General features: G+C 36.9%; 4 protein-coding genes and 1 long non-coding RNA gene across 9 annotated transcripts; 3 read left to right on the top strand and 2 right to left on the bottom strand.

Annotated features, from left to right (window-relative positions):
- The first annotated feature begins 25,811 nt into the window (after positions 1-25,811).
- On the top strand, positions 25,812-28,899 carry LOC136225619 (ribonuclease 3-like). The gene is made up of 3 exons (XM_066013701.1): positions 25,812-25,984; positions 26,077-26,232; positions 28,354-28,899. Exons 1-3 carry the CDS (start codon positions 25,880-25,882, stop codon positions 28,774-28,776), a joined length of 684 nt encoding a protein of 227 aa, XP_065869773.1. The 5' UTR covers positions 25,812-25,879; the 3' UTR covers positions 28,777-28,899.
- Positions 28,900-31,433: 2,534 nt separating this feature from the next.
- Positions 31,434-35,514, bottom strand: LOC136226590 (putative F-box/LRR-repeat protein At3g18150). Of its 3 annotated transcripts, XM_066015165.1 has the most exons (5): positions 35,245-35,514; positions 33,635-34,757; positions 33,232-33,399; positions 32,382-32,465; positions 31,434-32,304 (listed from the first exon to the last, which is right to left on the bottom strand). In XM_066015165.1, exons 2-4 carry the CDS (start codon positions 34,736-34,738, stop codon positions 32,388-32,390), a joined length of 1,350 nt encoding a protein of 449 aa, XP_065871237.1. In that variant the 5' UTR covers positions 34,739-34,757; positions 35,245-35,514; the 3' UTR covers positions 31,434-32,304; positions 32,382-32,387. The 3 variants fall into 3 exon arrangements, with proteins under 3 accessions (XP_065871237.1, XP_065871235.1, XP_065871236.1); XM_066015163.1 differs by having other exon boundaries at positions 31,434-33,095; XM_066015164.1 differs by having other exon boundaries at positions 31,434-32,465.
- Positions 35,515-46,323: 10,809 nt separating this feature from the next.
- Positions 46,324-47,314, top strand: LOC136226730 (uncharacterized). Its single transcript, XR_010687825.1, has 2 exons — positions 46,324-46,606; positions 46,893-47,314. It is a non-coding gene; the product is annotated as an uncharacterized lncRNA (long non-coding RNA).
- A 7,375-nt stretch (positions 47,315-54,689) lies between these two features.
- Positions 54,690-56,951, bottom strand: LOC136227877 (F-box/LRR-repeat protein At5g02910-like). The gene is made up of 3 exons (XM_066016645.1): positions 55,610-56,951; positions 55,343-55,504; positions 54,690-55,183 (listed from the first exon to the last, which is right to left on the bottom strand). The coding sequence occupies exons 1-3, from the start codon at positions 56,705-56,707 to the stop codon at positions 54,884-54,886; spliced, it is 1,560 nt and encodes a 519-aa protein (XP_065872717.1). The 5' UTR covers positions 56,708-56,951; the 3' UTR covers positions 54,690-54,883.
- A 3,605-nt stretch (positions 56,952-60,556) lies between these two features.
- Positions 60,557-64,086, top strand: LOC136227610 (putative F-box/LRR-repeat protein At3g18150). 3 transcript variants are annotated; one of them, XM_066016318.1, is made up of 5 exons: positions 60,562-60,813; positions 61,515-62,258; positions 62,799-62,894; positions 63,347-63,508; positions 63,610-64,086. In XM_066016318.1, exons 2-5 carry the CDS (start codon positions 61,704-61,706, stop codon positions 63,907-63,909), a joined length of 1,113 nt encoding a protein of 370 aa, XP_065872390.1. In that variant the 5' UTR covers positions 60,562-60,813; positions 61,515-61,703; the 3' UTR covers positions 63,910-64,086. The 3 variants fall into 3 exon arrangements, with proteins under 3 accessions (XP_065872389.1, XP_065872390.1, XP_065872388.1); XM_066016317.1 differs by lacking the exon at positions 63,610-64,086 and adding an exon at positions 62,996-63,059 and having other exon boundaries at positions 60,557-60,813; positions 61,515-62,894; positions 63,347-63,485; XM_066016316.1 differs by having other exon boundaries at positions 61,515-62,894.
- The last annotated feature ends 7,515 nt before the right edge of the window (positions 64,087-71,601 follow it).

The raw sequence follows: 71,601 nt of genomic DNA, 5'->3' as shown, positions 1-71,601 counted from the left end.
ACCAGAAATCACTTATTTTAATTAAAAGATAACAAAACGCTAAGAAGTCAGAAAGGAAACAATGCAGAAATGAACTAAAAGAACCCTAAAAATCCTATATGAATGAGAGCTATCAACAGCTGCGGAAACACAAGATTTGCATTTGGGGATTGTGGTGTCTCCTCGGCAAAGAATGTAGCTATAAACATTGTCTTTTCCGGGTCTGACGGGTTCGTCCTGAACGTAATGTAAATTTCGGTAAATTGTTTTGGAATTTACGCATTATTGTTAACCTTGTAAAACTTATATTAGAGAGCTTTCCTTTTTGTGTAGAAGTGTGGGGAAGCTAGGATTCCTAATTGGTCTAGGTTTAGGATTGTATTCCTAATTGGTATAGGTTTAGGATTGTGTTTGTACAGTATATATAGTTGATGATATTGAATGTATAAGGGACGGAAAAATTATTCCCCAAACTATCATGGTATTAAGAGCGGGTTAAATTATTTTCGCAAGAGGACGCGATCGACGGAAAGAAGAAAGAAAAAAAAAGGAAAAGGCAGAAATCGACAGTGAAGAAGAAGAAGAAACAGATTTCTTACAGATCCTTCTTCAGTTAAAATCTGTCTTCTTCAGTTGATTTCTTTCCTTCTATTTTTTTTTCTCTTTCTTTTGATTATTAATTGACACTATGTCGAACGATAAGAAGACCAAGACAGGCGGGGAGGAAGCTGAACCAAGAAGATTGATGTATACTATCTTGGTTCTAATGATAATCCCGGAAATTTGATCACACCTGTGCAATTAAGGGGCAAGAATTACGATGAATGGGCTAGAGCAATCCAAACATCGTTGAAAGCGAAACGCAAATTTGGTTTTATGGAAGGAAAAATTCTGAAACCTACTGATGCGGATCAATTGGAGGATTGGGAGTCCGTGCACTCGATATTGGTGGCATGGTTACTCAATACTATCGAACCTAAAATTCGGTCCATCCTGCCGAATTATGAAGAAGTAGATGCTTTATGGAAGTACTTGAAGAACAGATTTTGTGTGGTTAATGGCACAAAAATCTGTCAATTGAAGTCCTCGCTCGCAGAATGTAAGAAAGGAAAGACGGAAGAAGTTGCAACCTATTTTGGATGATTTTCTAAGATATGGGATGACTTGATCACCTATGTCAAATTGCCGGTATGTAAATGTGATGGTTGTAGCTGTGACATGAAGAAGCAAGTTGCTGCAGTTCAAGAAGAAGAGATATGCAGCACCATTTTCTTATTGGCTTAGATTTGACTTTGTACGGAACGGTACGATCGAATATCCTTAGTCTTGATCCTTTGCCTGGCATTGATAAAGCCTATGCTCGAGTCATTCAAGAAGAACGACTAATCAAAGGAGAGATGAAGGAAGAGCGTGAGCAAGTGATGGCTTTCAAAGTGCAAGATGCACGTGGGGGCAAATCCAAATCCACTAACAATTCTAATAAACATTGTTCAAATTGTAATCGTGACGGACATGGCTGTTTTCAGTTGGTTGGATACCCGGAGTGGTGGGGTGATAGACCCCGTGGCACTGGATCTGGTCGTGGCACAGGCACAGGCGGGCGCGGCAGTGCAAGCGCGCGCGGCAGGGGAGGGCACAACGGGCAACAGGCCCGAGCGAATCGAGCAGCAGCGACACTAGGGGGTGCAAACGCGCATGGCAATTATGGTAGTGATGCAGAGGCAGCAGGTCTTTCTGGAATTACACCGGCACAGTGGACGCAATTAATTGACCTATTGCATCACGCCAAATCTACTGAACATCTGCAAGGTATGAATGATGACTTTGCGTGGATTATTGACACATGTGAGACACATCATGTTACTGGGAACCTTGATGAGTTACGTAATGTCCGAAAATTTGAAAAGTGTCCAATTGGACTACCTGATGGTAAAACTGCAAATGCTGAACAAGAAAGCGTGGTGACATTGAAAGGGCGTTTATTGCTACATAATGTTTTATTTGTGCCTAAATTAAATTGTCGCTTGATTTCTGTGAGTCAATTAACTCATGACTCCAACTGCATTGTACAATTAACAAGTAATTTATATGTTATACAGGACCGACTGACGAGGAGGGTGATTGGAATCAGTGAACTTCGAGATGCACAATATTTTTTCCGTGGAGGTCCATAGGCATAGATTTTGACAGTTGCAAGAGGCAATTCGATAGAGCTGTGGCACAAGAGACTCGGGCATCCAGCGGAAGAAGTAGTGAAGCACCTCCCTCATCTTAGTTTACCTAGTAGCAATAATAATAAACCCTGTGATGTGTGTTTTGATGCAAAAAAAACTCGGAGTAGTTTTCCTTTAAGTATGAATAAAACTAGTTCGATTTTTGAGTTAGTTCATTGTGATTTGTGGGGGCCTTATCGTACCCGTTCCTCTTGTGGTGCATCTTATTTTTTGACTCTGGTAGATGATTTTTCAAGAGCAGTATGGGTTTATTTGTTGTCTAGTAAACTTGAGGTTGAAAATTGTTTTCTTAACTTTGTTGCCATGGTGAATCGCCAGTTTGGTAAGAAGATTAAAATTGTGAGAAGTGATAATGGGACTGAATTTCTTAGTCTGAATAAGTATTTTAGTGCCCAGGGAATTTTGTTTGAAACCTCATGTGTAGGGACACCTCAGCAGAATGGTAGGGTAGAAAGAAAACATAGACATATCCTAAATATTGCACGTGCATTACGTTTTGAAGGAAATTTACCTGTTTCTTTTTGGGGTGAGTGTGTGCTATCTTCATGTCATCTTATTAATAGGACTCCGTCAGCAGTCTTGAAGGGAAAAATGCCTTATGAGGTTCTATTTCATAAAATTCCCGTGTATCATTTGTTACGTGTGTTTGGGTGTTTGTGTTATGCTCATAATCAACGTGCACGGGGGGATAAGTTTGAGAAACGGAGCCGAAAGTTTGTGTTTTTCGGATATCCGTTTGGCAAAAAGGGGTGGAAGTTGTACGACTTAGAGACTAAAGAATTTTTTGTAAGTCGGGATGTGCAATTTTATGAAGATGTTTTTCCATATCGGACCTCGGAATTGAAAGCAGCATCGCCTGAGATACTCTCTCTGTCAACCCGAGATGACTTGTTTACCGAATCTATCCATGGCAAGGATGGCTCGGACCCGATGACAGTCACGTTAGAGCAGCCCGTGACTTCTGACGATGAACAGGCGGCAGCAGCAGCACAGACGCTGCCAATGTCTGTAACGCCAGAATCTGGCGCATCTGCAATTCCGACAGCTTCGACTCCACTGCCTGCTGGAATAGCAGATGTCCCGGAGGCAGAATCGATGGTGGAGGAGGTTCGGCCTTCACCAGAAATGACAGAAGAACAGTTAGGGAAGGGGAAAGGAGCAAAAATTCCGTCTACCAAACTTCGTGACTTTGTTACTCATACAATCCGGAAAAATAGTCCACTCGAAGCTTCATCAACTCCAACATCTTCCTCAGGTACTCCTTATCCTATAACTCACTTTGTTAATTGTGACAATTTTTCTGCGAAACATCGTGCATATCTTGCAGCAATCAATGCTACAGTAATTCCGCGCAACTTCAAAGAAGCAATGAAACATCAAAGTTGGCAAGATGCGATGTCTACAGAAATACGTGCCCTTGAAGAGTAGCAGACATGGGAGTTGGTCAAACTTCCTGAAGGAAAGAAGGCTATTGGGATTACATGGGTGTTCACAGAGAAACGAGATGAACATGGCAATCTCATGCGCTATAAAGCGCGTTTGGTTTGTTTCGGAAATCATCAGGAAGATGGCATTGATTATAATGAAACTTTTGCTCCGGTGGCAAAAATGGTGACTATACGCACGTTTCTGTCTATAGCTGCAGTCAAAGGATGGTCGGTCCATCAGATGGACGTCCATAATGCTTTTCTTCATGGTGATCTCCAAGAAGAAGTTTATATGAGGGTACCGCCAGGATTCGCCGAACGCAAGGAGAATTTAGTGTACAGATTGCGCAAATCTTTTTGTATGGACTTAGACAGGTTCCAAGATGCTGGTTTGGAAAATTGGTGGAGGCACTGAAGAAATTTGGATTTTCACAATCTTATTCGGACTATTCCTTGTTTACTTTTGCTCGTGGGGAAGTCCAGATAAATGTGTTGATCTATGTTGATGACATGATTATTGCAGGAAATAATGAAATTGCATTGAAGGCATTTAAGGCCTATTTGGGGACATGTTTCCGCATGAAAGACTTGGGTGCTTTGAAGTACTTCCTGGGTTTGGAGGTAGCACGAAGTAAAGAGAGATTTTTTCGGTGCCAGAGAAAATACGCACTTGAAATTATCTCTGAGACCGGGTTGCTTGGAGCGAAGCCGACCGAATCACTTATGGAGCAGAATCACAAGCTGGCTTTGGCCAAAGGTGCTTTGTTGAAAGATGTCTCTCGGTATCGCCGCTTGATTGGATGACTCATCTACTTGTCGGTCACGAGACCGGATTTGGCATATGCGGTTCATATACTGTCGCAATTTATGCAAGTGCCTCGTATTGAGCATTGGGAAGCAGCTTTGCGTGTGGTACGCTATCTTAAAAAGAATCCTAGACAGGGAATTTTGCTTCGTTCTGATAGTGCATTACAATTGGAAGGATGGTGCGATTCAGATTGGGCGAGCTGTCCACTTACTCGTCGTTCGCTGACTGGATGGTTAGTCTTACTTGGCTACTCACCTATTTCGTGGAGAACAAAGAAGCAACATATGGTCTCAAGGTCCTCTGCCGAGGCAGAATATAGATCCATGGCGGCAATTACGTGTGAATTGAAGTGGTTAAAACAACTTTTGCGGGAACTAGGGGTTAATCATCCAAAAGGCATGCGGTTGTTGTGTGATAGTCAGTCTCCTTCCAGATTGTCATTTCGTTCGTGATGCTATTCAAGACGGACTCATTTCTCCTTCATATGTGCCAATGGAGGTTCAACTTACAGATATCTTTACTAAAGCCTTGGGCAAGGCTAAGTTTGAGTTTTTAATGCGCAAGTTGGGCATTTGTGATTTCCATGCTCCAACTTGAAGGGGGTGTTAACCTTGTAAAACTTATATTAGAGAGCTTTCCTTTTTGTGTAGAAGTGTGGGGAAGCTAGGATTCCTAATTGGTCTAGGTTTAGGATTGTATTCCTAATTGGTCTAGGTTTAGGATTGTGTTTGTATATATAGTTGATGATATTGAATGAATAAGGGAGTAAAAAATTATTCCCCAAACTATCAATTATCAAATTAAGGTTTGTTTGGAAAACGGGTGAACGTTCAACTCCTGTTGACCTGCATTTGAAGGATAGAGGTTCCTCAGCTTTAACTACTATTCCCCAAATAAGGGATATGAGGAATAGAGGATAAACATAACCCATTGTTGGATATGTTTTATTTGAGACTTTGACATTGTTTTTAACATTTTCTTTGGTATTTATGTATAAAACTTAATGCATTAATTCCGGAATTTCATTCAATACTAACCAATTTGATACAATAATAGCTCAATATTATTATTAGATTTTTTATAATTTATTTTCTTGTTTAATTAAAGGGTTAAGGTGCAAAAATACCCGGATCAGGAGCAATTTTACCCTTAACGTCTAAAATGGTGCAATTTTACCCCTAACATTGGAAGCCAATAACAATTTTACCCCTAACGTTGATAAATTGGGTCAATTTCAGACACTTATAAAACACAGATATTTTTGTTCATTATTCTGCACCAATTGTATAATAATTCGTTCTAAAAAAGGATTTCATGTTTTTTATAATTTAATAATAGAATTTGAGATTAATATTTATAAATTCGGTGGATTTTTTTTATTTTTTTGTCTAATACGTATAAAAATACAGTATATTTTTTATTTTTTTTCACATCCCAACAAATGTTTGTGATTTGTTACTGATAAAATGGCACACGTATGAAATGTAGATAACAAGATTCATGATCGAGAAGACAGTTTGATGAATTATTTCTCAAATTGACTTAATTTGTTAACGTTAGGGGTAAAATTGCTCTTGGCTTCCAAAGTTAAGGGTAAAATTGCACCATTTTAGACGTTAGGGGTAAAATTGCTCATGGTCCAAAACGTTAGGGGTATTTTTGCACCTTAACCCTTAATTAAATGTAAAAATGGTAAATTTCAAATAAAACTCATGTGGTTTCACTAATTTTCAGATAAATGACTGTGATTTACTTTTTGTCAAAACGATGATTGAGGTTTCACACTTTTTGTAAAACAATGACTTTTTGGATTAATGCTATTAAAACCATCTTTAACAACCTGAAAATGAAAATTTTCAAGAATTAAAGTTGTTCAATGTCATATTTGCTATGGAACTACATTTTCGATTTTCGAAAATTATCTTTTTTAGAACTTTTTCTCTCTCATTAACTTTCTCTCTCTTTACCAAACATCATCTAAATAATCTCAAAATAAAAAAGTTGAAGAATTAAAGTTGTTTAGGATATTAATAGCTCTTAAAATATGTCATTTTTGAAGTCGTCAATGAGGATTTTAATAGTATCAATAGAAAAAGTCCTTATTTTGCTAAAGTTGAAAACCTCAGTCCTTACTTTAAAAAAAATAAATCACAGTCCTTTATCTGAAAAGTAGTGAAACTACATAAGTTTTATTTGAAATTTACCCTATAAAAAAACAGGAAAGAAAATAGAATTCATAAAGAAAAAAAATAAAAAATGTAAAATGTAAAAGAATGGTTAAAAGAACAATTAGAGAAAAGTAAATGAATTATAGAAAGTAACCGAAAAGAAATGAATTATAAGAGGTGGAGTAAAAGTTGAAAGGATTATATTTAGGTTTAATACATTATCAGCTCTCTAAACTTGTCCATAATAGTAGATTGACTCCTTCAACTTTGCAAGTGTCTCACCAGCTTCCTAAACTTGCTTATTTCGTATCACCAGCTCCCTAAACTTGTCCATAAAAATTGTTTAGCTTCCTAAACTTTGCAAGTGTCTCACTAACTCCCTAAACTTATTTATTCTGTAACAACTAAATATAAAAACCATAATACTAACTCGGATTAAGGTGCAAAAATACCCCTAACGTTGTGGGTGAAGAATAATTTTACGCCTAACGTCTAAAATGGTGCAATTTTACCCCTAAGTTGGAAGCCAAGATCAATTTTACCACTAACATTGATAAATTGGGTTAATTTGAGAAATAATTCATCAAACCGTATGCTCGGTCATGAATCTTCTTATTTACACTTCACACGTGCGTCATTTTATTAGTAACAAATCACAAACATATGTTGGGATGTGAAAAAAAAATAAAAAAAATATACTGACTTTTGTACGAATTGGACAAAAAAATTCAAAAAATTCACCAAATTTATAAATTTTCTCTTGGCTACTAATGTTAGGCATAAAATTGAAACATTTTAGACGTTAGGGATAAAATTACTCCTGACCCAAAACGTTATAGGTATTTTTGCACCTTAATCCGAGTTAGTATTATGGTTTTTGTATTTAGTTATACAGAATAAGCAAGTTTAGGGAGCTGGTGAGACACTTGGAAAGTTCAGGGAGCTAATAAATTTTTATAAACAAGTTCAAGGAGTTGGTGATACGAAATAAGCAAGTTCAGAGAGCTGGTGAGACACTTACAAAGTTCAGGGAGCCAATCTACTATGATGGACAAGTTCAGGGAGCTGGTGATGGACAGGTTTCAGGCCATCCATGACTTGACCACATCATCCGCTTCATTCCGATTAATCAAGTTGCAAATGTCTTAATCAAGCCGCTTGCAAGTGCTTAATTCATTATGCTTTGCTCTCGCCTTTTGGGTCGCTCTTGCTATCAGCTTGAGGGAGGGTGTTGGAGATAATTATTGTTAATTATCTCTTTACCTATCATCAAATACTAAAGGATAACTATTAGACTTGTTTACAGTTATTTAATAACTAGTGTTTATGTTTATCTATATGTATTGCCAATCCTAGTTAAACTCTAACTCATGTAATCCACTATATATATAAAGTTGTATGCTTAATCCTAATTGAGGAAAATTATTCTTAAACAATATATCTCTATTGTATATTCAACATCTCATGGAACCGATTGAACTAAAAGCTCGAACTGATAGTTAAGGCTCAATCATATATCTTATATTAATCTCTGACAATAGGATGGAAGAAATTTTGGAGGTCACATAATTTTTTTACAATAGAATCTTATATATATGTATATATTCTAAGAGGATAGATTCCAACCTACAACTTTCCATCTCTAAAATTAGAGATGTAACAATTGAATCTCAAAAAAATTTATATTATTGCTTTATGTATGAGGACTCAAATAATAATAGGAGAAAGGAAACCTAAGTGAAATACCGTAACAGTCGCCATTTTACCGTAAAATCCATCCTTATATAAATTTAAGGAATAAGGTATCAAAATATGTCTATGATTTTTAGGGAAGTAACAATTTAGATCCCACGTACAAAATAGCACCAATATAGGCTTAATGTTTAAAAAATAGTATCAATTTAAGCCTCGTTAACTTTTATCAATTGTACGTGGAGAGAGAAATCTTAACGGAGTAATATGAATGATGTGTCACATTCCATTATCGATGTCTAAATTGGTACTCTTTTTTAAAAGTTAAACCAATGTTAGTCCTATTTTGTATGTAGAGCACATGTTGATACTTTTCCAAAAACCTTAAGCCTATTTTGGTACCTTAGAAGGTACCAAAATAGACTTAAGGTTTTTGGAAAAGCATCAATATAGGTTCCACGTACAAAATAACATCAATATAGGCTTAATATTTAAAAAAAGAGTAGCAATTTAAACATCGATAAAGAAATTTGACACGTTATTCATATTACTTCAATAAATTTTGATTTCTCTCTCCATGTACAATTCAATAAACTTAATAAAATAATATAAATTTATTATAGAAACCTAAATTGATACTCTCCTTAAAACATTAAACCAATATTCATATTATTTTGTAACTTATCTTTAAATTTAATTTAATGAATGAAGAGTTAAAAATGAATAGATAGGAATAGAAGCATGTGATGAAGCTAAGCTAAGCTAAGCACATGTTTGAGTCTTAGACGACACCTCTATTTATTATGCCTATGTTTTAAGTACAAGTCTCCAACATTATTTTATAACATGACAACAACATGTATTTATTTATTTATTTGTTTTATAACATGAAAGCGTATTGCGCGTTGATCCTTACTTGGACGATTATCCAATCTCAACCTTTACCTTCTTTATAGGCTTTTAATCTCTTAAATCTAATTATTAATTTCCATTAATAACAATGCTTTGTTTTTGTCCATTACTATTCATGTTTTCCTCGAGAAATATTTAATATATACTTGATACTTAGATTAAGTTAAATGAAAGTTGTCATATGTTGACTTGACTTAAATCATTCTAAACAAAGAATGAAATATGGTGAAGTAATTTTATCCTAGCGTTTAGAATCGTTAAAATGTAATCTATATGAGTTGAACCGAAAAATTTAAATATTTCAATGAATTTAAAAATATTAATTTTTAATTTTATTATTAAATAAAAAAAAATACGAAATCCTTCCTTTAGAAATACGAAATCTTTTTTTTTTAAATCAACTTACGTGTAATTGGTGCAAAATAAAGAATAAAATATATGTGTTTTATAATAACATCTAAAATTGACACAACTTGCCAACATTGGGGTAAAATTATTGTTGACTGCCAATGTTAGAAGTAAAATTGCACAATTTTAAACGTTAAAGTTAAATTGTTCCTGCATGTAAACATTATGAGTTTTTTTACATAAAAAGAGTCTAATTTGTGTCTAAATATGTCTAAATAGTGTTATGGAACCATTTGAATTGAAAGCTCAAGCTATTATGCACATAAACTCTTCATGACATACGCTTCCCTGTTTCCAGAGATATGGGAAACGGAAACTCTCGGAAACTAATACAAATCGTTTCCGAAAACGTCTCTGTAATTACTCAAAATATGAAATGTGTCTCTCAATTTTTAAACAGTTTTCTCTGTCTATTTCCACTAAAAATTCTTAAAATTCAAATTTTCTATTCTAGAATTTCTATACAGTCTAAGATTATGAAAATTAAAACTTTTGTACCTTCAATTTAAAGAATCTACCTGATGCGGGCATCCTAACTGAGATCACTGATCACATGCGCTCTGGCGAATCCCCAGACATCAGACCCGCGGAGGTTATACCTAGGAGGGCGGATCCCCAAGACAAGCAAGCTGGGCGAATCTAGGAGTACCCAAGGAGGCGTACCAACATCTACCCTGGGCGGATCTCTAGGCTTACTTCCTCCCGAAGTAATTCACCAACAACCCCTGACAATCCGTACCTGTACTAATGTACTGTTTGTCGGGGCGTATCACCTATTTTACCCTTTTAGGGATAGCCTTATTGTAACCCTAATAGGGGTAATCTTTGTCTTTTGTTATCATTAAGGGGAAGTATTTAAACCCTCATTTTGTAAGAATGACGGCAACTTTTATCAATCAACTCTTTCTCTTTGAGAATTCAAGGTTTAATACCTTTTTATCTTGGGATTCACCCCTTCTAGTTTAGCTAGAGAAGAACATCTTTGTGGGTTTACGATTAAAACCTTCATTATCGCTTTCAATCTATATCAGTTGGTATCAGAGCCGATCGTTTCCTGACCCGAAACTTCTTTTGGCAATGGTTCAACCCCGACAACCGCAAGATTCCATGGAAACCAGTGACCGGAGGTATGAGGAGCTGAGGGAGCACCTCGCGGAGCAAATCGAAGCCAGCCATGAACAGCAGAGGCAGACCGATCAACGGTTCCTGGAGCTAACCACCTCCTTAGAAAACTTCAAGCTGGAGGTTCTGGCGCTAATCCGACCAACCGTGGGAAGATCGACCCAGAGAAAGGAAGGAGCCCTTGAACAACCGCTTCCACAAATGGATCCTAGGGATCCTGAGGTAAGAAGATCCAACTTTGTCATTGTGCATAATGCTGATAATGATAGTGATGACTTTGAGGGTATCGGAAATGATGATACCGTTAGAACTATGAGGGATGTTGGGCCTGTTGACAACCGACGTGTGGAGGTTGCTAGGGGATACCCAAGTCTAGGGAACTTTGATAGAGATGATGCCTTTAAGCTAAAAATAGACTTACCGTCTTTTGGAGGCGAACTGGATATAGAGGGGTTCTTAGACTGGTTATCGGAAGTTGAACGTTTCTTTGAGTATGCTGGGATTCCTGATGAGAGGAAAGTAAGGCTGGTGGCGTATCGCCTGAAGGGTGGCGCATCAGTTTGGTGGGATCAGATGAGGGAAGAAAGAAGAAGAGGGGGCAGAGATCCGATTCGATCTTGGCTATGGATGAAGGCGATGTTGAGGGAGCGGTTCTTACCGCCGGATTATGAGCAGTATATTTACAGCTCCTACAGGGGATGCTCTCAAGGGACCCGAAGTGTCCATGAGTATACTTCTGAGTTCTTAAGGCTTTCGGCGAGAGCCAACTTGTCCGAAACTGAAAGCCAAAAGACCTCTAGGTATCTAGAAGGGTTGAGATACAACATCCAGGATCGTATTGGCACACAGATGGTGGTTCGAGTACAAGATGCTAGGAATTTAGCCCTCAAGGCTGAATCCCAACTGACCGGGAGATCCAGGAGATCCGCCACTACTGAGTATACGCCTGGAGGAAGAGATAACATGAGGTCTTATGACAAAGGCAAGCAGGTGGCGAGTGCCAGTGGGGCCAAGGTTAACAGTGTGGGAAGGGGATCTGTTGGAGATACTAGGCCATACAAGGAAGCACATATACCACCTAAGAGTAACAATCCGTATGCGAAGCCAGCACCTTTCAAATGTTTTCGGTGCAATGAGCCAGGCCATAGATCCAACGAATGTCCTAGGAGGAAGAGCGCCAACATGGTGGAGAGATATGAGGATGACTATGACGAAGGGGATGAAGTATTTTGCGAACCCTTAGGAGAAGATGATGATGAGGCGGATGAAGAGAGATACGCCATTCATGTGGTCCGGCGTTTGTTAGTCTCCAGCCGGGTAGAGGGAGATCAGAGGCACCGCCTATTCAGGACCCGCTGTCTTGTGAAAGGTGGGCGAAGCAATGTGATAATAGATAGTGGGAGCCAAGAGAACATTGTGAGCAGCAGCACCGTTCAGAAGTTCGGGTTGTTGGCGGAGGCGCATCCCGACCCTTATAGAGTGGGATGGATCAAAAACGTGGGTGAGCTTAGGGTGACCCAGAGATGCAGGGTACCTATTGTGATTGGTGATTACAGTGATGAGGTCTGTTGTGATGTGGTCGATATGGATGCCTGCCACCTATTGTTGGGCCGACCCTGGTAGTTTGATAACGATGCCATCCATGCAGGAAGAGAGAACACTTACAGATTTGTGAAGAATGGGGTGAAGTCCGTCCTTACGCCAATGATGAGAGAGCCAAAGGCCGACGAGAAATCTACTTTGGTAGTCTGTCCTACACACAGATCGTTTGTCAGCGAATGTGAAGAGAGCCAAATGGTGTATGTGGTAATGGTTAAGGCGAATCACGAATCCGCCCAAAGGGACGAAAGGGAGATGCCGAATGAAGTGACCCGCCTACTTGGCGAATATCAGGATCTGTTCCCTAACGAACTGCCAAGTGGGTTACCACCTTTGAGGGACATCCAACATCATATCGATCTTGTGCCTGGGGCTAGTTTACCAAGCCTCCCACACTATCGAATGAGCCCAAAGGAGAATGACATCATGAGACAGAAAGTGGAGGAACTCATCGAGATGGGATACGTTAGGGAGAGTATGAGTCCTTGCGCCGTTCCAGCTTTACTCACACCGAAGAAGGATGGGTCTTGGCAGATGTGTGTTGACAGTAGAGCTATTAACAAGATCACCATCAAGTACAAGTTCCCGATTCCAAGGTTGGATGACATGTTGGACCAACTTAGCGGATCTCGAGTCTTCTCCAAGATTGATCTCAGGAGTGGTTATCATCAGATACGAATCCGATCTGGGGATGAGTGGAAGACCGCCTTCAAGACGAGAGATGGATTGTATGAATGGTTAGTTATGCCATTTGGGATGACCAACGCCCCTAGTACTTTTATGAGGTTGATGAATCAGGTGCTTCGCCCCGTGATTGGAAAATTTGTAGTTGTGTATTTTGATGACATCCTGATTCATAGCGAGACCTTGGTAGAGCATGTGGAGCACTTACGGATAGTGTTTGACCTATTAAGGAAACACCAGCTATATGCCAACACTAAGAAGTGTGATTTCATCATGGAAAGTCTGGTTTTCCTCGGGTTCGTGGTTAGTGGCGATGGGGTCCAAGTTGATGGGGAGAAGGTAAGAGCCATCCGAGAATGGCCCACTTCGAGGAACGTGGGGGATATCAGGAGTTTTCATGGGCTAGCAACGTTTTATCGCCGATTCATTAAGAACTTCAGTTCCATAGTGGCCCCATTGACGGAATGTTTGAAGAAGGGAAGGGGGTTCGAGTGGGCGGACGCCCAAGAAGAGAGCTTCGCCCTGATCAAGGAAAAGCTGAGTACAACGCCAGTGCTGGCGTATCCCAATTTTGATAAGCTGTTCGAAGTCGAGTGTGATGCCAGTGGAGTTGGGATTGGTGGTGTCTTGATGCAAGAAAAGGGGCCCATTGCATACTTCAGTGAGAAGCTCTGTGAGGCACGGCAAAAGTGGGCAACTTATGATCAAGAGTTTTATGATGTAGTGAGGGCGTTGAAAGTATGGGAGCATTACTTGGTGGGAAAAGAATTCATCCTCTACACTGACCATTAAGCTCTCAAATACCTGGGAAGTCAGAAACAACTTCGAAGCTCCATGCATGCCCGGTGGTCTGCCTTCATAGATAAGTTCCCCTATAAGCTTATCCATAAGGCTGGAAAACAGAACAAGGTGGCGGACGCCTTGAGTCGAAGGGTGTCACTAATCAAGACAGTAAACCTGGAGACCGATTGTTTTGAACACATCCGAGGAGAATACTTGGCGGATCCTGATTTTGGTAGTATCTGGGAAAAATGTAAGAACCAGCATGGAGATGGAGCGTATCACCTGATGGATGAGTATCTCATGAGGGGCAACCAACTTTGCCTCCCTTGCACTTCCATTCGCGAGAAGGTTGTTCGGGATCTACATGGCGGATCCCTGGGAGGGCATTTTGGGCGAGATAAGACATATGAAGCAGTGAGTTCCCACTATTTCTGGCCTAAGATGAGGAGAGATGTTGCCAACTTAGTAGAACGATGCTATGTTTGCCAGACCGCTAAAGGACGCACCACAAATGCGGGCTTGCAGTTACCTTTGCCTGTGCCAGAGACCATATGGGAGGATCTGTCCATGGCCTTTGTCCTAGGATTACCCAAAACTCAGAGGGGTATGGATTCCATTTTTGTCGTGGTTGATCGGTTTTCAAAGATGGCTCACTTCATACCATGTCGCAAGACTAATGATGCCTCAGCGACTGCTAAGTTGTTCTTCAAAGAGATTGTCAGGCTACATGGCGTACTGATGCGCCCTCACCTAAGTTGGGATGAAGACTCACTAAGGGATAAGTGTACCCCATCGTTATCAAGTAATAAATTTCTGGTTAAGTCCAGGTTATCGTCCACAGGATTTATTTCTGCAAGTATCGAGCTACTTGGTTTCAGGAGTTATCTAGGCTTAGGGGGTTTTGAGTTTGTTTGATTAAGTTAATCTACTCCTAGGTTGAATTATACTAATCCTAACTAAGTTATCTGATTCTAACTAAGTTATTCTATGCCTAATTAAGCTACTCTACCCCTAATTAAGTTAAACTACTCCTAATTGATCTTTCACTAGATGCAATTACCCGAAGGAACATGGTATGAACGATAATAATAAAGATAGATTGTTAGGTCTATTGAGTAAAAACCTAATCTGAGTCACTTGTATTCAAGGCGATTAACCCTACTTACCCTCCTGAGGTTCCTAGCGCGTGATTCCCTAAGGCCGAAACTAGGTCTAAGGCTCAGTAAATTGGCGTTTAATCAACTAAGAGGTTGTCAATCTCCTAGGCTCTGACTAGGTCAGATTCAGCTCGCAATATGTGCCTACTAGATTTTGGGGCTTTTGAATGAGTTAAACCAATTGAATAAAGCGTAAGACAGAGATTAGACAAATAATCATTGAACAAAATAAGAGCTAAATTATTATTAAAGGCAAAGAACAATGTCACAAGATACAATAAGCTAGGTTCGACAACTCTATCAAAGAGTACAAACAAGGAAAGATAAAAGGAGATACAAAAATCCCTTTCAGGGAACCTGTTTACTCTGCAGCCGGCGACCTAATCTTAAGGACGAACCTTGATAATTCCTCGAGAAAAGCTTTGAAGGAGCTTCAATGGAGGTTTGAAGGATATGGAGGAGATGGAGAGGAATTACAAGGGGAAAGCTAAAGTAATTTACAAATAAATGAAAGATACTAATTTACATTGGAAAAACTCTATTTATAGGCGTGGCTCGGCCCTCTTTTTGACCTATTTTCGTGTCCTTATGCAGGTAGGAAGTCGTGGGGTCCGTCGTGGCATCGTGGGGGCGGAATTGGTCTTTTTGACCAATTCCCGCAAGTCTGCTCGCCGAGCAGGGCGAGCTGCTCGCGACGAGCAGCGCCCTGCTCGGCGAGCAGGCGCTGCTCGCGGCGAGCAGCGCCCTGCTCGGCGAGCAGGCCTCTGGAGGCCTACTCGGCGAGCAGGCATCCTACTCGCCCGAGCAGGCCTCTGGTGGCCTGCTCGGCGAGCAGGCATCCTGCTCGCCCGAGCAGGCCTCTGGTGGCCTCCTCGGCGAGCATGCCTCCAGGGGCCTGCTCGGCGAGCAGGCATGGTCTACGGAGGCCCGCTCGTCGAGCATTCTTGCCCGGTATGCTCCCGAGTGCTTGCCGACTGCCGTCGATGCCTTTTTCGTCCGAACTTATACCTGCGCATGTACAGAAACTCCAGATAACATTAGTCCAAAGGCTAAATTGACCCGCCAATCGCTTATTTTGAGCAAACGCTTCGTTTGGTGCGACTTTTGACGGACCAATTAGCTTCAAAAGATAACGGAACTATACTATGCATGCTATTTTGGCCGTAATTGCCTAAATTGGTCATAAAACGAGCCTAAACAACGAAAAATTAATAAAACGTTTCAAATTCCTAACTAACTCACACAAAAGCATTTAAATGCGAGAAATGCTCGCTTATTAACTAAATAATGCTAAAACCTGTCCTAAAACCGTACCCAAAGATAGGGGTTTTTGACCCCTATCAAACCTCCTCGCACTTAAAACTTTACTTGTCCCCAAGTAAACTAAAAAACTAAATTCACAATCACAAGCAAGCTAGAAAACCTCCTGGTTTGACTAGGTGCTTGACACAATTTCGAGCATCTGTAATTACATGCATTCGGAAATACAAAGTAGAGACACGATATCCAAAAGCCGCATTTCAATTATCATAGGTCATAGTTTTAAGCAAAAGGATACATGTTCAATTAAACGAGCTTGAGGGGATCGCTAAGTAAAACACCTCACCATAGGTAGTTCACTCAATTCACACAATTTTGGTGGCTAAAGTGTTTACTCTCGGCTTATGTTCTTGCTTAGGATTACGTTGATTTTGCACGTTCATCCAAGTTCCTCTACTATGCTATATGACTCCGATGATATCAAAAACAGCCTCGAATTTGGGTTGTAATGTGGTTAGAGGGTTAAAGGTACAACAAGGGTTAATAGTTCTAGCGCTAGAAAAACAAAGTTCAAATGGCTTTAGCAAATATGAAGTGACTGAGCTTTTTATAAAAAAAAATTTCTTTTTCTTTGAGACGTTTTGATTTTAAGAACTGGGGAACGAAGTTCTCCCCTTTTTGTTCGTCTCTTTTTTTTTTTTTTTCTGTTTTTCTTTTCCTTTTGGATAGTAATGCTCATTCACTTCTTAGCCTTTTGGCTTGCTACTTTGATGCCATAAACAAAGATAAAGCGCTAGAAACGACAAAGACTCGATGTGAGCTTTGCAAAAACTTTGGGTTAAGTAACAAACCAAGTGATGGCTTGCAAAAATTGGGTTAGACGAAAGAAAAATCTATAAACTACAAAAATATAGGCTCAAAGGGGCTTCCTAGAGTGGATGAAAAAGAGAAAATAAGGTAAAGAAAATGGTTAATTCTAATGAGGCTGATTCATCGTTTATCATCTCAAATCATTGCATGTAGGTTCAACACAGTATTGGGTGCAAAATCTGTAATCATTCCACAAGTCAAAGCATTCACACAAAAATGTCAAGAAAAAGAGCTTTTTGATGTTCGCTTTTAGGCTCAAATTCAACTCACAATTCTTTGGGTTTCAATTTTGTGTTTACTAGTTTTCCCCAAACTCAAGTTCAACATCACATGCCTTCAATTCTTAAGTTATCTACCTAAGTAATGATTTAAGCATTTCTTCAAAAGTAGGGTCTAAATGCAAACTTTAGCTCATGCTCTTACAGATACAAGGATTGTGTCCTACACCTAAACTAGTTGTCATGAAATATTAGATTCGGTTCTCAGTCCTCGAGGATAAATAACGAAGTTTAGATTCGAAGGAGGTTCACGGTTTTAGGTCCTAAACATGCAAAAACATAAATAAAACCCGAAAACGCTAAACCAAACTAGACACGACGCAACAAAAATTAAAAAATTTATACAATTTTTGTAAGTTTGTCTACCCCTCCTCCTCACACTAAAAATATGCAATAAGTTCCAACATTGCATCACAAATCATAAAGTACGAGTGTAAAAAGTTAGGGTGGAGAAGACAACTTACTGATCGGCCTCCCATTCTGTGCTTGTCTGCAGGCGCAGAACTTGTACGTCCGAATCGTCTTTGCCAAGATAAAGCTTTAGGCGGTGCCCATTTACCTTTTGGGTGGCCCCATCCCTTCCTTTGATTTCAACCATTCCGGAGGGGTGTGCGTTGATGACCGAGAATGGCCCGTGCCATCTACTTTTGAGTTTGCTCGGGAAGAATCTCAATCGGGAGTTGTATAGTAGTACTTGATCACATATTTCAAAGGTTTTCTTTGGTACTTTCCTATCATGCACCCTCTTGGTTCGTTCTTTGTATAGCTTGGCATTTTTGTAGGAATTGTACCGGAGCTCATCCAGCTTGTGCAGCTGAGTAGCCGTAGTTCACCTGAAAGTTTTGGGTCAAAATTCAAATATTTCAGCGCCCAATAAGCCTTATGCTCTAGTTCAACCGGTAAGTGACAAGATTTTCCGAAAACTAAACGATAGGGGGACATTCCTATTGGAGTCTTGAAAGCTGTCCGATATGCCCAAAGAGCATCATCCAGCTTAAGGCTCCAGTCTTTTCTAGCATTCCCTACTGTCTTTTCAAGAATACGTTTCAACTCTCTATTTGACACCTCTACCTGGCCACTCGTTTGAGGGTGGTAGGGTGTTGCAACCCTATGAGCTACGCCATACTTTTGGAGCAACATGTCAAATTGCCTATTGCAAAAATGGGATCCCCCATCACTGATGATGGTCCGGGGGGTCCCGAATCTAGTAAAAATATTCTTTCTCAGAAATCTCATCACTGCTCGAGCATCATTTGTGGGTAGAGCTTCTGCTTCTACCCATTTGGAAACATAGTCAACCGCCACAAGAATGTATTGGTTGTTGTGTGACATGGGGAAGGGTCCCATGAAATCTATGCCCCAAACATCAAATAGCTCACACACGAGTATACCTTGTTGAAGCATCTCATTTCTCCTAGAGATATTTCCCACTCTCTGACATGCATCACAGTATTTAATATAGCTATTAACATCTTTATGCATTTGTGGCCACCAAAACCCACTTTGGAGGATTTTTGCCACTGTCCTATCTGGCCCGAAGTGGCCACCTAGTTCCCTAGAATGACACATATTAATCACTGAATCTACCTCCTCTTCAGGTATACATCTCCTAATTATGCCATCAGTGCAGAATCAAAACAGATATGGTTCTTCCCAAAAATATTGCTTGTTTTCAAACATAAACTTACGTTTTTTGCTTGCATCTAAATCAGGGGGAAGAATGTTACCGACTTTGTAGTTCGCGATGTCTGCAAACCAGGGGACAGATCGTACCGAATACAATGTTTTGTCCGGGAATACCTCCTTGATTGCCTCATGTTCTAAGGCTTGTTGATCTGACTCTAACCTGGATAGATGGTCTGCTATTACGTTTTCCACCCCTTTCTTGTCTCTGATCTCGATGTCAAATTCTTGGAGTAGTAAGATCCAACGGATCAGCCTAGGTTTTGCATCCTGCTTGCTCATCAGATATCTCAAGGCTGCATGGTCAGTAAAAACAATTACCTTAGACAGCACCAAATAAGATCTAAATTTGTCAAAGGCAAAAACTACGGCTAGTAATTCCTTTTCAGTTATTGAATAATTCTGCTGAGCATCATTTAAGGTTTTTCTAGCATAAAAGATTGGGCGAAAAAGTTTATCTACCCTCTGCCCAAGACAGGCTCCTACAGCCAGATCACTGGCATCGCACATTAGCTCAAAAGGAAGGGACCAATCCGGACTTACCATAATAGGTGCTTCAATTAATTTCTTTTTCAATAAATTAAATGCAGACATACATTCTTCATTGAAATTAAAAGCAGCATCTTTCAGTAATAATTGAGTGAGGGGTTTAGTGATTTTTGAAAAGTCTTTTATGAACCGTCTATAAAACCCCGCATGTCCTAAAAAGCTCCTAACCAATTTTACACTGGTAGGAGGTGGCAGTTTTTCAATTACCTCAATTTTTGCCGGATCGACCTCGGTCCCCTTTCCTGACACCTTGTGTCCTAATAGTATACAATTTTGGACCATAAACTGGCACTTTTCCCAATTGAGTGCCAAGTTTTTATCTTCACAGCGTTCTAAGACTCGGTCCAAGTTTTCAAGACATTGGTCGAAAGTAGGTCCTACAGCATTAAAATCATCCATGAAAATTTCTAGGAACTCCTCGACCATGTCAGAAAACATAGCCATCATACAACGTTAGAATGTGGCAGGGGCATTACATAATCCGAAAGGCATCCGCCTATATGCGAAAGTCCCATAGGGACAAGCGAATGTGGTTTTCTCTTGGTCCAAAGGGTCCACAGGAATTTGCATATAGCCGGATAGCCCATCTAAAGTACAGAAAAATTCGTGCCCTGCCAACCGTTCCAACATTTGATCGATAAATGGTAAAGGGAAGTGGTCTTTACGGGTGGCCTCATTTAATTTCCTATAATCTATGCATACACGCCAACCCGTAACCTTTCTAGTTGGGATTAATTCCCCTTTTTCATTTTCCATTACCGTTGTTCCCCCTTTTTTGGGCACGCATTGAACCGGGCTTACCCATTGGCTATCAGAAATCGGAAAGATGATACCTGCGTCGAGGAGTTTTATAACCTCGGCTTTTACCACCTCTTTCATGTTAGGGTTGAGCCGTCGTTGAGGTTGGGCGGATGGCTTGATCTCTTCCTCAAGGAAAATCCTATGCGTGCAGATTTTGGGGTCGATGCCTTTGATGTCGTGGATTGACCATCCAAAGGCCCCTTTATGTTGCATCAGCACCTCCACCAATTTTTCTTCCTGTTCAACTGTCAACAAAGAAGAAATAATAACGGGTAAATCTGTGGGAGGTTGAAGAAAAACATATTTCAGATTGTTGGGCAAGGGCTTAAACTCCAATTCTGGAGGTTCCTCTAACGAGGTTTTGGGTTTGGGTTTGATCTCGCGATCAAGATCCTCCTTTCTACCCTTGACCCAATAACATTTTTCAGGTGGGAGATCTTCAAATGGTTCATTCGAGTTCTCACATTCCTCACCACCTAGACCGAGTTCTAAAGAGGTATTTCTCATGTTAAGGTCAACTTCCTCAATACATTCATCTATTAGCGCATCTACAAAGTTACAACTTTTGGAGCGTTCTTGAGGAAATTTCATAGACTCATAAACGTTAAATGTTACCTCTTCGTCCTGCACCCTTAGGACTAATTTACCTCCATGGACGTCTATCAGTGTCCTACCGGTTGCAAGGAACGGTCTCCCAAGAAGAATGGGGACGGAGTCATCTTCTTCCATGTCGAGGACCACAAAATCGACCGGGAAGATCAGTTTGTCCACTTTCACCAATACATCTTCAACTATGCCTCTAGGCCGTGCGATCGACCTATCCGCTAGCTGCAGTGTCATGTTTGTTGGTTTAGGCTCTCCGAGTCCCAATTTCCTGAAAATTGATAAAGGCATAAGATTAATACTTGCTCCTAAATCGCATAATGCCCTATCTATATGCATGTTGCCTATCCTACACGGGATGGTAAAGCTCCCTTGATCTTTAAGCTTGGGGGGTAATTTATGGGTGATTATGGCCGAGCATTGTTCTGTTAAAGCCACTATCTCATTTTCCCCAAACTTTTTCTTTTTCGACAACATGTCTTTAAGAAATTTTGCATAGTTCGGCATTTCCTCTAGTGCTTCCATTAATGGAATATTGATTTCTAATCTACTAAGGATTTCCGAAAACCGAGCAAATTTCTTATCTAAGTTGGCCTTTTTCTGTTTCTGAGGAAATGGCAGTTTTGGTGCATAAGGCCTAAGTACTTTTTCTACAGCTACTTCAGGAGCTGGAGTTTCAGATGTGGGACCGTGGTTGCTTACAACTTCCGGTTCCCTACTTACCTGAGGTGACGGATGTGTTTGCGATGGAGGTGCCACGAGTGTGTCCATTTCCTTGCCGCTCCTTAGGGCGATGGCTTGAATTGCCTCCTCTTGTAAGAGGAATGCCTCTTGGCATTCCCTTTCTTCTTGTCTGATTGCGGCAAGCTGGTTACTCAGGGTCCTGCATGCCTCCTCGTTGGCTGCCAGTCGGACGGATATCTCTCTTAAGAGGGTCATTATTCCTTCTGAGCACTCTGTTTGCCTGCCATAAAAATCAGAGTTAGAATGGGGACATAGAAGGGTATCCACGGGTGCCATGTAGGGCGCCGGTGGATATCGTGTATGCTCCTGATCGTAATAGTTGTAAGTTGGGGGTTCAGAATTATACCTTTGATGATTACCCAAGTAACTTACATTCTCACCTCTAGGTACGTAATAGTTGACGTGGCATACCTTACTGGGGTGATTCTGGCCACATCTCTCGCAAAATTGTGTCATTGGTTGGTTATTACGGCTGTATGAAGCCACACGGAAATCCATTTTTGTGTTAAGATCGTTCATGGACGGATTCGAAGCTCTGTTGTCCATAATTGCTGGAAGAACGATTTTATAAGTACAAGTAATGTTATAGAATTTAAGTAATAGTATATCAACAAGTATTTGTGTATACAAGTATAAGTTATAGGCAAGTATATGCTATAGGCAAGTATGAATGATATAAACAAAGATATATTCACAAAGAATGCCTAAACTAACAAATCGACCTTTGGTTCGATATTGCAGAAGAAATAAATCCCCGGCAACGGCACCAAAAACTTGATGCGCCCTCACCTAAGTTGGGATGAAGACTCACTAAGGGATAAGTGTACCCCGTCGTTATCAAGTAATAAATTTCTGGTTAAGTCCAGGTTATCGTCCACAGGATTTATTTCTGCAAGTATCGAGCTACTTGGTTTCAGGAGTTATCTAGGCTTAGGGGGTTTTGAGTTTGTTTGATTAAGTTAATCTACTCCTAGGTTGAATTACACTAATCCTAACTAAGTTATCTGATTCTAACTAAGTTATTCTATGCCTAATTAAGCTACTCTACCCCTAATTAAGTTAAACTACTCCTAATTGATCTTTCACTAGATGCAATTACCCGAAGGAACATGGTATGAACGATAATAATGAAGATAGATTGTTAGGTCTATTGAGTAAAAACCTAATATGAGTCACTTGTATTCAAGGCGATTAACCCTACTTACCCTCCTGAGGTTCCTAGCGCGTGATTCCCTAAGGCCGAAACTAGGTCTAAGGCTCAGTAAATTGGCGCTTAATCAACTAAGAGGTTGTCAATCTCCTAGGCTCTGACTAGGTCAGATTCAGCTCGCAATATGTGCCTACTAGATTTTGGGGCTTTTGAATGAGTTAAACCAATTGAATAAAGCGTAAGACAAAGATTAGACAAATAATCATTGAACAAAATAAGAGCTAAATTATTATTAAAGGCGAAGAACAATGTCACAAGATACAATAAGCTAGGTTCGGCAACTGTATCAAAGAGTACAAACAAGGAAAGATAAAAGGAGATACAAAAATCCCTTTCAGGGAACCTGTTTACTCTGCAGCCGGCGACCTAATCTTAAGGACGAACCTTGATAATTCCTCGAGAAAAGCTTTGAAGGAGCTTCAATGGAGGTTTGAAGGATATGGAGGAGATGGAGAGGAATTACAAGGGGAAAGCTAAAGTAATTTACAAATAAATGAAAGATACTAATTTACAACTCTATTTATAAGCGTGGCTCGGCCCTCTTTTTGACCTATTTTCGTGTCCTTATGCAGGTAGGAAGTCGTGGGGTCCGTCGTGGCATCGTGGGGGCGGAATTGGTCTTTTTGACCAATTCCCGCAAGTCTGCTCGCCGAGCAGGGCGAGCTGCTCGGCGAGCAGGCGCTGCTCGCGGCGAGGAGTGCCCTGCTAGGCGAGCAGGCCTCTGGCGGCCTGCTCGGCAAGCAGGCATCTTGCTCGCCCGAGCAGGCATGGCCTACGGAGGCCCGCTCGTCGAGCATTCTTGCCCGGTATGCTCCCGCGTGCTTGTCGACTGCCGTCGATGCCTTTTTCGTCCGAACTTATACCTGCGCATGTACAGAAACTCCAGATAACATTAGTCCAAAGGCTAAATTGACCTGCCAATCGCTTATTTTGAGCAAACGCTTCGTTTGGTGCGACTTTTGACGGACCAATTAGCTTCAAAAGGTAACAGAACTATACTATGCATGCTATTTTGGCCGTAATTGCCTAAATTGGTCATAAAACGAGCCTAAACAACGAAAAATTAATAAAACGTTTCCAATTCCTAACTAACTCACACAAAAGCATTTAAATGCGAGAAATGCTCGCTTATTAACTAAATAATGCTAAAACCCGTCCTAAAACCGTACCCAAAGATAGGGGTTTTTGACCCCTATCACGTACCTAAGAGCATCGTCTCGGATCGTGATACGAAGTTCCTCAGTCACTTCTGGCGAACATTGTGGGCTTTGTTCGATATGTCTCTGAAGTTTAGTACCACCGCCCACCCTCAAACAGACGGACAGACCGAAGTGGTCAATAGAACCTTGGGAAACTTACTGCACAGCAAGTGTAAGGATAAGCCCCGGATGTGGGATGTGGTTCTAGCCCAAGCTGAGTTCGCCTACAACGGCTCTGTACATTCGGGAACCGGGAGATCTCCATTTGAGGTGGTATACACAAAGACCCCGAATCACGTCCTTGATATAACCCATCTTCCTAGAGGAAACGTGACTTCCAACCAGCTGGCCAAGGATTATGTACAGATGCACCAAGAGGTGAGAGAGACTCTTGAGGAGAGAAGTCAGAAATTAAAGGCTAAGGCGGATGAGCACCGCAGGGACCTACAGTTTGAAGTCGGGGATGAGGTTATGGTATATTTGGGCAAAGAGAGACTCGCCAACGCCGCAAGTAGCAAACTTCGGCCTAGGAAATACGGGCCATATAAGATCACAAAGAAGGTCAATGTCAATGCCTATCATATAGCATTGCCGAACTGGCTTGGTAAAATCTCACCAGCATTCAACATCCGTGACCTTAGCCCATGGAAGCCGGATGGTCCTTTGGAGTTCAAACAGGGCGAATCGGTGCCGAGTTCTTTTAAAGAAGGAGAGAATGATGCGGACATCCTAACTGAGATCACTGATCACAGGCGCTCTGGCGAATCCCCAGACATCAGACCCGCGGAGGTTATACCTAGGAGGGCGGATCCCCAAGACAAGCAAGCTGGGCGAATCTAGGAGTACCCAAGGAGGCGTACCAACATCTACCCTGGGCGGATCTCTAGGCTTACTTCCTCCCGAAGTAATTCACCAACAACCCCTAACAATCTGTACCTGTACCAATGTACTGTTTGTCGGGGCGTATCACCTATTTTAGTCTTTTAGGGATAGCCTTATTGTAACCCTAATAGGGGTAATCCTTGTCTTTTGTTATCATTAAAGGGAAGTATTTAAACCCTCATTTTGTAAGAATGACGGCAACTTTTATCAATCAACTCTTTCTCTTTGAGAATTCAAGGTTTAATACCTTTTTATCTTGGGATTCACTCCTTCTAGTTTAGCTAGAGAAGAACATCTTTGTGGGTTTACGATTAAAACCTTCATTATCGCTTTCAATCTGTATCACTACCTATATTTCTCTCCCATAATACTTATCTTTTGAATCTCGATTGAACTTGTAGTTACTTCATCTTGTTCTTAGTTGTTATTTTTTTCTAATATGTTATTATATTTTTAATATTTATAAATATCTCCCTATATTCTTAATATTTACATGTTCCCCGGATTTCCGTTTCCTACATTTTTTTTAAATTACGTTTCCTAGTATTCGTTTCTGTTTCTGTTTCCGTATCCATACAACATAAACTAATAGTTAAGTCTCAATTATAGATTTTACATTAATGTCAAACAAATAAACCTTTCATTGACACACTTTTGTAAACTTCCCAAGCAAAGGGAATATTCTGGCGTGGATATTCTGTTCATCTCATTCAAGTTTTGCCTATATAAACAATCACACAAGTAATCTCATTTTGGTGTATATCTTTCGTGTGTTCTAAGTGAAAAGAATTGGTTAGCTAAAGCTAATTATTCATATTAAAATAAAGATGAAGCCAAACATTTCAATCTTTTTCAAGCTTTTGATAATCCAGTTATATCTTTCTGTTGGATGCCTTTCACAAGATTTTGATTTCTTCTACTTTGTTCAACAGGTAAATTAAATTAATTGTACGAATATAGAATATAGAAGAAGAGTTTATTGCTTCATAAATAAATTCTTATTAATTTGTATTTGAAAAAACAGTGGCCAGGATCGTACTGTGATACCAGACACAGTTGTTGCTATCCAAAGACTGGAAAACCAGAAGCAGATTTCGGGATTCATGGACTTTGGCCTAATTACAAAGATGGAAGCTATCCATCTAACTGTAATACTGATCTTGTCTTTGATAAATCTCAGGTATGTAATCATATATTCAATTATTTCCTACGTTCCCCACTAACGTTTCTGCCTTTCGTATCCGTTTCTGTTCCTTTTCTTTTTTCATTACCGTTTTCTAGTTATATTTTTATATAAACACCGTTTCTCGGTGTCCGTTTCCTTTTCCGTGTCAGCAGGGGGTTTTCAGGGGGAGTCGGCCTAGGCGCCCGCCTAGGACCCCTCCTTTTCGAGTTCTTATATTAAGCACTTGGTCTTTCATGTCACTCGGTCCCACATAATAATTAAAATAATGGGGTCTCTTAGAATATGTCCGGGTCTATGTTACACGTGTCAAAATATGTATGAAAGGTACTCCGAATGACATGAAAAACCGGGTGCTTCTAATAATTTGCCATCCTTTTCAGAGGCCTCCGAATTCATTTTTTATAATTTTTTATTTATATAACTGAGAACTTCTTTTAATTATAATACAACAACTATTGAAATCTCATTTGTTAAAAATTATAAATATAAATAACTATTATCTCATATTTGAATTAAAAATTAATTATGTATAGAAAATAAGAATACAATATGCTAAAATGGAATAAAAAATCCTCAACAATACACACTGTTTTTTTTTCTTACAATCACCGTCTCTTAACAATAATAGAGGTCTCAGAAATTTATTTCACAATTTTTCTCTTAACAATAATAGGGATAAATTATAAATTTATCCATGTAATTATTTGAGGAGAGCGGATTTAGTCTTTACGTATAAACAGTACAATAAGCTTAAGATTTATGAGATGATGCAATTTCAAACCGCATTAATAAAAGACAAGTTTTTTTTCAATAACAAAATATGTACGAGAATGCTAGATGTAGGAGGTAGTTTAAATATGAAATTACACATCTTCCATTAATAAGGTCTAAAATTTCATCTTTTGTTAAAGGTTATGGTTAAGATTGCATTGTTTTGTACATGGAAGCTAAATCTGTTCTTGCTTAATAACTACATAGCTAAATTTATACCTTATCCCATAATAATATAGTTGTTAATTGTTTTGCTTTTTTCAAATTACCTCAAATGTTTGAGTTTTACTTGTTCTTCTTGTTTGAGTCAAAAATTAATTAAATTTTATATGTACTAAATTTAAATTTGTAAAGAAAATAGAGAGTTGCCTAGGGTCTCTAACATATTGGAGTCACCCCTATGTCAGTTTTAGTTTATGTTTTCGTGCAACATAGATTATTTCTAATGATCTATTACCGTTTTCTAGTTATATTTTTATAGAAACACCATTTCTCAGTGTCTGTTTCGGTTTCCGTGTCAGCAGAGGAGGTTTCAGGGGAGTCAGCCTAGGCGTCTGCCTAGGGCCCCTCCTTTTCAGAGGCCTCCGAATTCAATTTTTATATTTTTTATTTATATAACTGAAAAATTCTTTTAATTATAATACAACAACTATTGAAATCTCAATTGTTAAAAATTATCAACATAAATAAATATTATCTCGTAACAATAGCACAGTAGGGGTCTCAAAAATTTATTTCACAACTTTTCTCTTAACAATAATAGGGATAAATTATAGATTTGTCTATGTGATTATTTGAAGATAGCAGATTTAGTCTTTACATATAAACAATACAATTTCAAGCCTAAGATTTATGAAATGATACAATTTTAAACCGCATTAAAGACAAGTTTTTTTCATTAACAAATATGTGTCGTAGAATGCTAGATGTAGGAGGTAGTTTAAATATAAAATTACACATGAAAAACAACATCTTCCATTAATAACGTCTAAAATTTCATATTTTGTTAAAGGTTATGGTTCAGATTGCACTGTTTTGTACATGTAAACTAAATTTGTTCTTCCTTAATAACTATATAGTTAAATTTACACCTTATTCCATAATAATATAGTTGTTAATTGTTTTGCTCTTTTCAAATTACCTCAAAAGTTTGAGTTTTAATTGGTTGTTCCAGTCAAAAATTAATTAAATTTTATATTTACTAAATTTAAATTTATAAAGAAAATGGAATATACAAACTGACATATTGGAGTCACTCCTATGTGTCAGTTTCGGTTTATTTTTCGTACAACATGGATTATTTCTAATGATTTATTTTGTCCTCATATGATATGCATTTTATAGATCAGCGACTTGGTGAGCAGCCTGCAAAAGAATTGGCCAACACTGGCGTGCCCAAGCGGGGACGGGAATAAGTTTTGGTCACATGAGTGGGTGAAACATGGAAGCTGCTCCGAGTCAGAACTAGACCAGCACGATTACTTTGAAGCAGCTCTGAAACTAAAAGAGAAAGCAAAGCTTGTAGAGATCCTTGCAAATGCAGGAATCAAACCTGACGATGAATTCTATGAATTGGAGAGCATTAAAGAAGCTATTAAACAAGGGATTGGATACAGTGCCGGGATAGAGTGCAATGTGGATGGATCAAAAAATAGCCAAATTTTCCAGATATATTTATGTGTCGATACTTCAGGCACGGAGTTCATCGAATGCCCAGTCCTACCGAGGGGAAGATGTGCTTCTCGTGTCCAGTTCCCGAAGTTTTAGACTTTCATTTCGCTCCAACTATTTAACGATTCTTCTAATTCTCATTGTTTGGACATGAATTCGTATCACAATTCTCACTACAGGAGATTAAATAAAACTAGCATTTTTTTTTTGCTACTACTCTATATATTCTCCACATATTTTTTTTCTATTAATTATTGGACCATATCGTGTTTGGCAAGTTTAAAATTTTAGGCGCTAGTTGGATAGATATGACTCACGACGGTTAATCGAATTTGTATTTTGGTACCTTTTTAATTTTTAATAAATAAATTATTATATAAATACAATTAAAAATGAATTATATTATGTAAAAATAATAATATAAAATATTTAAGATTAAAAAATATATATTTTTTAATTTTATATATATATATATATATATATATATATATATTGCATTGTTATATAGAGAAATATTGTATTTTATGTTATAAAAAATACTTTTTTAAATTAAAAGTGGGGGAAGAGGTGAGACTTTTGGACATCCCAAGTTGGTACCCCAAAACGACCCCCGATCCGAGCTCAAATCATATAAAAGGAGCACAAAGTTACAAGGAAAGTAATAGAGAGTTCAGGAAAAGCGATACATCGGACGGCCTATACAGTTATCACTAACTAATCTATCACAAAAACTCTGGTGCGAGTCCCACCAGGAAGTCGTAGTGCTAACCAGACCCAAATTATTAAGGGCGTCAGCGACCATGTTACCTTCTCGGAAGACATGTGAAACGACTAGTTGCATTGATGAATACTGGTGAATACTCCGCTCTCTAATGAAGCCAAACTAATTTTCCAAGACAATCTTACTAGAAACCCGAACCAAAGTCATTGTCACATCACCAAGCATTTTTCCAAGCATTCTCTATTGGAGATGCTCTCATTGCTGTTTTTAAGTTTGGAGATATCATCGGACACATGAATGTTCACATGCACCTTAATGACCAAGTGAATTTGGTCATTCACCGTTAGATACAGGCTTATTGAATTTTGAATCTCCATCTTATGATTCTAATAAGCCTAGATCTAACAGTGAATGACCAAACACTATATAATCATTAAGGTCCATGTGATCAAAACTGCATTGGACATGTTGCTTAAATGAAGTTGATAATGATAATGATAATTTGGATACATATAGGCATTTGTTTGGATAATTATAATTTAATGACTATTTAGATGATGTTGTTTGTTTGGATAATGATAATGATCAGTTTAAAAAACTAATCAGAAGCACAAAAAAAACTAAATTTGATTTTTAAGCATTTTCTAAATCACATCAAACTTTTTAGAATTTATATAATGTGTCACTTACGAGGTGTTTGTTAGGAAGGATATAGGAGGTGGGATATGGATAAAAAAAACACGAGATAAGTTATCCTGTGTTTGTTTGGCCACTGTCTTTTCTGTCCGAGCAGAGAGAAGCCAATTCCTATACGGCCCACCATCTAATGGGTTCGCTCGAACTCTCCACGGAGACACAGATGTGAATCATCTTCGTGAATGGGTGGAGAGGCTCCGGGAAGACAAGGGTTTCCTCCAATCCGGGGATACGTTGGTAAAAAAGGACTAGTTAAAACCTTTTCAATAAGATTGGACTCTCTATGAAAGTTCCGCTCCTTTTTTATGGAATAGCATAGCAGGCAAAGTCCTACTCAAAGCAGGAGAAACAATAAGATGGAAAAGTCCGTCTTATCTCTCAAATTAATGTTATGTAATTTAAATAAAGTTAAAATAGTAAAATGTATTATTTTATCCCTATCCCTATCCAACATACCAAACATTGAATTCTTCACTATCATATTTTTATCCTTATTCCAACCATTTATCTTTATCCCTATCCCCAACTTTTTTCTTTATCTCTATCCCAATATAATACCAAACGCTCCATTATAATATTAGTAGGTCTGATATCTTCTAATATACAGGGCAAGACAAGTTTTTAGCTAAACATGATAAATTAGTAGTTACTGAAAACATGATAAATTCAGTAGTTATTTTGAACTTTAGATATAAGTCAACATCAAATTTTCTAGAATTTATTAAACTTTTAAGATGTCCATGTATTTGATAAGATTTCTTCTAGATCAGCATATGACACATATTAATGAGAAAATGTCTTCGAGATGCAGACACAATATCTTTTGCATCTTTTTGTCTGGGCTTAATACCTCACTTGTCCAAAAAGCTTGATTGGCCCCTTAAACTTTTAAAGTATCCCGATAGCTCCTCAACTTATATAAAATATTCAGTTAGCCCTCTGAACTTGCATAAAATATAATCAATTGATCACTCGGTTGCAAAAAAGTAAGTTAAATGCGGAAGATGTATTCCACACATCTTAGAATGTTATTACATAATTCAGAAATAAATTAAAAATGAAGTTATTACTTGCTCAACTATACAACTTGTATTTTGATCGTTTTACTTTTTTTTAAGACTCATGCAATAAATCTTCCGCATTTAACTTACTTTTTTGCAACCGAGTGATCAATTGATTACATTTTATGCAAGTTCAAAGAGCTAACTGAACATTTTATACAAGTTCCGGAGGCTATAGGGACGTTCTGAAAGTTCAGGGAGCCAATCAAACTTTTTGGATAAATTCAGGTGCAAATGATGTATTAAGCCTTTTTTTCTGAGGAAAACTTCAAATGTCGTTAATCAAAATGAATATTCTTATTATTGAGTATAGACACCAATGAATTTGAAATAATAAATGAAATAAAAGGATTAACATAAAACACTCCTAGCTAGAGTATGAACTGCTTTGTTGGCTAATCGGGGACAAAAAAGACACCCTAAAATCAAGGGGCTCTGCTAAAAGATTTACAGTCTTGAATTAATTCACCAAACTTGGAAATATCAGCACAATCTCCATTAATTAGATCACTTACAATTTTAGAGACAGATTGGAATTCCACATCCACTTCAGGCTATTCAAAAGAGCAAGTGCTTCGAGAAAATTAACAGGGTGACCACCGACCGCTGTTCGGCTATATCTTCGGAATCATTATGTATCACTACACCCCAACCATATAAATTTGCTGCAGTAAAGACCAAGGCATCCACGTTGCAGCATAGCCACCTTTCGCCTGGTTTCTGCCATGTCGACGCCGGACCAGTCGCACGAGCTGGTTGCTGATGCGCTTTTATCTGCTGAGCATTCCAGCAATCCGCAAATGTCAGCAGAAGATGGTGGCAACAGTCCAGTCCAGAGTTTGGCGTTCCTCTGTCCCAAATAAGCCAAAAATTAAGAAAATAATCGCCAAATTTGGCCTCCTGCTCCCATGGTAGGAAATTCTTGCATCAAGATGGCACGTGTGTTCGACATTCTCCCTACAAACAACACACAATCGGAATCTCCAACCCACGTGACTGAAGTTGAAATCTGGTGGGTATCCAATTCGAAACAGCCCGCCAAAGGAAGAATTTAATTTTAGGAGGAACCTGTATACGCCAGAGTCGGCTCCAACCGTCCGTTTCAGTCCTGGATCGGTGAACATTGATATATGCTTTGTAACCAGACTTGGCGGAATACTTCCCATCATTAGTAAAGTGCCAGATAATTCAATCAGCGGTCCGTCGACAGGGTAGAATCATACCTTTGATTATGCTAGCATCAGCTTCATTAAAAAGTTCATCAATTCTGACATGATTCCATCGCTGCTTCCCCTGCACCAACAGGTCTGAAACCCAGAGATCATCGGTCATATGAATTTCAGGTTGGATAGGGATAAAACTGCTATCATGAATTAACCATGGATCCTTCGTTAATATCTTTTTGTATCTGATGGCGGAAATTATAAGCATTGCACATCATGCTTTCAAGATAAAATTGCATTAGCAATATGAAAAAGCAAAATAGGATCAAAATGCTCAACACAATACATTAACTTCATTGAATTACCATGTAGCTATTCATATCAACAATTGTGTCAAAGCTTGGAAAGAAGCACAAAAACTACCTTAACTTTTTCAAACATTTCCTATTTCTCTACCTATTTAGCACATACCAACTCAACGATGGCATGTTGAGAACATCTTGGAAAACTTAGTAATTTTTCAGAAACATTAAATGCAAACTCTGTTCCACGCTTTTCTGATATCTTCACAACTAGCTTTTCCAACACTCTAGCATTCTTGAGTAGAAACTCAACAAAGTTCACCACAAGCCTACATTTCTTATCTCTTTTCGAGAAGCCAAAAATCTTGACAATCTTTAAATGCGACACCAAACAATGGAAAAAAGTTTCTTTTGATTTCCAGTAATTCTCTCCAAAATCATTCAAGTCTAGAACATCTGTAGCATTGAAAGACTGAAGACAAAGTTGTTAGCAAATTAGAGGAATGGATATTCAATATATATTTGAGGTTCCAATATACATTGTAATAAATTTGATAAACATCACCATACTAAAATTAAATTTGATAAGAGGTTCCAAGAAACTTTACCCAATGGCGGGTTGACACATTTATAATTAATTCCTGAAGCATAATTGAATTGCGAAGTGCATATGCAACTGCAGCTGGATGCTTATCAAAATCAACATAATTCAAAGTCAAGCATTTGCTTTTGAACAATGGACAAGATATACCTCCCACCTCCAAAGCTGATAGAATCTTCAAAAATATAAGACGGAAATGGAAATTCAGATATGATATTAAATGTCAAATTTGAATTTGTATTTTCCAATTATCAGTTTAATGGAAACAAATCTAGTGAAACAATTCTAATGATATTAAATTCTAATATCTAGGTATCAAATGTTTCTTCTACTCACCACAGCACTAAGAAAAAAGAAACTTCAACAAAATTTAGAAAGGATTAAATAATTCTTTTCCAATCAAAAGTTACCTTAATTAACGGACGTCCGATCTTTAGCTCCTTGACATGCTCAAGCTGCAGTAGGATTTGCTTACCCAAACTTTCATCAATCCCTTTCTCAATAGCCACACAAGGCTCAACATCAAGATCAGCATAAATTAAAGAAGGCAAATTTGTTAACTTAGAAGTTTTGAAATTCAATACCCCAGAAAGTTTCAATTTCTCAAGGTTAGGACAGGAAGTTTCAATGACATAAATGTGATAAATTTCACTTAAACCCAATCTTTTCAGAGATGTGGAAGCAATAACAAGCTCATCAAACAGATCACAGTTGCTTATTTCCAAAGATTCAAGTACCGGACAGCCACATAGAATATTTGCAATCGCTTTGTCAAGCAACGTTTCATTGACATTGTTCAATTGCGCCAGAGTTAATTCTTTAAGGTTTGGACATGAAATTTCAATATCAGAAAATTCAAGTTCCCACAAAACAGATCTTTTCAAAGATTTGGAAGCAATTACAAGATGATCAAATCCAACACAGCTATTCAATTGTAACGATTCAAGTAACGGACTGCCAGAAAACACATTTTTTATAGTTTGATCAGTCAACCTAGAATTTTCTATCTTCAATTTCTTGAGAGATCTCCAATTTACCATCACATTAGGCATATATTTACAATTCATAGTCTTCAATTTAACCAATGAAGCGTTGTTAAAAAGAAACCTCGGCAACTTGTTGGCTTTAGAAGAGTAGAAATCCAAAATTAGCACTTCCACATGCTTTTTAGTTGCAAAACGGATTCTTGCACTAAATTGAGGATCCCGCTTTAAGCAATGATAATTTTGGATGTGGAATTTTTTGATCTTTGAGCAGTCATATAGAATTAGTGTAGTGTCAATCAATTTAGAGAAGTTTTCTTCAGACCTAACAGGGCCACAGAAAACGAGAACTGGGACACGAGTCCATTGGTTCTGCCATCGTTTTGATAATACACTAGTCTGAATAGCTTCTTTGGTTGATGTCAGAAAGGAGAGAATATGGTGAATGAGCGCATCTGGTAAAGCACTGATTCGATCTTCTTTCGCCTGCAACTTCAGCCTTTTGTTCCTAATTTCCTTTTCCACCTCCATTATTAAGTGACTATGGATGCTGTCAAAGACAAAAATGTAACTGAAGAATAAGGAAGATAACCCTCAACTGTGAATTATCTATACAGAAAGTTTAGGTAAAACAGAAGATATGACTATTCATGATAATCGTAGCAATACATACTATTAAGTAGGGTAATAGAAAATTGAATTGAAAAACGCTATTTATTTTGATCACAATGACGCTTTAATTCTCCATGTACTTCTATGTTTCTTGATTCAGCTCCTATACTTCTTATTCTAATAGATGCTGACTATACAAATTTATGTAAAAGTATAAAATATTTTCAATAAAGGAATGTTGAAAGAGGATCAGATACCATTAAATTTCAAAGATGAAGTTCATATAGAGGATCAGATATCATACTAACCAGAGGTAATCAACCTAATCTAAATGGGTTGTGAAGAACCAAAAACGAAATCATATCCATCTCAAACGAGACATTTTGATTCTGACAAAGCAGAGCCAAAGAGGGAAGTAAATTTACCTGAAAGATAGTGTGGCGGCGGTGGAGACTTCAATTCGATTTGGAAAGAAACTGGTGGTGGTGGAGGGAAAGGATGGAGAGGCGAACAGAAAGCAACAATGGCGATGGTGAACTCCTACGAGCTTGACACTTCAATTCGATTTGGAAAGAAATTGGGGAAATAGGGCAAATTCCATCTCAAACGACATATTTAAAGTGGCGGTGGAGACTTCCAATTCTATTTCGAAAGAAATTACAGAATCGAGGAAACAGGGCAAAGTCCAGTTCCGCTTAAATACACCATTGGCCACTTTAGTTTTATTGTTGTCTCGAAAATGGTACAGATCACTAGCTAAAAACTAATTTTATTTTTAACGATCTAAAATCGAATAATTTTAACTTTAATATTGAAAGTTAAGAGCAGTGTTAATAATAACATTGTTAAATTTGGTCAATTTCAAATATTATTTTTTTTCTATTTATTTTACACAAGTTACATATTGAAAGTTAAGAGCAGTGTTAATGATAACATTGTTAAATTTGGTCAATTTCAAATATTATTTTTTTTCTATTTATTTTACACAAGTTACATATCGATTAGTTCTAAAATTTAGTTAGAATTGAAGGTTAATATTTTTAAATTCGACGAAATATTTAAAAAATTATGTGCAACTCGTATAAAATAAAGTATAATTTTATAATTTTTAATTTTATTTTTTTCACGTCTATTCATGTATTTGTCATCTGTTACTAATGAGTAATAAAATGACGCGCATGTAGCGTAGATGATAAAATTTGTGACTGAAGAGATAGATTGATGAATTATTTTTCAAATTGATCCAACAATTTGTCAACGTTAAGGGTAAACTTGCTCTTTACTGTCAACATTAGGAGTAAAATATTGTACCATGTTAGACGTTATGAGTAAAATTGCTCTTAGCTTTCAATGTTAGATGTATTTTTGCACCTTATTCCTAAATTTATCTCAATAAAATCATTCAACTTAGAATTTTATTCAATTAAGTCACTATGACAACTTCAAGAGCAAAAAAAAAATTCAGAAAAGTGGCGTCATCAACATTACTCAATGTTCAACGCTGATTGAAACAATACGTGATTACCACCTAACTGATCCAAATTACACGTGAAACCACTGACCGAAATGACATATGGCTTCCACCAAAATGACATGTCTCGCTTCGGTTAGCTATCTGGCAGCTACGTGTTGTTTTAGTCAACAATGAAAATTGACTACTGCTAATATGACAGTTATGTCACTTTTTCAGTGTGTTTTTACTTTTGTAGTTGCCAAAGTGACTTAATGGAGAGAAAATTCGAAGTTAAATAATTTTTTAAGATAAATTGAAGTTGAATGACAATTTTAAGATAACCATAAAAGTTGAGGGATCGACGTATTTAACCCATATGAAGGTAGTTTTCAATTTTATATGTATTTTTGTTTTTTACACTGTATTATATTAGGACTAATTAATACATCACCAGCTCCTTGAACTTGTCTATAAAAATAGATTAGTTCTCTAAACTTTGTTAGTTTTTCACAAGCTCCATAAACTTGTTTATTTCGTATCACCAGCTTCCTAAACTTGTCCATAAACGTAGATTAGCTTCATGAACTTTGCAAGTATTTCACCAGCTCCTTAAACTTATTTATTCCGTAACAACTAAATATAAAAATCATAATACTAACTCTCGATCCTCATCCATTCGATATCTCAAACATGCAGCACTAACTCTTATAATAGGTTGAAAGGTAGGAGAAAGAAAAAATTACCTCTCAAATAGATAAAGATGTATTTTTAGAATTTAGGTTTAATAAGTTTTTGTAGTTAATTGCTACGAAATAAACAAGCTTACGGAGCTAATGAGACACTTGCAAAGTTCAGGAAGCTAATCTATTTTTATGAACAAGTTTAGGGAGTTGGTGATACGAAAATAAGCAAGTTTAGGGAGCTAGTGAGAAACTAAGAGCATCTCCAATAGAGGTTGCTTCAAAGAGTGTCAAAACTTATCAAATCATACTAAAATATAATATTTTATTAATTTAATAATAACGTTACTCTTGGTAACTTTTGTTTAAAAATGCTCCAATAGTAAGCAACTTTAAAAGTTGCCACAATGACCCCACAAATCATTATTTAATACAACAACAACAACAACAAAGCCTTAGTCCCGAAATGATTCGGGGTCGGCTAACATGAACCATCATATAAAACCGTGAAAATCAAGTCGTGTCAGCGACACAGATTCGCTCCCTCCACTCCGTCCTATCCACTACCATATTTTCCTCAATTCCCAATAAACTCATATCACTCTCGATCACCCTCCTCCAAGTTTGCTTAGGTCTTCCCCTACCCCTCACCACTACATCCATTTGCCACTCTTCGGTTCTCCTAACCGGCGCATCAAGCGCTCTACGTCTCACATGGCCAAACCACCTTAGTCGGTTTTCTCTCATTTTATTCTCAATAGATGTAACCCCTACTTTTGTCCTAATTATTTCATTACGCACCCGGTCCTTTCTCGTGTGACCACACATCCATCTCAACATACGCATCTCCGCCACCGACATCTTATGGATGTGGCAGTGTTTCACTGCCCAACACTCCGTACCATATAACAATGCTGGTCTAATTGCCTTCCGGTAGAATTTTCCCTTCAATCTATTAGGCATGCCGGGATCACAAAGGAAACCCGTAGCACTACAAATCATTATTTAATATATAATTTATTTTAATTATAAATATTGTTAACCAATAGTGAAATGAGAGATAGAGCCATCAAAAAGGTGTACCAATAGTATTCAAGTAGACTCATTTTTTTATATTAAAAAAAGTTTGGGAACCTTGAAGCAAGGTTGCCAAAAATTGGCAACCTTTTGACAACCTTCTTGGCACCCACCATCACTCCAATAGTAAGCACCTTTCAAAGAGTTGTCAAACCTAATGTCATATCAGCTGACACTTTTTTGAACATTCTCTACTGGAGATGCTTTAACAAAGTTCAGGGAGTCAATATACTTTTATATACAAATTCAGAGAACTAGCGATGTATTAGAACATTATATTACATATATTTATTACATATATAGAATATATTTATCAATGTATTAACTCTTTTTATGGGTCTATTTATTAACTTTTATATATATACAAAATAGAAAACATTTATATTTTAAATAAAATTAATGGAAAGCCATCAAGCTTATTACAAAGGATGAAGGGATTGAAAAAGTTACAATCAAATAAGATGAGAGAAAACTCAACTTTACAGCCTCATCAGCTACTCGAATGGGCTCTCTCGAAATAAAATGGAAGCTACAACAAGGGATAGCATTGGCGAGATCACGACAATCCGCCAGAACTAGTCCTAAAACCGAGCCATCATCATCATCTTCAACTTATTGAAGTAACGAATTGATAACCAACTGAGAATCTTCCTCCATAATCACCACCCTGTCACTTAGGAATTTAATCCATCTAAGTGCCTCACGGCACGACATTGCTTTGGCTAAATACGTGAGCTGTAAATCGGCACGACATTGCTTTGGCTAAATATTTTGCTAAATTATTCTAAGTATGTATATCTATATATATTTCACATATTCAAGGCACCAGTCTTGCTATTTCTCTGATGAAGTCTAGATTTCTGGCTGTCTCTGATTTGCCTAAAGCTTCCATTGCTCCGTCCTCGATTTGGTCTTCTCGTAAGTTTGTTTATTCATCCATTTGGGACCAGACCTTTTGGTGGATTGACCAGTCTTCAAAGCTCAATTTCTGGACTGATAGGTGGATCATTCCATCAGTGGCGGACAAATTGGGTCTTGATCATCAGGATAAGCGTTCACGCTTTAATTCTGTTGATGATTTTTTGGTTAATTCGGAGTGGCTTGACTTAGGCACTCTTCCTTTGGTTGTTCAAGACAGTATTCGATCAATTCACAGGGGTAGAGATGATCTTGATTTCTGGGTTTGGCAGCCCTTTACGAAGGGTATTTTCTCTGCCAAAGAGTACTATTCGATTATCAATCCTTGTTCCTCTTCAGTGGACTGGTATAAATTTGTTTGGAATGCTCACACCCCCCATTCTCGTTCCTTCACTCTCTGGAGAGTTTTGCACGGTCGGATTTCGACTCACGACCTCCTACAACATCTTGGATTCTCATTTGCCTCTCGTTGTGTTCTATGTGGTAGGGATGCTGAGTCCACTAACCACCTATTTATTAGCTGTTCTTTTGCAGATTCTCTTTGGAGGGCTCTTGAGTTTCACTTTGACTGCTCTTTGCCTCGTTATTCACAATTCATCCACTTCTTCAGCTCTCTTCGTAGCATTCATTTTGGCTCACAGGTGTTGATGATCTGGCGTGTTGCCGCTGTCACTTGCATCTGGTTAATCTGGCATTGCAGGAATGAAGCAATCTTTAAGGAAGTTTCTCCTTCTATTCAGCACTCGAAGATCACCCTCTTTCGAATGATTCGAGAGTCATTTGCCACTTCTAAAGGTTTTTGCTCTTCACGGAGAGATGATGTTATCTTATCCTGTCTTCTCCTAGGCCGCCTCCGGCTCCCAACATTATTCCGGTCCATTGGCTTAAACCTCCTCCGGGCTGGGTTAAAGTCAATGTGGACGGCTCTGCTTTTGCACTCCAAGCGAGGCAGGAACGAGAGGTATTTTTCGCAACTATCGTGGATTTCCCAAAGGATGTTTTGCTTTTTCTACCCCTTCTTCTTTTGCTTATATGGCTGAATTGAGAGCCGCTATTTTTGTAATTGAACTTGTTTGGGAGAAAAATTGGCATCAGCTTTGGATTGAGTCAGACTCAATGTACGTTGTTAATCTGCTTAGACATCGTTCCATGGATGTTCCTTGGAGTATTCGTCAAGAATGATTGCATTGTCTCAACATTTGCTCTAGGATGAACATTCTTTTTTCACACATATTTAGGGAAGGAAATAGAGTTGCTGATGCACTGGCAAAGTTTGGAGTCTCTTCCTCAGTGATCAATTGGTGGCCTTCAGGTTTATCAATGATGATATTTGTAGTATTTCTCACTTGCGTTTTTCTTGACTTTCCTAAACTTTTCTCCTCCCTCTTCTTTTTGTTTGTTCTCCTTCCTTATCTTGTTCAAACACTCATTTTTCGTTTATTAATATTTTGCTGGTTTGTCAGTTCTTGGGCCACGGGTGCTCAACCCCCCCCCAAGTTCTGTCTCGTCCCAATTTCTATAAAAAAAAATATATATTTCACATATGTATTTAAGAAATTATTAATTTATAGAGGTAATAATACAATGTATTTATAAATGGTTGTTCCAGAAAATTATCTTATTAATTTATTAAAGTTGGTCAGTTTTTAAACCGGCCCAAGTCGGGACCAAAAGAAATTATTATTTTAAAGAGTATTAATTTATAGAGGTTTTACTTTTGAAATATTTTTAAATGAAACACAAAATGAAAAATAATTTTCGCGGAAGCTAGTCTAGCCTCTAATCATAAAAAAACATCAATAATGTAATCCAAAATACTTCATGTGGTTACTGTAATAGTATGAGATGCAAAAACAACAATTAATAAAATTACAAATTAACATACAATAATATTACAGATAAACATGCTTATAAAAACAACTTCATTTTTAGTTACATGTAGCTATCTATAACACAATCAATCTAGTCCTCCTAATACATTTACATTAGCAATCTATTTGTTCCAAATCTAAAACCTTACATCAAGTACCAAAAAAACTATGGCAACTCAACAACGGCATATTGAGAACGTCTTGGCATGCTTAACAAGTTTTGAGAAACATCAAACGAAAAAGCTGTTTTATCATCTTTCAATACAACAACTATCTTTTCCAACACTTCTGCATTACTTAGTAGAAATTGAACAAAGTTAAGCACAAGTTTGCATTCGCCATCTCTCTCCGGAAAGCCAATGATTTCAATAGCCTTTAGATGCGATGTTAAACAATTGAAAACAGTTACCTTTGAATTCCAATAGTTTTCTCCAAAATCATTCAACTCCGGAAGACCATACGCGTCCTGGAAATAAGAAAAAATTTAGGACAAGAAACTTGACAAAGTAATCACATAACTAAAAATTGAGAAAACTCATGAAATGTTGTAAATCAATATACACACATTCGCAATAACACTTGAACTAAATTTCATTATTATTATTCAAAAGGTTCTAAAAATTACCTTATCAATGAGTGGCATCTCAATGACTAATTTTTCAAGCACATCTAAAAGTTGCCACAATGACCCCACAAATCATTATTTAATACAACAACAACAACAACAAAGCCTTAGTCCCGAAATGATTCGGGGTCGGCTAACATGAACCATCATATAAAACCGTGAAAATCAAGTCGTGTCAGCGACACAGATTCGCTCCCTCCACTCCGTCCTATCCACTACCATATTTTCCTCAATTCCCAATAAACTCATATCACTCTCGATCACCCTCCTCCAAGTTTGCTTAGGTCTTCCCCTACCCCTCACCACTACATCCATTTGCCACTCTTCGGTTCTCCTAACCGGCGCATCAAGCGCTCTACGTCTCACATGGCCAAACCACCTTAGTCGGTTTTCTCTCATTTTATTCTCAATAGATGTAACCCCTACTTTTGTCCTAATTATTTCATTACGCACCCGGTCCTTTCTCGTGTGACCACACATCCATCTCAACATACGCATCTCCGCCACCGACATCTTATGGATGTGGCAGTGTTTCACTGCCCAACACTCCGTACCATATAACAATGCTGGTCTAATTGCCTTCCGGTAGAATTTTCCCTTCAATCTATTAGGCATGCCGGGATCACAAAGGAAACCCGTAGCACTACAAATCATTATTTAATATATAATTTATTTTAATTATAAATATTGTTAACCAATAGTGAAATGAGAGATAGAGCCATCAAAAAGGTGTACCAATAGTATTCAAGTAGACTCATTTTTTTATATTAAAAAAAGTTTGGGAACCTTGAAGCAAGGTTGCCAAAAATTGGCAACCTTTTGACAACCTTCTTGGCACCCACCATCACTCCAATAGTAAGCACCTTTCAAAGAGTTGTCAAACCTAATGTCATATCAGCTGACACTTTTTTGAACATTCTCTACTGGAGATGCTTTAACAAAGTTCAGGGAGTCAATATACTTTTATATACAAATTCAGAGAACTAGCGATGTATTAGAACATTATATTACATATATTTATTACATATATAGAATATATTTATCAATGTATTAACTCTTTTTATGGGTCTATTTATTAACTTTTATATATATACAAAATAGAAAACATTTATATTTTAAATAAAATTAATGGAAAGCCATCAAGCTTATTACAAAGGATGAAGGGATTGAAAAAGTTACAATCAAATAAGATGAGAGAAAACTCAACTTTACAGCCTCATCAGCTACTCGAATGGGCTCTCTCGAAATAAAATGGAAGCTACAACAAGGGATAGCATTGGCGAGATCACGACAATCCGCCAGAACTAGTCCTAAAACCGAGCCATCATCATCATCTTCAACTTATTGAAGTAACGAATTGATAACCAACTGAGAATCTTCCTCCATAATCACCACCCTGTCACTTAGGAATTTAATCCATCTAAGTGCCTCACGGCACGACATTGCTTTGGCTAAATACGTGAGCTGTAAATCGGGTTTCCACGAATAAGTCATTCGAATCCCTTATTACAACTCCAATAACAATTTGTTTGCTTCCCACACTAACTGTAGCGTCGGAATTTACCTTAATACCCACTTCTGATCGGGACCAACAGCTGCTGCGACTTATTGGTGGAAGTCGAATAGCCTCGTCAACACGTCCCTTTGCCTGCCTCCATTCTTCCAAGAATTGATCTGCTCTGCCAGCGTTATCTGCCGCTGAAAACAAACGTCTTTCTAGACGAGTTTATTTTGACCGAACCAAGAAAATCAATGCAGCACTGCTCAATGACTAGCGATCTCGGGCGTATATATTGTTAAGAACCACCTGCTGCCATCTTCGCGTGAAACTTCGCTCCTCATGGTTCTCGTCGCTTATCACCAACATCGATCGTTTTTCATGGTAAGCGCAAAGGAAATGTGTTTCATGGTTACTTGAACCGCGAAACAAATTACAAAACTACGATGTCACGGTCCTTTGCGGTTTAGTTGAAATGCGAAGTCTATGTTAGGCTTGGCTTCGTGGTTAGGTGATCTGCGAAGCCTTAAAGAGCTTCGCAGTTTGCGATTTTGCGAAGCAAAATCATAAACCATGATGATATCGAGTAACATGTACACTCCAAATATCATTTGATATAAATGCAAACTAACTTCAAATACATAAAACAAATCAGCCCAAAGAGATTTATATATGTAAAATGAATATAATACTTACCTAAAGAATTTGGATCTTGGATTGATATATGAAATTAAGGATTGCCAATGAATAGAAGAAGAAAGAAAGGAAAAGAGAGAAAAATAATAAAGAGGAAGAAAAGCTCAAGGGTAGTTTGACAGGACCAATTCTGAGATTTTAGAGGCTAAGGGGCAAGTTATCAAATGAGAACCTAATAAATAAGTACATGTAAAGAATAAAGTAGAAAAATCAATTGCATAAAAGAATATTACTTAAAAATGACATTTTTTTTTTGTTACATTTAACAAACGATTTTATAAAAATATTTTATATGAAATTTTTTTTTATATTGCTTTAAGTACTCTTATACAAGTTGTCAAAAAAAAAAGTACCCTTATACAAAATGATGTTTATGAGCATTTCTAGATGCAAAATTCTCAAATTTAATAAATTATGAAATGGTTGTAATAGATTTTATGCTCTTCAGGACACAAAGCATGATAACAGAAAAATGAAAAACCAAATCTAAAAATCATCTCACTTAACGGACTTTAGGGGCTAAGTTCTTGAAATTTGAAGATTTTGATGCGTTTCTTCCAAAAGACTGTTTTATATCCTAGTTAAAAAAAACTACCATTATAGTGCATAAAGCACCATAATGACAACAAAATTAAAGAGAACTGTTGATATTTAATGTTGCAGGACTAGAATTCCTGCAACATTTGGGCAGTCGCTTTGTGAAGCCACTGCCCAACTCTCCTCCCAAGAGAGGAGAGGTTTATTAAAAAAATTTAAATAAAAAAATATAAAAAATTATGTGTAATTTTTTTAATTAAATATAAATACTAATATTAAATAAAAATTTTAGTAATAATAATATTTATTGGGATAAGGGTTAAATTTGATCCTAATGATTTCGGTGAATTATAGATTTGGTTTAATGTATAAAATGGTCTAAATTTAACCTAACGTCTACAAGTAAGTGTCTGTTTGATTCAGCTATTAACTGTTGCGGTTGTTGTTAGCTGTTTGTAGTTGCAGTAAACTATTTGTTAATAGCTGTTTAATTATTAGTGTTTGGTAAAAAAATTATATTAAATTGTTACTGTTCATATTTAAATATCTTAGCCGTAATTTATATTTTGAAAGTTTGATGTGACAACGGTCAAACTAGTTTTTTCAAAATTTCGGTAACACAATGTTAAAATTGATCTCAACGGGTGTTTGTTCAGCTTTTCGGATGAACGTTTAACTTTTCACTCTGAATTGCATGAAATATAATATTTGGTTAGGTTTATATAACCGCAGCGTTTAGTATTCTCTCTAGAAACTGCAGCATTTTGAAGCTTTTCACGAAAATATCTTATTTGGAGCTTTTTATGAACAACTGTTTGTAGTTATTTGTGATTAATAAAATTATCCTTCTTATCTTGACAAAATAAGAAATAAAATATCTGTGTTTTATAATAATGTCTGAAATTGACCCAACCTCCAAATGTTACTCTTAGCTGTCAACATTATGGGTAAAATTGTATCATTTTTAGATGTTAAGAGTAAAATTGCTCTTAGTTGTAAATGTTAGGGGAATTTTTTCACCTTAACCCCTTTTAGAATTTTTTGTTGATTAATTAAAAGATGTATATATTAGACATTTTAAATCCGAATAACAACAGTTTAATATAATTTTACCAAACACTAGTAATTAAACTGCTAATAACAAACAACAAACAATTTACTGCAACTACAAATAGTTAACATCAACTGCAACAACTAAAAGCTAAAAACTGAACCAAACAGACCCTAACTTGTAAACGTTAGGTTAAATTTAAATTATTTTATACGTAAACCAAATATATAATTCACTTAAATCATTAGATCAAAATTAACTCTTATCCCAATAAATATTATGATTACTAAATTTTATATTTAATATTAGTATTTATATTTAATTAAAAAATTATATATAATTTTTTATATTTATTTTATTTAATTTTTTTTTTTACTAATTCTCTCCTCTCTTAAAGAGAGTTGGACAATGGCTTCATAAAGCCTCTGTCCAAATATTAATAGATTTCTGCAACATTAAATAAAAGGACTATCCTATGGTAAAGACCCTTTAATTTTGTTGCCATTACGTATGCACCGTAATGGTAGTTTTCCTTAACTAGGACAGTCACTGGGAAGGAAATATTTTTTAATTAATACTCTTTGAATAACAGTAAAAAGCATAATTAAGTCTCTGAATTTGACAGGATTAAACTTTTGATCATTTATTTTTCCATATTGAGCCTTTGATCATTGATTCTGTTATGGATTATACCCTTATTTAGCTTTTTCGTCGAGTTTGGACAGCATATATCGTTAGGGCGATTGAGTTTGTTGACATGGACAAATAAAAATAAGAATTTCTTGACTTAAAAATTAAAAACTAAAACGAAATTATAGAAATTAATTTCCAGTATATTCTTCCAAGCTTGATTTTCCCCCTCCCATTTTGTGATTTTCAACATTAGAATCGCCCAATCTGTTTTCTCATCTTCTAAACTTGACGAAAAAGTTAAATAAGGGTCAAATCCATAACAAAATCAATGATCAAAGATTCAATATGAAAAAATAATTGATCAGAGGCTTGATTCTTAAAACATGTAAAGTTATGGGGTTTAATTATGGTTTGTGCCTTAAATAATTGTTTTTAAAAAGAACCCCAATTTGAGGTTTAGTCCGGAAGTTTCCGTCTTTCTAATCAAGGGTTTCGTCTTTCCCCCAATTGAGCAGCCACAGTCACTGAATAATCATGGATGAGAGGGGCGGAGCTGAGAGAAGAAGAAACAAACGTCTCAAATTGAAGGAGAAAGAAGACCGAATCAGTGATTTGCCAGATTCGCTCCTTCATCATATCCTCTCCTTCTTGCCCTCAACAAACGAAGCTGTTCAGACTGGCATTTTATCCAAACTGTGGCAGAATCAATGGACTCGTGTTCCGTTTCTCATTTTCGTTTCGGATTTGAGTATGTCCTCTGATAACTCTGATTTTATTAGATTCATTGACAATACCTTGCTTCACCATGACTGTTTGAAGATCAAGAAATTACACTTTGCTTATGAGTTTGATATGGATACTAATTTTTCTTGGAAAATCCAATTTGCAATAAGAAAACATGTGGAGGAGCTAATTTTGGACTGTTGTTCTGATTTTAATAATGGTTACCTGTTGCCTGAATTCTTTTTCGACAACGCTTGGTTGGTTAAATTGGACATTAGTAATTGCTTTCGTTATACTATGGATGATTGTAGAGTCAGTTTCGAATCTCTCAAGGCGTTTAGAATGGAAGGTTCCGCAGATAGAGATTTGGTTGCAAATGTTTTATCCGGATATGGTCAAAAGATCGAGGAAAAGATTTTGCATTTATGGTTTCTCAGAAAGTGTCGAGCTTTCCAAGACGTTCTCAGCACGCAATTGTTGAGTTGTTATGTTCTTAGAAGCTAGAGATATCAAATATGTAGAATGTTTAAAAGTTACAGTAGTTTTTTGTGTATGCTTTTAAGCTTGGCACTTGTATTTTGGTAGTAGTCTATGGTTATTAGTTGATAGATACATGACCTTCCTTTGGAGGAAGGCATTAATCAAAATGAAGAATTTAATTTAGGCTGTTATTTGTTGTTCATATTATCTCAGTTGAACATTATGGAATGGAAGGATTAAACTTTCATAATGATTTCCAATAAAACTCACTGATATTAAACCGTAGACGTTTTTGCTGAATGGAGGTATGCCTGAGGTTGTGTACTTGTTGAATTTAAACCAATAGTTTGGAACTGTCAACGAACAGTTAATTCTCGTTTTATGCCTATTTTGCATACCTTTGTCTCTATGTATAAGTCGTCTGTGATTGTACTTCTAGACCGCGTGCTAATGGAAATACGGCTAGTAAAATCATAAAAAAAAAACTCGCGTTTGAGCTCTCCCGTAGGGTGGAGAGGTATTTGGGTGGTGTAATGCTCCAATTAGTGTTAAAAATATTTAGAATAATTGGTGATTTATTCATATGTCAATGGAACCTTGTTTCATGTCCATTGGTTTTATTACTATTTACTGTTGTGTATAATAGTCTGAATCTGAACATTTATGGTCTTCTCTCTTGGATATCTCTCATTCTGTTGCTCTTCCATGGATCCATGTGGGAGATTTCGGTTCTATTTTATTTCACTTGGACTATCAAGGGGCTGTTGGTAGTCAGAGATGGGATGTTCTCGTTTCAAGTAGTTTGATTTAGGTAACGTGAATGAAACGGTGTACAACAGTCCTAAATTCACTCTATGGGTTTTAACTCTGGATCGTTCGGATTGTGCTTTGTGAATTAATGAATGGATGGAGTCTTTTCCAGATATGGTCATCAATCATCTTTCTCGTATTGGGTTTGATCGTCGGCCCTTCTATTTTGAGGTTCAAACTCAGGTTAGTAGAACTTCTCTCCTTTCTTTTTCATAAGATTACAAATCAGTATAAATATTTCATTTTAAGTAAGTTCAGGGAATCAATATATTATTTTAAAATAATAATTTCTTTTGGTCCCGACTTAGCCCAGATCACTAATTTTATACTCGATAAATTAATAACCTCTATAAATTAATAAAATTTCATGGCCCCAACATTATTAATTTATAGAGGTTTTACTGTATCTCCAAAATTCATATGGCCAATTGGTCTTTTGAAGGAAATAAAAGACCATCCATATATTAAGCCTTTCAAAAGGAAGATATTTTCAGTAGAAGAATTGAATGAAATCATCAAATAGAAGAGTCAATCAACGGTGGAGACAACTTGGAGCTTGGAGGGCTGGAGTCCCTCAGTCTTTGACACCATCCCTGAGGAACAGTGTTTTAGTCCCGAGTAGCTTTCAAGAAAATTAAATTAGTACTTATAATATAGGATGTGAATATGTAACACAACATTAAGATGAGACAGATGGTCTAAGTAGTAGTTAAGGTTCTTCCACTTTCAAAGGGGTTTCAGGTTTAAAGTTGTCAATCCTCATTTTATTTTGGCATTTTGAATTTTCTCTTAAACCCCCATGTCAATTCTCTTTTTATTTTCCGTTATGATTTATTGCTTGAATCCTCAAAATGTGTGCATCCAATTATAATTTTATCACATTGTAATTTTTTTTCTTAAATCAAAATTTGTTTTTATACAATTATAATTTTTTTCTTTAAATTCTCTTTAAATTAAAATGTGAATATTAAATTTTAATTTTTTATTCCATAATTTTTTTTACCTAATTATGTTTTTTTTCTTAAATTAAATTGTCAATGTTATTATCTAATTTAGTTATCTTTTATTTCATCATCATTTTAATTAATTTTTAATTTTTTTCCAATAATCAAAATGTCAATGTAAATATTCAAATAATAAATAATAGGGTAAATTTCAAAAAAAAAACCTATGTGGTTTGATGTTCTTCCAAAAAAATCCTTGTGGTTTGTTATTACAAAAAAAAAAGGACTGTGGTTTGCGCCGTTAATCAAAAAACGGAAAATGGCTTAACGGTTTTAAAATGCTAACGTGGCACAGGGGTAAGGTTGAAAAATCGATTTTTTATTTTATTTTTTAATTTCTTTCCCCCTCTCTCTCCTCCTTCTTCTTCTTCTTCCTTCTTCTTCTTCCTTCTTCTTCCTTCTTCTTCTTCTCTCCTCCTTCTTATTCTTCCTTCTTTTTTTTTTTAAGTTTCCGAAAATCTGGAAATTTCATGATTTCCGGAAATTTTCCAGAAATCTGGAAAATTTCTAGATTTCTGGATTTTCCCTAGAAATCCGGAAATTTTCCAGATTTCTGGAAATTTTCCGGATTTCGGGGGATATGAGCAGCACGAGTCCACGAATGAGGCTATTCTTTCCATCGTTAAATAGTAACCAAGACCTATAGTAAGTACTTATTCCCGATAGAGCCTTATATGTAGACAGTCAAGCTCGTCTTCTTATCTGGATTCATTGAGTCCTGCCATTCAATTCTAGGCTCAAAGAAGAGGTTTATCCTGGCTGGGCTCATATCAGCTCATTCAGTCGGAACTCACTCTCCTTCCTTTTAATACAGCAACGCCTATGTATAGATCATCAAAACATCAAACAAAGAACTTCTTTTAATTAAGAAAGAAATGTGTGATACTGATATTGAGAAATGAGGAAGCATGAAGGTTAACCAAGTGCCCTAGGTATGTAATCGCTTAATAACATTAACGAGCGGCACTTCATTTTCTTAATCTTATTCACATCTAGAAGCACTTTACGCTCCGGGACCGATTAGAGGATGTGTCCAACGATCAGCAATTTAACCTAGTACCCCGAAGGCATTAGGATAGGAATGACAAGGAAAAGAACTAGACTGCTTCACTCCTGGCTAATGGTCGACTGAAGCCTCCGGAAATTTTCTAGAAATCTGGAAATTTTCCAGATTTCTGGAAAATTTCAGAGTGTCCGAAATTAAAAAAAAAAGAATAGAGGAAAAAAAAAGAAAAAGGAAGAAGAAAGAAGGAAGAAGAAGAAGAAGGAGAAGGAGAAGGAGAAGGAAGAAGAAAGAAGGAGGAGAGAGAGGGGAAAAAAATAAAAAAATAAAAAAAAATTTGAATTTTCAACCTTACCCTTGTGCCACGTCATCATTTTAACACCGTTAATCCATTTTCCGTTTTTTGGTTAACGGCGCAAACCACAGTCCTTTTTTTTGTAATAACAAACCACAAGGGTTTTTTTGGAAGAACATCAAACTACAGAGGTTTTTTTTTGAAATTTACCCTAAAGAATAATATACTTGTTTAGGGGTTTTTATTTAGGAAACTAGCGTTAAACTTACATAAAATTAAATGTCTAAGCATTTTACGTTAGACACTTTTAATTTTTTAGTCAACACACTAAAATGAAACAGTTTTATCATGTTGAAGGTTAAAAAAATTTTGCGCACTCCTAACGGGTTGGACTCTACAAAATTACCCCCATTCGTAGGGCTAAAATTAGCCCCGTCGGATATGAAATCCTGACAGTGGCGTCAATGCATTCCTTAAAGGGTAATTTATATCCATCGCCACCGAACTTTACCCATTTTAAAACTATGGTCACTGATCACTGAACTTTACATTTTTTAACATCGGTGGCCACTCAACTTTAACTAACTCCTCAAAATAATAATTAACGACCTCAAAATACCATTTTTTTTGGAGCTTTATCTTTCTAAAAAGTAATTCCCTCCTAACCAAGCAATACCTAAATTACCTCAAAACGAAAATTTTCAAGAATCAAAGTTCATTAGAATATCATTAAATTTTTTGGAGGCTGCCAACGGTCTTTTTGAGGCGTTGAGTGGCCACCTGTGTTAAAAAGTATAAAATTCAGTGATCATATCGTTAAAAATTGAAGTTCAGTAGCCACAATGTTAAAATAGAAAGTTCAGTGGTCATGGGTGTAATTTACCCATTCCTTAGGCTTAGCATCTATATTTGTCTGGAAAAGTTGACTGTCCCTATACTTTACTTTAGGCTTAATAGATCATTTACCCCTGAATTTATCCAAAAAATTTGATTAATCAATTAATCATTCGGTCGTAAAAAAAAATAAATTAAATGCGAAATTTGTATTCAACTATAAAACTTGTCTTCTCTACTATTAGAACTGTATATCCCGATTTTGGTCGTTTTACTTTTTTTAAGACTCGGAGAATACACCTTTCGCATTTAACTTACTTTTTTTCGACCGAGTGATCAATTGATTACATTTTATGCAAATTCATGGAGCTAATTGAACATTTTATGCAAGTTCATGGGGCTATCCGGACACTTTAAAAGTTCAGAGGACCAATCAACCTTTTTGAACAAGTTCGGGAGCAAATAATGTATTAAGCCTTTACTTTATTACTAAAATAAAAAGAAATTTAGACAAGAAATTTATATTGTTTACTATATTATAGGCTTAGAGTACTATTTGGCCCCTGATTTATCCAAAATTTTGTCATTTGGACCCTGACCTATGATTTGATCACATTTGCCTCTGATCTATCACAAATTGGTGAACTTTCACCCAATTTGGATTCAAACTTAACCGAATCATTATCTCATTGATAAGTAACGATATTTTGACACTTGAACTTAATAGATTTTAGTTTAGGATTTGTTTTTTTAATCTAATTAATTATTTCCACATAATGTGAAAAAAAAAACTTTAAGAAATATCACATTTCAAGTTTAAATATCAAAATATCATTACTTATCAATGAGATAACGATTCTGTTAAGTATTCATACAAATTGGGTGAAATTTAACCAAATTGGATAGGTCAAGGGCCAAATGTGACCAAATAATAGGTCAGGGGCCAAATGACACAATTTTGGATAGATCAGTGGCCAAATAATACTTTAAGCCCTGTATTATACTTGTGGAAGATTCTTGATTTCTTATCATTTTATATTACTTTAAACTCGTATGCTTTCTAATGCATTTGGAAGAGCAACGATCATTCTGAACAAATTTGTGCAACAAAATTCTCATCTGCAAATTACAATGGCGAATGAGAAAAAAAAAACATATTAGACTGAAAATGCACATACAGTAAAACCTCTATAAATTAATAATGTTGGGACCATGAAATTTTATTAATTTATAGAGTTATTAATGAATCGATAAATTAATAATTATTAATTTATAGAGTGATTTTATTTTTTTAAAATAAATTTTAAATTACTAATTTAAATAATTTTTTTTATCTAAAATCAATGAACAAATAAAATTAAATGTGCATTATATAAACTTGGAAGTTCATTGTATTTATGTTAAACATATTTAATGTATAGTTAATGAATTACTATGTAAATTTATATGGAGTGTTGTTTCAAATCATACCAAAAAAATGTGAATGAATCTGGGGATGGTTCGGTACCTTCGAAACCAGTTACAAGAAATAAATCAATTATAACATCATCCACTGTTTACATTGTTTTTTTATTACAATTTGACAATTATACACCATAACTTTTGAATGCATTGAGAATAGTTAGAGATGAAATTCAACTAAATTTAAATTTAAAAAAAAAACAAAATACTATAGATTCATATTTTGCTAAATTATTCTAAGTATGTATATCTATATATATTTCACATATTCAAGGCACCAGTCTTGCTATTTCTCTGATGAAGTCTAGATTTCTGGCTGTCTCTGATTTGCCTAAAGCTTCCATTGCTCCGTCCTCGATTTGGTCTTCTCGTAAGTTTGTTTATTCATCCATTTGGGACCAGACCTTTTGGTGGATTGACCAGTCTTCAAAGCTCAATTTCTGGACTGATAGGTGGATCATTCCATCAGTGGCGGACAAATTGGGTCTTGATCATCAGGATAAGCGTTCACGCTTTAATTCTGTTGATGATTTTTTGGTTAATTCGGAGTGGCTTGACTTAGGCACTCTTCCTTTGGTTGTTCAAGACAGTATTCGATCAATTCACAGGGGTAGAGATGATCTTGATTTCTGGGTTTGGCAGCCCTTTACGAAGGGTATTTTCTCTGCCAAAGAGTACTATTCGATTATCAATCCTTGTTCCTCTTCAGTGGACTGGTATAAATTTGTTTGGAATGCTCACACCCCCCATTCTCGTTCCTTCACTCTCTGGAGAGTTTTGCACGGTCGGATTTCGACTCACGACCTCCTACAACATCTTGGATTCTCATTTGCCTCTCGTTGTGTTCTATGTGGTAGGGATGCTGAGTCCACTAACCACCTATTTATTAGCTGTTCTTTTGCAGATTCTCTTTGGAGGGCTCTTGAGTTTCACTTTGACTGCTCTTTGCCTCGTTATTCACAATTCATCCACTTCTTCAGCTCTCTTCGTAGCATTCATTTTGGCTCACAGGTGTTGATGATCTGGCGTGTTGCCGCTGTCACTTGCATCTGGTTAATCTGGCATTGCAGGAATGAAGCAATCTTTAAGGAAGTTTCTCCTTCTATTCAGCACTCGAAGATCACCCTCTTTCGAATGATTCGAGAGTCATTTGCCACTTCTAAAGGTTTTTGCTCTTCACGGAGAGATGATGTTATCTTATCCTGTCTTCTCCTAGGCCGCCTCCGGCTCCCAACATTATTCCGGTCCATTGGCTTAAACCTCCTCCGGGCTGGGTTAAAGTCAATGTGGACGGCTCTGCTTTTGCACTCCAAGCGAGGCAGGAACGAGAGGTATTTTTCGCAACTATCGTGGATTTCCCAAAGGATGTTTTGCTTTTTCTACCCCTTCTTCTTTTGCTTATATGGCTGAATTGAGAGCCGCTATTTTTGTAATTGAACTTGTTTGGGAGAAAAATTGGCATCAGCTTTGGATTGAGTCAGACTCAATGTACGTTGTTAATCTGCTTAGACATCGTTCCATGGATGTTCCTTGGAGTATTCGTCAAGAATGATTGCATTGTCTCAACATTTGCTCTAGGATGAACATTCTTTTTTCACACATATTTAGGGAAGGAAATAGAGTTGCTGATGCACTGGCAAAGTTTGGAGTCTCTTCCTCAGTGATCAATTGGTGGCCTTCAGGTTTATCAATGATGATATTTGTAGTATTTCTCACTTGCGTTTTTCTTGACTTTCCTAAACTTTTCTCCTCCCTCTTCTTTTTGTTTGTTCTCCTTCCTTATCTTGTTCAAACACTCATTTTTCGTTTATTAATATTTTGCTGGTTTGTCAGTTCTTGGGCCACGGGTGCTCAACCCCCCCCCCCCCCCCCAAGTTCTGTCTCGTCCCAATTTCTATAAAAAAAAATATATATTTCACATATGTATTTAAGAAATTATTAATTTATAGAGGTAATAATACAATGTATTTATAAATGGTTGTTCCAGAAAATTATCTTATTAATTTATTAAAGTTGGTCAGTTTTTAAACCGGCCCAAGTCGGGACCAAAAGAAATTATTATTTTAAAGAGTATTAATTTATAGAGGTTTTACTTTTGAAATATTTTTAAATGAAACACAAAATGAAAAATAATTTTCGCGGAAGCTAGTCTAGCCTCTAATCATAAAAAAACATCAATAATGTAATCCAAAATACTTCATGTGGTTACTGTAATAGTATGAGATGCAAAAACAACAATTAATAAAATTACAAATTAACATACAATAATATTACAGATAAACATGCTTATAAAAACAACTTCATTTTTAGTTACATGTAGCTATCTATAACACAATCAATCTAGTCCTCCTAATACATTTACATTAGCAATCTATTTGTTCCAAATCTAAAACCTTACATCAAGTACCAAAAAAACTATGGCAACTCAACAACGGCATATTGAGAACGTCTTGGCATGCTTAACAAGTTTTGAGAAACATCCAACGAAAAAGCTGTTTTATCATCTTTCAATACAACAACTATCTTTTCCAACACTTCTGCATTACTTAGTAGAAATTGAACAAAGTTAAGCACAAGTTTGCATTCGCCATCTCTCTCCGGAAAGCCAATGATTTCAATAGCCTTTAGATGCGATGTTAAACAATTGAAAACAGTTACCTTTGAATTCCAATAGTTTTCTCCAAAATCATTCAACTCCGGAAGACCATACGCGTCCTGGAAATAAGAAAAAATTTAGGACAAGAAACTTGACAAAGTAATCACATAACTAAAAATTGAGAAAACTCATGAAATGTTGTAAATCAATATACACACATTCGCAATAACACTTGAACTAAATTTCATTATTATTATTCAAAAGGTTCTAAAAATTACCTTATCAATGAGTGGCATCTCAATGACTAATTTTTCAAGCACATGTGAACCACGAAGTACTAGTGCAATTCCAGAGTTGTTCAAATAAAGAGAATTTAGAGTTAAACGTTTGACGTTTAACACCGGAAAAAACAGACTTCCGGGCTCTATAGTCGACAAAATCTACAAACATAATGTGAAAATAGAAATTAAGAAAAAAAAATACTATAAAATTTAATTATCTTAAAAACATGGATTCTATGTGGGTTTTTATTCTTTAGAAGTTACCTTGATAATCCAACTCCCGATTCTTAGGTCGTTCACATGCTTAAACTGATGCAGAATGTCTCTAATCAAACATTTACGAATCTCAATAGTTGAACTATCATCATACAACGGCATCTCAAAATGGTAAAAATCAATAGCAGCACATAGTGTAGACGGCAAATTCAAAAGCTTAGCAGTTTCAAAATTCAATAGACCGAAAAGCTCAAGTTTCTCAAGCTTTGGACATGAAATTTCAATATAAACGAATCTGAGTGTAAGTTTTCCTATAACCAATCTTTTCAAGGATTTGGAAGCAATAGCTAGCTTTTCAAGCTCCTCACAGTCGATTAATTCAAATGACTCGAGTACTGAACTAACTGATAGAACATTTTCAATCCCTTGAGCAAACACCTTTGTATCAGATATAGTTGTAGCTTTGATAGATAATTCTTCGAGGTTTGGACATGAAATTTCAATAACGTTCCTAATGCTAACATCTAGCAAAACTAATCTTTTCATAGATTTGGAAGCAATAACAAACTTATCAAACTGAGAACAGGAGCTTACTTCTAAAGATTTGAGCAATGGACTGCCAGATAAAACATGTTCCATCACTTGATCAGTCAATTTACATTCATCCATATACAATTCCGTGAGACATCCCCAATTTACCTTTCCACTAGGCATAAAAGTACAATTATATGTTGTTAATTTAACCAATGAAGCAGTGTTGAAAAGGAATTCCGGTAAGATATAAAGACCTAGAGAAAGTGAAATCAAATCTAACTCCTCCACATCTTTTGTTGTTGCAAAATAGATCTTTTCAGTATATTCAAGATCGTCCTTACTTTTATTGTAATATTGGAGGTAAAATTTCTTGATCTTTGAGCAGTTGTGGCGAATTAAGGTACAATCAATGAATCTAGACATAACGGAGGACTCAACAGAGTACATACCAGCGAAATCGAAGATGAGAACCGGAACTCGAGTCCATTGATTCCGCCACCGTTTTGATAGAATTCCAGTCTGGATAGACTCTTTTGTTGAAGGCAGAAAGGAGAGGATGTGGTGAATGATGTGATCTGGCAAATCACTGATTCTATCTTCTTTCTCCTCCATTGCCTCAGTTCGATGTGGAAATTACTGCTGCTTATAAGAACTTTGCAAGGAGATGAAATTGGTAGCAAGAAGAAAATAGAAAGAGAGCGGCGGAGACAGATCGGACGAGAGAGTACCAAACGGAATGAAAGATGGGAAAACCTAAGGGAGCAGAAAGTTGAAGATGCTGGATGAAAACGGCGTCGTCTTTCCGAGGTGTTGTAGACGCTGGATTGAAACGGCATCGTTTTGCTGTGGGAAGTGTGGACTGTAAAATATAAGGGTATAATTCTCAATCACAAGTTTGGCAATTGGTGGAATTACCAATTTAGCATTGATGTCATTGCTTTCTGCTTCTGGAATCAAGGGTAGAATAAGTTCCTTTCATTAAAAAAAAAACATACTCAAATTTAACTTTATTGTTTTTGAAAAAGTAACATAGAACAAAATGTTTAAATTATAGTATTAATGATTTTCAAAAAATAAAAAATTATAGTATTAATGTTTATAACTAAGATTAATTATCATATTTAACGAAAAATATAAACGGTTGATTTGACCGTTATTTTTTTTTTATTGCATTAGACATTCCAAACAATTTTATCAAAAGATATTTTATATATATATTTTGTCATGTTATTTGTAACTGTGTTAATAATATAGTGTATACATGTTAGTGCGGGAGAAAGGTTTTAAACATTTTTTGAGCCATTTGCTAAATGAAAAAATTGGACTTATTCATTAAAAAAATAATACTTTCATATAATAATAATGTTTAAAATACCAAAATACTTTTTACTTAATTTTTAACATAATAAATATAATAAAAATAATTTAATTAGTTATTGTCAATGGGAAGAAGTGTTGTCAACTGTATGAATTTGGGCGGCTTGAAATCAAGGATATTGGTCTGTTCAACAATTTTCTTCTTGGTAAGTTCAGTTGGGACTTGATTCAAAAAAATGGTTATATCCCTACTTTGCTTCGAAATCGTTTCCTTTATCAATCTGGTATGCCTAAGCGCTATATTTCAAATTCATCGGCTTGGACCTCTGTTCGACCAATTTATGATCAGACCAGTTTGGAAGTGACTTGGTGGTTTGGAGACAACTCTGAACTGAATTTCTGGACGGACTCTTGGATTACACCGACGGTTGCAAATCAGCTCGGCATTCCGGCAAATATTCAGCGCAAGCTTTATGACCCGCTTCACTCTTTTCGTGCAAATAACTCCTGGACTAATTTGTATCGACTCCCTGAAGTTGTCCAATTGAACATTCATCGGGTTTCTGGTAGTCGGGATAGAACCAACACTTGTTTGTAGAAGCCGGCTATGTCAGGTATGTATACTGCCAAAGGTTTTTACAGCTTCTTCAGTAACAACATTCCAGTTGAGTGAAATAAATCCTTTTGGAATGCATTTGTGCCGCCTAGGCGGTCAGTCACCTGCTGGTTAGTGATTCATAGAAAAATTGCGGTCCAAACCAATTTACAGGTATGTGGTTTTTCACTTGCTTCGAGATGTGAACTGTGTAAATGCCATATTGAATCAATTGATCATCTTTTCGTCACGTGTCTGGTGTCGAATAGTCTCTGGAATGTTGTCTTCTCTGTTTTCGACATACACAGTAGTAGTGTATTGACCTTTGGGAATCTTTTTCGAGACATTAGAGTTGTCCGTTTACATACTTCTATAATAAAATGGTGGAATTTGGCTACTATAACTGTTGTTTGGTACATTTGGTACATCAGGAATATGACTATTTTTGAAAATGATCTCCCTTCAATCTAATTCCTTCAGAACCGGCTTCACTTCTACATTCAGGAACCAAAATGGATTGTTAATTTGTCGAGCCGTGTTAGGCCTCCGCCAGAACCGATCATTATTCACTGGTGTCCGCCGTCGTCGGGTTGGATAAAGGTTAATACTGACGGTGCGACGGACGGTGCGCCTGGTATCGCCGGAGCTGGTGTGATTTTCAGAATTTTCCGAGGTTTTGTTATTGGCTGCTATGCTATTAACCTCTCTAGTTCCTATGCGCACATTGCTGAGCTGTCTGCCATTATTTTCGCAGCAGAATCTGCCTGGGAACGAGGGTGGCTCAATCTTTGGATCGAATCAGATTATGCATATGCGGTTGATATGCTAAACAAAAAGTCTGCCATGGCTCCCTGGAAAAAATTAGACAAGACTGGCTTCAGTGTTTATCTGGATTTTCGAATATGAATTGCAGAATCACTCATATCTATCGAGAGGGCAATCAGGCGGCAGATCAACTTGCCCGTTTTGGCAAAACAGCTTATGCTCTTACATGGTGGCATTCAGCTCCTCATTTTTGTCAATCGTCTGTTTTTGACGACTTATGTAATGTTGCACATGTTCGTTTTCCTTAATTTTCTGTTTTGAACCTTTTTATTTTCTTTCTCCTCCCTTTGTAATTTTCCATTTTTTTATTAATAATATTTCAGGTTGATTTGGTGTGTTAGGGGTGCCAACCTAGTTAGGATGTCTAGCCATTTAATCGCGTCCCAATCTTTCATGCAAAAAATAGTTATTGTATAATAATAATAATAATGGCTGCTTAAAACTTTTGGAGCGTTAATTTTCTGGATAAGTTAACATTCACATTTTTTTTTAAAAGTACATTCACATAAATTTTCACATAACACATCATAACAATAATTTAGTTAGATTTGTATAATAAAAGAAATGTATGATAAAAATAGGGCTCCCTTAAATTTCCAACTCCTTTACTACTGATGTGGTTGTGTATGGACAATAGTTATTAGTAGTACATTCATAAAATCTTTTTTACTAATAAATTTTTTTTACTTGTTATTTTATGAAATACTTTAACTCTGTTATTTTAAATAAATCATTGAATATCAAATTAATCTATAATTTTTCATTTCTAGTAAATTTGTACCAAAAAAAAAACATATGTTGTATAGAGAGAAGAGAGAGACTAATACATGTTAATTTAAGAGCAACGACTTTCAACTATTGAAAGTGAAAATTAGAAAGTCTCCAGAAAGCAGCGAGTCACTAGATTCAGCGACTCGCTTGAGAAAAATGGCTATATTTAAATACCTACGCGAACGAGAATTGTTGTTTCTGGACGCGCTTTATTTGCCTCATGAAGAAGGCAGTGTGATTATCACATAAAAGTACAAAAGCATAAAGGATTCCAATATTTACGATTTGTATAACCCAATACTTCCCAAAAAATATTATTTGATATTTCTATTTCCCACAATTTGCATGGAAAGTTTTCCCCGATATCAAATTTTTAGGGTTAAATGCACCATTGATCACTGAACTTACATCATTATATCAAAATGGTCACTCAACTTCAATTTGTCTTAATAAAATTATTTAACTTCGAGTTTTGTCTCAATTAAGTCACTATAACGATTTTAATGATTAAAAATTATCGGAATGATAACATAAGTGATACGTCAATATGAGACAACTCATATTTCTAACCGAAATGACACATGACATCCACATATGCGTCACATGACTATCACGTGTCGATTATTTTTTGGAAAAAAATAAAAATTTAGTTTTTTCATAAAAATACCCGACATGCGGCTGTCACATTTCATTCCGGCCAGAGATTTGAGTTAACTCATGTTGATGTGTCATCCATATCATTATTTCGATGCATTTTAACCACTAAAATCGACGGAGTGATCTAATTGAGACAAAACTCAAAATTAATTGATTTTATTAAAACAAATTGAAGTTGAGTGACCATTTTGAGACAACATGTAAGTTAAGTGACTAATGGTGCATTTAACCCCAAATTTTTACCAAAAGTTTCATTTCCCCCCAATTTCCACTTCCCCCAATTGAGACTTGGCACGCTGCTTATTCTTCACACGCTACACTCAGCAAAACCATTTCTCATTTTGCGTTTCCTTCTCAAGCCATTTTCCCTTTCTCTCCCACACTTGCGATTTCCCTTTTCCTTTCTCTCAAACAAATTGATTTCCCTATTTAAGAAAAACCCAGCGTGATTAAGGTCGGAATCGCTTTTAGGTCGGAATCGATTTTAGGTCAATATTGTCATCGAACAGGTTGAATGAGGCTCGCCGAATTCCAGTAAAACAGAATCAACAAGGTAACCTCTCATTCTTCTGATTTGAATCGATAATTGTTAATGCTTGACTTGTTTTGATTTAGTCGCATGCATTAACATAGCGTTGTTCTTGATGATTTTGACTGATATACCATTCTTCTTACTTGTTTAGCTTTTCCTTTTCTCATTGGAGATAATATATCATGCACCTTTAGTTTTGAGGCCATTGCCTTTACTTGTTTAGCTTTTGTTTGTGTGAAATTGAGTTTTGGAGTTGACGAGTAATTGGGAACAAATTAGCATGTGTGTACTCATGGGAGGAGTAAAAGTAAATTGATGTATAGATTCCATTTTTCTAGTCTAAGGTATTTATTTGGTTTTATTATCCTTTTCAGACTAGATAATAATCTTCCCTATATATATATAAGAGACAGAATTTCTTAGATGGTTAACACTGATGATGATCTTGTAAAAGTCTACTTCACTGCCTCCTAACTTCTTTGCTTCTTAACGTTATGGAACTTTTGTTGTTAAATATTTGAGCCCTCGGTTATCCAGTATCCTGGTTCCGCTACTGTATATCAGTATTGGTTTATTTCGTTCCTTCAGGCTTTTTTTGAAGATTGTAATCACCTCCATCTCGGCTAGAAGATTAATTAGTTAATTGTTTCTAATTTTGAAAGTTTTCTTTATCTATGTATTACATATAAACTGATTCTTTATTTTGATTTGACAATTTACAGAATTTTTCAAAAGAAATCAGAAGAGGTTAACATGCCTAGGTGTGGAGGGTTGAGAAAGATAAAAGTTAATGATATTATCTATGGAAGACTCAGGTGAACAAATATAATTACAACCAAACGTTTCACCTTTTCCAATCTACTATTGTTCTTCCACAGCAGGTAGCTACCCATAGTCAGTAGTGAGTAATAATGGAGGAGGAAAGCAATTCATCTGATGAGGAATTCGATTCATCGGTTGAGGACACTGAGGAAAGTGATTCATGGGTTGATAACACTGAGGAGGAAAGCGATTCATCTGATGATGACCCTGAACTGCAGGAGAAACAAGACCGAATCAGTGCTTTGCCAGATTTACTCATTCACCACATTCTGTCGTTATTGCCGTCTACCAAACAAGCTATTCAGACCGGCATTTTATCGAAAAGGTGGCGGAATCAATGGGCTCGTGTTCCTGTTCTCATTTTTGAATGCCAGGAGTACCATGATGAATATTTTGAGAGATTCATTGACAATAGCTTACTTCTTTACGACTGCTCCAAGATAAAGAAATTCCACATTGCTTGTCGTTTTCAAGGCGCTACTAATTTTACTTCAAAAATCCTTTTTGCCACAAGGAGAAATGTGGAGGAGTTAATTTTGGATTTCTATAATTCTGGTGATCCAAAAGATGCATACATGTTGCCCAAATTCATTTTTGACAATTCATCTTTGGTTGAGTTGCAGGTTTTAAGTTGTGAATTTCAGGTCAGTAGTATGGTAAATTGGCCATCCCTTAAGGCATTGACTATAGACTGTTATTGCTTGAAAGATGCTGGATCAATTGAAAATATTCTATCTGGCAGTCCGTCACTTGAATCCTTGGAAATAATTTATCTCTTTTCGGTGAATCCTATAATTGTTGCTTCCAAGTCTTTGAAAATATTGATTTTTGCAGACATAAAAATTACTCATGATCTTGAAATTTCATGTCCAAATCTCGAGAAATTATCTGTCAAGCTAGATAAGATGACAGAAAACATTCCTAGTTTACCTGATAAAACAATTGTAAATGTTTTATCTGGAAGTCCATTACTTCATTCGCTGGAATTAATGGGATGTGAATTCAAACAGCTTGTTATTGCTTCAGAATCTTTGAAAAAGCTAGTTTTAGACAGAATTTCAGAATATTGTGAAATTGAAATTTCGTGTCCAAACCTTGAGGAATTGAATTGGTGTGGTTCCGACATTGAGAAATGTAAGTTGATGAATTTGCCTTGTTTGTGTTGTGCTACTCTTGATTTTGAGATCCCACGTGAGGGGTGTGACAAAACTATGGCGAGGAAGATTCTTATGGAGATTCAACATTTCAAGGAGCTAAAAGTTCGAAATTCGTTTGTCAAGGTAATTCCTTAAAATCTTAGAATTTTATACAAAATTAGTCGTATGGTTATAGAAGGAAAACTGATCTGTACTCCATTTATTTCACATTCTATTTCCGGCAGATCCAATATTGGATGGTTCATGTTTACACCGCCGAAGCTCCACTAACATCCACATGTAACCAAAGTTAGTGCTAATATTGGATGGTTCTGTACATGGAGTCTTTCGGTTGCATAGACGTGGAAGTAAATTAACAATGTTGAATCTGTCAATAATAGTCTGAAATTGATCATTCTAAAAAATGTTAGTGTTAATATTGCATGGTTTCTAGCTCTGTTCTCTCCCAATAATGTTAAGAGTAAATTTTTGTATTTAACTCCTTATTCATCTATTTACATTTGTCACCTAATTATTGAAATTTCAAATTGAATCACTATATCATTTAAAATTTTCTATTTTCGTTTTGCTTGAAGATTGCATCAGCTTTACACACGGAAAGGCTCTCTTATCCATTATTACACGTCAAATGTTTGACTCTGGATTGTCCTTATTTTGAGCACACTTTAGGAATTGTCAATGTACTCAGATGTTCACCTGAGCTTGAGAGATTAGTGATAAAGCTGGATGTCAACCAGGTAAAAGAATTTGTAGTAACTTTTGGAATGCATTTCCATTTTGTATATAGTTTTTTAATGTACTGTTAAATTCACGGGCCTTACTACTACTCTATTTGTAGTTTCCAAAGACTGCAGATCTTGACTTGAAATTTTATGAAGAGAGCTATTGGATGTCAAATGGGATTGTTTTCACTTGTTTAATGACGCATCTAAAGACTGTAAAGATTATTGGACTCTCGAAGAAAGATGGTAACCGTGAAGTTCTAAGTTTTGTTGAGTTTCTACTCAAGAATTCAAGAGTATTGGAAAAGATGGTCTTGAAATTAGGAGATGGTGGAACGGATTTTCTGGTTGAAGTTTCTCAAAAATTGTTAAGCATTCCAAGGTGTTCTCAACATGCCATTATAGAGCTGTTATGATCTAACTTGCTAGGTATGTCTGAACACCTATGACATGTTTAAAAGTTACAGTAGTTTTTGTTTTTGTGGAAGTTCTTAATGTACTTGGCACATGAAGTTGGGAGTAGTCTATGTTTTTTTCAGGATATTACATCTTTAATTTTTGTTCTATGTTCTTAATGGAATTTGCTTTTGACATGTTCTATAAGTGAAATCTATAATTTTCTTTAAAAATCAGCTGCTATTGGTTATAATTTTGTGACTAGTTGCTGCTGACAAATTGAAAACCAGAATTGATGAACAGAGTTAGAATTTGGGCTTTGATGATCTTATGCCTCTCAAGGAACCATGTCAAGGATATGTATCTTGATGGTATTATGATTGTTCAACTACAAATTCTTGGTATTAATTAAATGCTTTTGCATCACAATTCATAAGAGATGAAAGGATAAGCAAACTCTGTATCTAGCATGTTTTTATTCTACTTCAAATTTGCTCCTTTTCGTCTATAATCTGTCCCTAATGACTACAGAATAGAAAGTGTGAAAGTGTGAGGGAAATAAATTGATATTAAATATGTTGGTTTTCTTTAAAATTATGTAAAGAAATGTCTGTGTGGTTGTACAATTTGCCTGAAATACAGTTACTAACAACTAACTTTGCATTCATGAATGAGAGGAAAAAGTTTCGAAGAATGTTTTAAATCAACCAAAAAAATCAACAAAAAAAAAAAAAAGATAAACTATGAATCTCAAATTGTTCAATAACATTTTTGAAACGTTTGAATCCTTTATGTTCATTTTTTCTTCTCTTTGTTTTTTTTTTAAATTCTAAAATTCAAGAATTTTGGAATTTCCAGACGTGAAGAACGTCTGTTTGGAATCCAGACATTCAACATCTGGAATAAAAAAAATAAGAAGAGAAAGAAGAGAAGAAATGAAGGAGAGAGAGGGAAAAGTCAATAAAAAGTCAAATGTTTTTCTTTTGAAATTGTCCCTCTGAGTTTACATATTTATAGTAGAGAATGAGAATAAAAATAGTTAATTAGTTAATGTTTGGTTTTACAATTTTAATATAGGAATGAATATCACATTAATCCCATTATGGGAATCAACCATTCCATTTTCCTTTTCCAAATCAAACATGATTGCGTTTCATTTATAAATTGAAGAAATTGTTTGAAATTGTTTGATAAATAAGTAGATATGTAATAATTTCCCTACATTTCAAAAACATACATTCAGCAGAATCGGAACTACATTTCAAAATTTGTTGCTACATTTAACTACAATGCTCTTCGGACTGTAAGTGGGAATTGGAACCAGAATCAACCTTCAAAGCCCCTATCTTCATAATCAGAAGTAGGTTGGGGATCAGAGTCAGAAGTAGGATAAAGCTCTACTACAACTACATCCTATTCTTCAATTACATCCTCTTCTTCAAATACTTCATCTAATTCAGCTAAACAGGGGTAAAACGAGAGAAATCGTCAGAATTAATATAGGAAAACATAGTAGAGAAATCGGTGAGAATATCGTTAATAAAGTAATCGAAGTGAGAATATGAACATGAGTTCATTGTTTCTACCATCGTTTTGAAAAACACTAGTTTGAAAATGCCACAAGCCATGTGAACCGATTGCTGAAAAAATGCCACATGTTGTGACAGCGTGTCATATGCTTCACATGTCATGTGGAGGAAAACCAGTGAGGCCCTGCTCCCAAAGCTATGATGCACAGAAACCGAAATGGAAATTGAAACGGAAACGGAAACGTGAAACACGATTTCTTCTATATTTGAAATTATAAAAAGGAAATATTTTTTATAGTTTGAATTATTTCCTACAGCCATATTAAATGTTCAAAACTGCTTTCAAACAATAAAAAAATATAAATTCTGCAGGTGCAATGAATAATACTCTGTTAACCGAGTTTTATTATCAAAATTGATTTTTTTTGGTCATCAAGAGTTTAACGAGAGAAAGTAATTGATCAGGGCTTAATATATTCAAATAAAAGATGAAATGCTTAATGAATCAAAAAATGAATGATCAAGTACCTATGATGCTTTTTTTCATTTTGAAAATATATTATTAGTTTTTTCACTTTGTGTAAAATGAAATGATAATGCAGAGGAAAGTGAAATGCATATCAAATTTAAGATAGATACGTTTGTTTGGATTAGCTTTTGCTAAATCTACAATTTGCAATTTTCTTTATTTGTTAATCCAATTCAATATTATTTCTAGTCTTTCAGCGAAATAGATCTTCACCACAAGGTTATCGAACTGGTTTTGGGAGGTTATCGAGCTTGCCACCATAGCTAATCTGTCAGCCAGTATTTTGGAAATAATTTTGAACCCGAAGTTGCTCATCACGATTGGCCTATAATGTTCAATGCGCAAAGCGTTCTCTGTCTTGGGAATAAGAGCCATGATGTTCGAGTTCAGCCCCGTGCTAATAATTCCTGTGCGGAAGAACCATCTCACCATCTGATAAACATTTTTGCCGACAATGTCCCAATAAGCATGAAAGAATTTCCCAGTGAATCCGTCTGGCCCAGGGGAGCTTCCCGCGCTCATATTGTCAACTGATATCTTAATTTCATCATCAAACAGGCAGCGCAGTAGCTCGGCGTTCATCTCAGGCGTAACCAAGTTCGGGATGATCTCGTGGATGATTGAGAGGTCCGCTGGTGCAGCCGTCGGATTTTTGAAGAGATTATCGAAATAATCAGTGATGTGTGCCGCTATTCTGTCCTCATCTGAACAAATTTCCCCCTCAATGAGCAGTGAAGAGATACCCGTCGTTGCTCGTCTCTAATTGCGCATTCTGTGAAAGAAAAAACTGTTCCTATCTCCGGCTTCCAACCATTTAATACGACTTCTCTCTTTCAAATAAATCTCTTTTTGAAGAAGATGGTGGTCTAGCAATTCATGCGCAAGCAATTCCTGTTTGTGAAGATCATCTGTAAATCCAGAGGTGGTGAGCTGCATCTGGATGGAGTCCAGAGAAGCTTGGCTAGCGGCAATATTTCTGTCAAGATTCCCAAACACGTCCTTATTCCATTAACGCAGAACTGAGCGGAGCCCCCGCAGTTTGTAACAGATCAGCTGCATCGGCCCCATTGGAGGATTGGTGTCATCCCAGAACTTCTTTATAACTTCCCTCAGGCCCGGATGCGTCACCCACATTGCTTGAAAGCAAAAACGGGCCGGGTTGCTAGAGCTCTGAGCAAACTGAAATAACAGGGGGTGGTGGTTAGAGTGGTGTCAGGTTAACACGGTGCAGCTATAATTCCAGAGGTCTGCAAACTCTCCTGAAACAATGACCCTATCAATTCTGCTCTCCATTCGTGCTTGACCATGTCTGCTATTTGACCAAGTATAGAAAGAGCGCAATGCCTGAACATCACGCCATTATGCCTCATCAAGGAAAGCTCGGAATTCTCTGCAAGGCCGCGGTGCAAGGGATCTACCTGTTTTCTCGTGAGCACCAAGCACCGCGTTGAAGTCGCCAATCACAAACCAATTTCCCTGAGTTCATGCACGAAGAGCTGCAATTTCCTCATACATACTATTTCATCTATAGAGTCAAAAACGAAGCAAAAGTGTTGTACTTGCCCCATAAGAAGACATTGAATCAAAATAAACTGATCACGGCTTGTAGTGACCGACACAGGGTAATTAATTCTGTCAGATTTAAACAACCAAAGTGTTGAAGTGTTACACTGATTCTCGCGAAGAGGCTCATTCCAAGCCTTCTCCAAAAACGACTATCAATAGAGTCAAAACTTCCCATTGGTTCAACAATGCAGAGCCAATAAGGTTTATGAGTATCGCATAGATTGTAAATGTACCTCTGGGTATCCGCGTTCAGGATACCCATGCAGTTCCAGTAAATGACGGTCATTTAAAGCGGGCAGGTGGTTTAATCGCCCTATTGGAGCGAGCTTTAACCATTTCTGTCATGCCTGGCTTGTGTGATCCTTTTTTGTGCTTTGAATTCACCGTTTCCCACTCTTGCTCTTCTTCCTCTAGCTGATCAGCCCAACGAGTTGAGGAGGGCGGTTTTTCTATGCTTTTTTCATTCGTTGAATTCGAACTTCCGGGGTGCACCGGTGAGTAGTTTCCTATTGCGTTTCCTACAATGTTTGAATTCCCTGGTGAGTCTGCCCTTTCATATCTCTCTTCCCAGTTTTACACTTCCTCATCAGAATCCAACAGTGTAAGATGTGTTACCGTTCCACTAGCTTCAACATTTGATGGTCTGGGTTCGGCTTACACCTCAAGCGTTCTAATAAGCTTACTAGTGACAATAACAACTGGGATTAGAGCATGTTCAGCATCTCCATCCCCCTTTCTTTTCTCTGCCCATCCCAATTTTTGCTTCTGCGTTCCCCTGTTATTATCCTGATCTGCCCGCTTATTGGGTTCAGTAGGTTTTATGTTTTTCCGGCATTCATACGACATGTGTCCAATATTCGAGCATATTTTACAGAAGGAGGGCAAATTCTCATAGGAAACATCAATCTAAAACTGCTTATCATCTCGCTCGATGCCCAATTGAGTAGGGATGTCCTCCGCCAGGTCAATATCAATAAGGAGTCTGGCAAAGTGCCCAAAATCTCCATCAAGGGTTGCTCTGTCAAGCCTGATAAGACCTCCCAGACCCTTTGCAATATCCGCAAGGATCTAAGTGTCCCAGTATTCCCATGGCAATGCATATAGTCGGACCCAAACCTGTCCGTGAGAGGACTTCTCTGCGTAAGGGTTAAAATCGGGTTTCCAAGGTTGCAGCCGGAAGGTGCCAGGCATCAAATTCAGAACCCCTTTGCTGAGCGCTTATTCCTTCGACTCCTTAGAGCCAAGAAAAACCTAGAAATATCCTATTCCTAGTGAAATTAGCCGTCAAGACTCTTTGATTCCCCATTATGTGGTTAACTTCGCCTTTAGCGCTGCTACCTTCCACGGGCTATCACCTTTAGCCAGTATGATTCTTCCTATCAATGAGTGGGCACACATGGCGATTCTGTTTTCATAAGCTGATTGTGAGATTTTAACTGTCCTAAAACCTCCAATTTCCGAGACCGAGGCCGTTGACACATGCGGAACCGGAATGTTCCACTTGAGAATCGAAGAGAACGAAACTCTATTTTCGATCGCAGGTTGAGTTACGGGTTATGCGTTGAACCGAAGGTTTGGTTTGAAGAGAACTCGTATGCTAACATGATCTTTCGGAGGAAAATCGAAACTAGGAGCCATTGAAATGGAGGAAAACCGGCGTAAGAGGTTGGGAAGGGTGGCGGCGCCGGCTAGGTCATCTTCGTCTCACTTTTCCTCCTCCGCTTAACTGTTTATTCAACAAATAATTCTTCAGTTGTTGTTGTTAGTATGTAAAATTATTAATATAGATATAATTTAAATTAATTAAAAAAAATACATAAATGCAATTTTAATATTAATAAAAGAAGAATTTAAATAAATAAATAAAAATGAAAAAAAAAATATTATAAACAATTTATTTTTTCATACTATATATTGAAATTTAAATCCCGATTATATAGCTTTTGTTCACTTTAGAGATCAATTTGTCTCTTACAGATGCTTCAACTAATGGATTCGGCCTTATGGGCTCGTGTTCTATAATCTCTCTCTCCCTCTCTCTCTATATATATATATAAACCAGCTGTTTTGTTAAGCCGTTCATAAAAATACATTGCTAAAGATCTAATATTCCTAGACAGGCGTCGATTCTTGGATGAGTAACCTGGAATTATAGCGTCAATGGATGATTACTGGAATCTACCAAGCCATGATTATGTGCGGCTGACGTACTAGAAATATTCTCGACTTGAAAAACTTGCTGGACCAAAGAATGAACCACAGAACTATGAACATGAACCATTGTCACGAAAAACGTCCACGCTCACTGCACCAAATGATGTCCTCTATATTTGATAACATTGTGATATTATCCCAAGGATCAAAAGGGATATTCGCCTAAGAACGCCACGTGTTGATCACCTGATACCGGAATATCACGGCGTGTTGAACAAAGAGATCCGACAGGCGGATCACCAACACCTCACCACAAGAGATCTGCGGGCGAACCTGTAAGGCGAATCTCCATAACCACTCAATCCGCTATTGAAACAGCTGAGCCGATCCCGCAATAAAGACCATTAATAAACTATCAATAAGCTAACAGCATACTTAAAGGAAACCAGTAACCGCCATTAATGGAGCATTAATGGAGACTTTCTAGTTACTGAAAGTTACAACTTCATGACTATATATAGCCTATGTCTCAGGCTATCAAGGTACACATACACTTACCCATTGTCAATTCAGTTTGCTCTCTTGTTCTTCCGTACTGACTTTGGCATCGGAGCTTCCCCCCGTCGAACCCAACGACGCCCCCACAGAGACGGAAATCAATCGGAAATTCTCCACTAGTCATCAATTGGTGCGGTGATCGTGGAATCCTTAATCAAATAAAGGGTTTTCGTTCACGTTAAAAAGATATGACGAATGGAGAACAGAACCCCTCCTCGGGGGTTGAAACACCATCGGTAACACCATCAAGTCAACCTGAAACAAGCGCTGGACGCGTTGATATGAGCACTCCTGCGATGCAGGATGGAAGGAGTATGTCGCCGGATACATTCATTGAAACATGTGCGGGATCCATAGGAAGAGCGTTTGGCCCTGAGATGGAAAGACGCCTAAGGTCGTTCATGATAGTACTAGAGCTTCGGCGCACAAATCCTACGTCATCTCAATGGCAATAGGCCGCTGTAGGATCAAACGCCCATGATTCTTCATTCTTCCAAATTCAACCCACAGATTCCATGGTGACTACTACCGTAGCAGGTAATAACCCGCCACTCAATCGGCAATTATTTTCTGATGGAGCAGGAAGAAGTCGAAGGGATCACCAAACTCCCCCTGGCGGATCCGTAGGCCAAGGGATAAATCTGGGCGGATCAGGTATCCCAAGTCGCCCGCGGTCGAGTCTCCCTGAGGGCGGATCAGAAGGTCGAAGGCACAAAAAGCGGAGAAAGGGGAAAAGTAGGCGGTCGAAATCACCTTCGCCCCCGAGACAGAGATCTTCCCGTAGGGGTAGATCACCCCCATCTACTGGTCGTAGACAAAGCAAAAGGCCAGTAGACGACTCGGTTTTATACGTTATTTAAGCGGTGAATACTTTGAGGTTGATATGGGAACCAACTACAAACTACTCCTAACTACGTGTGAGGCGAATTTATATAACAAAACTCTATGAAGTGATATGGGTGCGATAAGTTATAACTATGATAAATAACGACTTCTAATGTTTATACGGTTGATGGTTTGCTCTTGCAAAGACGACTACGTGTAGTGTAACCGACCCGTGAAGTACTTAGACTACGTGGTTCCTAGTCAAGGCGTGTCTAATGCTTGGGACCAGAAATTAGGGCCCGTAAGTTCCGTGGCTTGTCAACTCCTACGGTTTTCGGTTTGTCAACACCTATATGAATCCCTAAAGATAGCCCGAATGGCGTCGGAAATCGCGTTCTCCTACACAATAATCAATTATGAATATCAAAACAAGTAACAACCATCAACACATATATAGAAAAGAAGATTATGAATCATAAATTATAAATATGGAGAATGTAAATATGAATTACAACCAAGCCTAGTACATAGGATGAGTTCAAGCTAATTAG

The sequence above is a fragment of the Euphorbia lathyris genome, chromosome 4 (genome assembly GCF_963576675.1).
Source record: "Euphorbia lathyris chromosome 4, ddEupLath1.1, whole genome shotgun sequence".
Classification (NCBI taxonomy): domain Eukaryota; kingdom Viridiplantae; phylum Streptophyta; class Magnoliopsida; order Malpighiales; family Euphorbiaceae; genus Euphorbia; species Euphorbia lathyris.
Note: the sequence above shows the minus strand (reverse complement) of the source record. Positions and strands in the feature narration are given on the sequence as shown.

Excerpts from the sequence above, each read along its gene's own strand:
- LOC136225619 (XM_066013701.1), top strand. The coding sequence starts at position 25,880 with ATGAAGCCAAACATTTCAATCTTTTTCAAGCTTTTGATAATCCAGTTA. Across the intron at positions 25,985-26,076 it reads TCTTCTACTTTGTTCAACAG|TGGCCAGGATCGTACTGTGA; the intron begins GTAAATTAAATT and ends TTGAAAAAACAG. Across the intron at positions 26,233-28,353 it reads TTGTCTTTGATAAATCTCAG|ATCAGCGACTTGGTGAGCAG; the intron begins GTATGTAATCAT and ends TGCATTTTATAG.
- LOC136226590 (XM_066015163.1), bottom strand. The coding sequence starts at position 34,738 with ATGGAGGTGGAAAAGGAAATTAGGAACAAAAGGCTGAAGTTGCAGGCG. Across the intron at positions 33,400-33,634 it reads TCGGACGTCCGTTAATTAAG|ATTCTATCAGCTTTGGAGGT; the intron begins GTAACTTTTGAT and ends ATATTTTTGAAG. Across the intron at positions 33,096-33,231 it reads ATGTGTCAACCCGCCATTGG|TCTTTCAATGCTACAGATGT; the intron begins GTAAAGTTTCTT and ends CTTTGTCTTCAG.
- LOC136227877 (XM_066016645.1), bottom strand. The coding sequence starts at position 56,707 with ATGGAGGAGAAAGAAGATAGAATCAGTGATTTGCCAGATCACATCATT. Across the intron at positions 55,505-55,609 it reads TCGGGAGTTGGATTATCAAG|ATTTTGTCGACTATAGAGCC; the intron begins GTAACTTCTAAA and ends TTATGTTTGTAG. Across the intron at positions 55,184-55,342 it reads AGATGCCACTCATTGATAAG|GACGCGTATGGTCTTCCGGA; the intron begins GTAATTTTTAGA and ends TCTTATTTCCAG.
- LOC136227610 (XM_066016316.1), top strand. The coding sequence starts at position 61,704 with ATGGAGGAGGAAAGCAATTCATCTGATGAGGAATTCGATTCATCGGTT. Across the intron at positions 62,895-63,346 it reads TTCGAAATTCGTTTGTCAAG|ATTGCATCAGCTTTACACAC; the intron begins GTAATTCCTTAA and ends TTTTGCTTGAAG. Across the intron at positions 63,509-63,609 it reads TAAAGCTGGATGTCAACCAG|TTTCCAAAGACTGCAGATCT; the intron begins GTAAAAGAATTT and ends CTCTATTTGTAG.